This window comes from Procambarus clarkii, chromosome 63, assembly GCF_040958095.1.
Source record: "Procambarus clarkii isolate CNS0578487 chromosome 63, FALCON_Pclarkii_2.0, whole genome shotgun sequence".
Classification (NCBI taxonomy): domain Eukaryota; kingdom Metazoa; phylum Arthropoda; class Malacostraca; order Decapoda; family Cambaridae; genus Procambarus; species Procambarus clarkii.
In genome coordinates this window covers 9,250,913-9,323,001 of record NC_091212.1, presented here as the reverse complement: position 1 = coordinate 9,323,001, position 72,089 = coordinate 9,250,913, and the positions used below count along the sequence as shown (strand labels likewise).

Genomic DNA, 72,089 nt, shown 5'->3' with positions numbered 1-72,089 from the left:
ACGTCTATGAATACCATGCTCATTAAGTTCAGGTGTACAGCGATGTTGGTGTAGACAGTGCTCTTTCTTCAAACCAGTTTTTTGAGCGTCCTTGACTAGCGTGGCCACGATTACCGGCCTTATGGACGATCACTTTGAAACAGGAAAATTTTGACTAGGCAAGAGCAGCCAGTGCAACCCGTCCTCTAAAACATAACGTCGCTTTTCCCTCGTATGCGCTCTATAGCCAAAAATCAACTCGTCTTCGACTCAAGTCCATTACATCCAGCGGTTGACCCCACACGCATTCATAAATTTTTACATGCTGTTCGTTGAAAACGGGAATTTTCTCAAATATAAATTAATATTATAATATACTAGCAGTACCCGGAAACGCGTTGCTGTGGCTCAGCATCGCATGTGCGTTGCTGAGCCACAGCAACTTTCCCTGTCCCTCAGTCCTCCCCACCATTTCCCCCTTACCCGTCTCCTCGGTCTCCCCACCATTCCCCACTCCACCGTCCCCTCGTCCTCCCCACCATGGAAATGTTCTCGGCCGACCGGGGGCCGGTCGGCCGAGCGGACTGCACACTGGACTTGTGATCCAGTGGTCCCGGGTTCCATCCCGGGCACCGACGAGAAACAATGGGCAGAGTTTCTTTCACCCTATGCCCCTGTTACCTAGCAGTAAAATAGGTACCTGGGTGTTAGTCAGCTGTCACGGGCTGCTTCCTGGGGGTGGAGGCCTGGTCGAGGACCGGGCCGCGGGGACACTAAAAGCCCCGAAATCATCTCAAGATAACCTCATGATAACCATTACCCCCTCCCATTGTCCCCTCGTCATCCCCAACATTCCCCACTCCCTCGTCCGAAGCCTTCCCAAATGGTCTGATGTTCCCATCAGAAAATTGGGAACATCAAGTGATCTGATGTTCCCATCACGGAAATGTAAGAAAAACAGTTAAAAATGAAATGAAAATATGAAAAAATAAAAAAGTAAACTAAACTCACGAAATGAACGGTATACAAGAGTTTTACATTCTTGTAAAGCCACTATTACGCGCAGCGTTTCGGGCAAGGTCCTTAACCCTAATTTCCCCGGAATACGACCCCGCCGAATCGTTTAACAACCAGGTACCCATTCACTGCTGGGTGAACAGAGGCTACAGTTAAGGATTGGCGCCCGGTCAATCCTCCCCGGCCAGGATTCGAACCCAAGGCAAGGCGCTTGCGAAACGCCAGGCGAGTGTCTTACCACTGCGCCACGGAGACTGCTGTATGGTACGGAGACCACGGTATGGTAAAAAACACAGCTCAATTCCAACACAGTTCACACAAAATAATTAAATAAAAATGAAAAAAAATAAAAATGAAAAAAAAATAAAAATCTATGAAAATTCAATCAGAAACATTGAAATGGAATTGTAGCATATTTAGTATAGCATGTGTGTTTCTCTTACATGCAACAGATGGTGCTATTTTTCAGGAAAAGCATAGTTTTACGCCAAGTAATTAATTATACAATTTGCTGTGTTCCGTCCTTCAACAAATCCATTGACCCCCTCCCCTAACCTACCTATTTTGTGCAACAGTCGGTTTAGAATGATCCTTTCAAGCATCTTGCAAGTGCATGACATAAGACTGATAGGTCTGTAATTGCCAGGGTCATTGGGCTTCAGTATTGGAACGATTACTGCATGTTTCCACTGTGTGGGCAACACTCCACTTAGGAATGGTTTGTTAAACAGGTGGAGTAGTGGATTCCCAGACACTTCACACAGTACATTAAGTATGGCACAGGTGACTCCATCTTCACCAGGTGCAGTACTTTAACCCTTTTTCATAGCGCCCCTTACTTCCTGGGCTGTGATTGGTTCTCCATACACATCATCACTGGTCTATGTTCTTGTTATCCTGATTCTCCTGACATTATGTTGCAGGAGCTGTTTCCTGCTTACTTCTGGAGGGAGGGAGAAGAGGGATGAAGCTTCACTCTACTTGTGAATTAGTTCCTCAGCCTTACCCTTGTAGTCTTTGTGAGCCGCAGGCCGGGTTCTGCCACTCCCACCCCCCCTGCCTCCTTTAGCTATCTGAATTTTTGCCCACACTTGTCAAGCAGACATTTCTCTTCCAATAGAGCTAGTGAATTCAAGCCATTGTCTTTCACGCTCTTTAATCTTCTCTTCCATGGCTACTTGACACACAATTTTAAACAGCTTTTGTTTGCTGCCAGTGGGATTTCTCCGGTACTCTCTACTCATGGCCCTTACATTTGCATTGAGCATCTTTATATTAAGATCAATTTGGTTATTAAGATCATCAACAAATTTATCAGTGTCTTCTGGGATTTGGTATTCCGTGAACCAGTCACTCATCCTGTTTATGAAGAGCGGCCTCATATTTGGTCCGAGTGATAACCTTTTTCTTTTATTTGTGTCTTTCCTTCTCTTGCTCATGTCGACGGTGGTAATCAGTGCCCAATGGTCACTACATAAACTGTGCACAATGTGTGTACTGGCATCCGTGTCCTGTGCATTCAGCAGAAGAGCATAGTCCAATCTTCCTCCTCTGAGGTGAGTTGGCTGTTCATCTTCCAGGACCCTGAGGTTTTCACTTCCCCTGACAAAGAGTGACAGTTTCCGTCCATTGACATTGGGGTGATGACAGTTGGCACCAAAGTGTGGGTGTCTGGCATTCAGGTCACCGACCAGCAGGGTAGGTTCTTCATTAACAAACTCAGGCACTGTGTCAAGGTCAAGTTTACTCTGTGGCACATATAGGTTGATTATATGTAGGGCATTATTGTTTAAGTAAAGGGTTACTCCCAGTGATTCAAACTCATCCCCTATGTGGAGCTCATCAATAACCTATGCAGAAATATTGTTATCTACAAAAATGATGAGACCCCGTTTTCTTTCCCCAGAGGGCAAGGAGAACTTGCGATAACCGCTGAATCTTGGATTGAAGTCATCACCCACCAGCTTTTCCTGTAGCACTATGACTTCAGTTTGGTGTTCACGGACATACTGTATGATGTCATTAATTCTATTGTGGATTCCGTTGCAGTTCCATTGTAGTATAGTGAGACGTTCTTGATTGTGATTATCCATCTTGAGGATGTTTGTTATCAGATGCGCTATGTGCACTGTTATGTTCACTTGTGTTATGTATTTCATACTGACTGGCGGTAGTGTGCACTTGTGTTGCTGTGCACACTGGTGTTGCTATGTTCATTGGTGTTGTTGCAGTGCGCACCGGCGCTGTTGCATGGTGCCCCAGCACCATGTTGTTGCAGTGTGCATAAGCGCAAGCCCCTGGCCGAGGCGTGAGCAGGGTGATGGAGCCCCGGGTCAGGGCCCGGTCCGGGCCTTGGGTCCCGGGTCCGGGTCCCACCAGTCACCGGATCGTCTGTGACCTGAGGGATCGTTCTTGTTGGGACACACCATGCAGTCCTCAAGGTGCATTGCCAGTTCCAGGCGTGGTGGGGTTGCCTGCAGTTGACACATTTGGGTGTTACTGTGTTCTTATCCCTAATCTTCTGCAGACATAGCTTAGTGTCGTGGAGGCCACTGCAACACCCACACCTAGTTCGGTCAGCGCACTGCCAGGTTCTGTGGGTCCACCGTTCGCAGTTGCCACATAAGGCTAGGCTGCCAATATACCGTCCCATTCGGCAAGGCCTTATACCCAGTTTTTTTTCATTTTTAAATTACGTCCATTTTCGGCCATACGAGTAAACGGCCAAATTCAGACGTAATTTATAAGAGGACAGGTTGCTAACGCTAGACGTGCTAAGGGGGGCGGGTCAGAGGTCAAATCCATCATCAAGTTGGAGGACATTAATCCAGATCAATCCTTTAAAAGGTCAAATGTAACGCACACAAGGGGTCAACGCTTTCCAATTCAGCAAGCCACAGTGTAGGACAGAAAACAGAAGATGCTTTTTCAGCTATACCAATGATCGTGTTTTTTTTATCACGGTCAATGGTATATTGGAATAAAAAAAATTAGTGTTTTTTACGTCCAACAACTTGGGCTGGACGGTAGAGCGACGGTCTCCCTTCATGTAGGTCGGCGTTCGATCCCCGACCGTCCAAGTGCTTGGGCATCATTTCTTCCCCCTGTCCCATCCCAAATCCGTTTTGTTCCACCACTTGGGGTGGATGGAAGAACAACGGTCTCGCTTCATGCAGGTCGGCGTTCAATCCCCAACCGTCCATAAGTGGTTGGGGATCATTAACTACAGCACATTGGGCAGGAAAGAACGCGTGGCTGTATTCAGCAGAGGAGGCCTGGTCAAGGACCGTGCCGCGGGGACGTTGAGCTCCGAAATCATTGCAAGGTATCGGGGCCAACAAGAACCCCATCTAACATAATAGCTGGACTTGGAATTATTATTTTTATTTTTCTTAGTATCATATAAAACATTTCGCAATGATGTTCATAGAATTAAAAAGAAATTGTGCATCATACTTTGCCCGTAATTAGCTAAAATACTAAATTAGAATTAATTAATTAATTAAAATTAATTAAATTAAACTAAAATTAATTAGCTGTGTTGGTAGGATGGCTTGTGGCTGATCCGCTCCCTGGGGCCAGCCATCCAATGCCTGCAGGGGCCTGCCAGCTCCCAGGTGGTGGAAGATAGGTGGTGGGCTAACAGCATGTTGGTGGTTATGGCAGAAGAGAGAGAGAGAGAGATGATGATGACTCTGAATGCGCATAATTCAACGATGGCTGAAAATCCACATAATTCAACGATAACTCAAAATTCATAAAAATAAATAACTATAAATGTTCATAATTAAACAATGACTTAAAATGCACATCATTAAATGAAGACTAAAAATGGTCATAATTAAATGATAGGCACGTAAGCCTATCTGTAAGGGTGCCAATTTTGGAGGAAATTGGTTGATGTCAATCTCAGCCACAGATGGCATCACCTTAGACTTCATTTTTAATTATTTATTTTCTAGTAACTTAAATGTAACTTCTACCATTTCATTTTTTATTCAATTTACATGAAACTTACACCTTATATGTGCAGGTTATGTCTCTACAACCTGTATGAAGCGTTTTTCATTAAGTTCATTTATTAATTTTATAAATAGTAATAAACATGATATATTTGCATAATTTTGGTGGGGGGAAGTTTGACTATTTGTATTAGTAAAACTAAACATATTTTGGAAAATCCACTCGTGCAAATCCTTTATTATATGCTAATGTAATAGAACAGTAGCATAGAAATAATTTCATTTGAAACTTGTGGTTGTAGAGGCTTACTGAAAATGTGTAAAATTCGTTGAAAAAAAATCTCCGTTTTTATTTAGGCTGCGATACTGAAAATTGGAACAGTTGCAGCTTTTTTCATATACAACTAGTCAAAAAAGATTGGTTGACATTGAACAGCTTATAAGAAACTAAGTTATGACCCCTTAAAAGATCTTTCAAAATGCGCATTATTCAACGATAGCACAAAATGTTCATAATTAGGTGAGATCAAATACACAAAATTAAACGATAACTAGAAAATCTCATAATAACTCAAAATGCGCATAATAAAATGATGATTTAAAATGCGCATAATCAAACGATGTTTGAAACTCTGCATAATTAAAGGATGACGCAACATTTGCATAATAATTAAACGTATGGATGTATGCCTTAGAAGGTATACCTGTTCATCGCTTCTGTTATGCTTCGCGGCACTCCACGTAGCCTCCACAAACATGCTTACTAAACACCTTCTGTCCCTCATGCGCAGGTCTTTCGAAAGATGATCAAGTTGATGCCCCTTTGCCAATTAATTTGCACTAAATAAAGAAAATAATTTTCACAATCTTGAAAATTATCAAGATTGTGAAAATCTTGATTTATTGGATGATTTTTCAATAAATCAAGATTTATTGAAAATCATGATTTATTGAAGTACTAAATATGATGAATATATGTTGGATATTTTCAACATAAATTCTATATAAATTCATATAAATAAAATAAATATAAATCTTACAAGTCAGTTCCCCACAGCACCCATACTCATCCTGTGAGCAGTAGTATGTTGTGCACCCAATACTCATACTGTGTGTGGGGTATTTTATTATGCACCTTGTACTCATCTTGTGAGTGATAGTTCACTGTGCACCCCATACTCATCTTGTGAGTGATAGTTCATTGTGCACCCCATACTCATCTTGTGAGTGATAGTTCATTGTGCACCCCATACATCTCCTCTGAGCAGCAGATTATTGTATCCCAACACTCATCCTGTGAGCGGTAGTTTACTGAGTAATATGTTACGATCCAGTTCTATCTAATTGGATAACTGACTGGTAACGTTTCCGTATAAATATTAATGGTATTAGTCATTAGATGAAATAAAATGCTAGAATTTGCCTTGTATTGTTATTCTGTTAGTGTATATGAAGGGGGAGAGTATTATGGATGTATTATTGATATCATGGCGTGTATTTGTGTGTTGTACGGATATATGTGAGGGCGCACAAGAGCGCAAGTCGTGAGGAGTCAGGGTAGCCTCTGAGACTGGTAGTCTGAGGTGAGAGACAGGATGTTGGGGTCAGGCTGTACCAACCTGTGGTGTGTGTGTGTGCGTGTGAAGAATGTATGGGAGTTTACTTGATGTTGCCTTGACCTGAGGTGTGTTGTAGATATCGGGAGTCGTACAGTTAAATGTGTGGATGAATGAGGTTTTGCCCAAGCAGGTTTATACATGATATGTAATGTTTAATTATAGTGGAAATTCCATGCTTGAGAGCAGCCTAGCCACCCCCCCCCCCCCCACCCCCCACCCCAACCCCCATGGCATCTGGTGGACACGAGGCCGGGCTTGCCATGCACGTCATATTTCCATGATTAAGTAAATCATGTGTATGTTAGATTTCAGTTACGAACCTATTGTATGTAATAAGTTATTCATATACTTAGCACCTGTGAGGGTATATTCAGTCCATAGTCTTGATTAGCAGTAATGTTACTCTCTGAATGCATGTGGCAGCAGGCAAAGTTTAGCCAGGCATACCACCACGACCAGTTTGAGGAACCTGTTAGATACTATGTAATTTATTAATACTGATTCATTTACTTAGATGTTGTCCTAGTAATGATCAGCTTGATTTTGCTTAACAGTTTCTAAGTAACTGAAAGGAAGATCAGGAAAGATAGCCTAGTAGAAAAATTACTAGGCAAAATAAGTGCTCGAAAACTCTCCACAAATGTCAGTTGCTTAATTTATAAACTGTACTTTTGGTCGATTTGGAACCCATTGATGATATGACGACGTATACTGAATTTTGTAACTAGCTCATCAAGATTGTAACTTGCTTAGCTAAATGAATTGTGGGGGTTCAATCCCTGAGGCAATTATGTGCCTCTGTAACCCCTTTTCCACAACCGACCACAAGATGGGTATGGGGTGCATAATAAATGAACTAAACTGACACATTCGCTGGAATATAGGCCGCATGCAGGAAGAAACGCTCGGTTTTGGAGTTAAATGCAGGACATGGAGTGAGTGAGATGGGCCTGTGATTTTCTAAGGGCATGGCTCACATTAAGTTAAGTTTTATTCAGATTTAATAGGAGAAAATTAGGTTAAATCAATATGAATTACTGTGGGGTGTGTGTAGTAGCCATTGTTATCATATATTATTCCACCGTGTTAGAAGTAGGTGCTGACTTTGCCCTCAACATTGGACAAGTCAGGCGCAGCATTTTAGGTGTATGATTGAGTGTGGACATATTTTTGTATGTGTTGACTTGTAAATACACTGGAGTTTAGTTGTTAGTTCACGTTTTACTTGTCCTCATTTTCCAGTGCCAGAGCACGGAGTGGAAATTGAAAATTAGTGGGATACTATTCTATTCTCGAGCAGTATTGAACGATTTATACCATATTACATACTAATCCTATGAGAGGTAGTTTATCCTGATCATCATACTCATCCAATGAGTGGTTCTTTAATGTGCAATCCTTACTCATCCTGTGATTATTAGTTAAATGTGCTCAAATATTCACTGTGTACATCTTGCCCATCTTGTGAGCGGTTGTTTGCTGTGCACTCCTTACTCATCCAATAAGTTGTAATTTGTTGTTTATCCCATACTCATCCTGTTAGTTGTAGTTTACTGTGCACCCCCGAACTCATCCTGTGAGTGGATGTTTATTGTGCACTGCATACTTATCCATTAAATGGTAGTTTATTGTGTATCCCATACTCATCCTGTGGGTAGGAGTTTATTGAGAAATCCATACTCATCTTATTAGTGATAGTTTATTATGCACCCCATATTCATCCCGTGATTGATAGTTTATTGTGCACACCATACACATCCTATGAATAGTAGTTTATTGTGCACCCCATACTCATCCTTTGAGCGGTAGTGTTTTGAGTACTCCATACTCATCCTGTGACAGGTAGTTTATCCTGATTTCCATATTCATCCTGTGAGCGGTAGTTTACTTTGCATCTATACTCATATTTTGAGAAAAGCAGTTTATTGTGTACCAAATAATTATTCTGTGAGAGATAAGCAATGGTTTATTGTGCACCCAATACTCATCCTGTGGCGGTAGATATTGTGCACCTGATATTAATTCTGTGAGCAATAGGTTATTGTGTACACCATACTCATCCTGTGAAAGCTGGTTTATTGTGTACCCCATACTCGTCCTTTGGGCGGTAGTTTATTATGTACCCTATACTAGTCCTGTGAGTGGTATTGTACTGTGTACTCTATAATCATCCTATGAGTAGTGACAGAGGATTCCAGAGTGGAGACAATGTCTTGAGACCTCATTGGATGTTGTTCATATTACAGCTTTTATTGATTATCTTTAATATATGTATAATAACCTCACGTATCAAGCTACGTCATGCAGTGTGGTAACTATGTATTGTAATATATTACTACACATTGGAGGGAATCGTCACCACCATCGGAGTGAGGAGTGGCTATTCCAGCGACATCTATGAATCTGCAATCAAACTCCCCTGATATTGGACGCTACGTAGACAACGCCATCTATTGGTGGTGGCGTGACGTCAGCATATGGCTCTGGTTTCCTGCCTAAGTCAGAGATCGTTGTGGACGACCTCTGGTGAGGTGGGGGATCAAGATCGGCGCCACCTAGGTTGTGCTACGAGCATAATGTCAACTCCCCGGTGAGTGAGAAACACCGGGGAGTGGGCAGGGCACTGAGAAACCATAAGTGTTATCATATACAAGAGTTGTTACATTCTTGTACTAGTACGCGTAGCGTTTCGGGCAAGTCCTTAATCCTATGGTCCCTGGAATACGATCCCCTGCCGCGAAGAATCGTTTTTTCATCCAAGTACACATTTTACTTTTACCATCATGGTTTCTCAGTGCCCTGTCCCTCTAATTAATGACGTTTTATCTCCACAGAAGTGACGTGTGGGGGTGGTTGTACTGGGCACGGCAGTTTTTACCTTGGTCAGTCCACGTACTCTCCGCCTGGTCTTGGAAGAAGACTGAGTAAGCCGCCGTCGATCAACGCAGTGTTAGCTGCTATATAACATAGTGTTGTTAATGATCGGCGTACGCCCGGGATTGGCTTGAGAGAGTAACGGACGACAGTGAGGTGACTGTAGTGAAGTGCTGCTACCCGTTTGCTAGAGGCTTCTGCCAGGGGTTAGCTACCCCTGTATACGGTTGTTTGTGTGACCCCGATCAGCTTGCAGCTGAAGTCCTCTGCCAGCGAGTAGCTGGAGAGCAATAGTGGGGTATAGGCTCCTCGTGAGACTGGGTCGGTGGACTGGCCCACGTAAAAGGTGAACTCGCCAGTGTTTCCCACCACGAGTGGACAAGGTACTGGACGAAGGAAACACTGGGTTGATGAACACTGCATGTGTGCGCTTTTAGTGTCCTGTGTGAAAGTGACACTATTGTAAATAAGTGTAGAAATAGTTAATTTTATACATATTTATGGTGAAGGTAAAGACATCGGTAAAGGGAACTGTGCCTTGTTTATGCCCCTATTCTCTACTGCACTATATAACCATTTCTTGAAAGCCGACTACTGACTTGGGGTAGGATACTTTATAAAAAGGTCATAGCATCAAGAATCCAGTTACTGGTCCATAAGTGGCCATAACAGTAATACTGAACATAATTTTCAGTGTTTGATATTAAAAGATAAAAGTAAGTAATTATCAAAAGAAGGCACCAAACCGGGAAGGGCTATGTAGCACCATCAAATGTGCAGAAAAATCAGAGGGAACTAAATATCACCAAGGATGCCAATACGAGAACAAAAACGCATAAGGCGAACGATATCAAAAGTATCCGAGTCACCAAGAATTCTATTGAGGGACAGGTGACCGCGAGGGGCGGTCGGAAAGCAAGACACACGCTCGTCCTGGAAGTCAGGACATTCAAGAAGGACATGCACGACCGTAAGAGGGACAATGCAACTAGGACAATAAGGAGCAGGGCGGCGCTCCATCAAGTGACCATGGGTTAAGCGAGTATGGCCAATACGCAACCTCTCCAGAGCTGTTTCCCATCGCCAGTCACGGTGGTAGAAGGACGGCCACGAGGAAACACAACACTTAGGAGTACGTAGGTTGTTACCAGTAACAGACGACCAAGAAGCCTGCCAACGGGTAAGGACAGAGGAATGGATAACCGGGTAAAAGTCGGAATATGGAATATATTTGGGCAGTTGTGCATTAATTATATTTTGTGCAAGTTGTGAATTAATTGTGTACATGTTGTAATAGTATTTATGTTAATTGTGTATTTGTGCTATCTGAGTACTTACATATTTGGGCTAGTTATGTATTGTATGCATTTTGTACTAGATATGTATTTGTTTGTATTTATGCAAGCTGCGTAATAATAATTATGTAAGATGAATAATATGTGTGCAAGTTGCGTATTAATTGCGCATGTTGTGTAATTGTATATGGACGAATTGTTTATTTACACCTTTGTGTATTGATTGTCATTGTGCAAGTTATGTAATTATATAGCAAGTTTGCTTGTATTAATTGTGCAGACATGTGTATTAATTACACAATTTGTGTAATAATTGTCCACGTTTTATAATCGTTTTTTTGCGAATAGTGTATTATGCAAGTTGTGTTTTAAATTTGCTGAAGTGGAACTGGTGTGACTGTATTTTTTTGTGTATTTGTGTAAGTTCTGTATGTGTAATCTGAAAAAATAGATCTTCATATGCAAGTGTGTAAGTGTATTTTGGTTTATGAGACAATGTGTGGGTATTTTGGTTTATGAGACAATGTGTGGGTATTTTGGTTTATGAGACAATGTGTGGGTATTTTGGTTTATGAGACAATGTGTGGGTATTTTGGTTTATGAGACAATGTGTGGGTATTTTGGTTTATGAGACAATGTGTGGGTATTTTGGTTTATGAGACAATGTGTGGGTATTTTGGTTTATGAGACAATGTGTGGGTATTTTGGTTTATGAGACAATGTGTGGGTATTTTGTGAAAATTCTGTTTGTGAAATTGTGTAATTTAAGTGAAAGTGCATTTTGATTGTAAGGACATGTATGCAATTTGTTATAGTTATGCAAATACCATACTTCGTGTAACTGTTTTTACCTTGAGTGTATATGTACTATTCGTGTAAAATGGTATATTTTGTGTGCAACTGATATATTTTTTGCATATAAATGACATATTTTGTATATGAATGGCATATTTTGTGTGTAAACGATATATTTCATGCGTAAATTATATATTTTGTGCTTAAATGTCATATCTGGTGTGAAAATGTTGTATTGGATTCATATGGCATAAATTACATCTGATTAATGTGGTAATAGTGGTAAAATAGGCTATTGTCTATGCTTGCATGGGTTGTTAAATATATGCAGCTACGCATGCACGTATTTGTGACTGTTGGTTTAGAAACAAGTCAGCTGATTCGCGTAGCAAGATTAGGATTTTTGAGATTTGGGAATGAATAACCTATGAATATAGTGGCAAGGATACAGCCGAATTGCTAGATGGATGAATTGCAGCGCGACATTTGGATATCTATCAGACGGATGTGAGGACAGTTGACTAGCCTATGAACATGGCTACTAATCCACTGAACTGTACGTTATTGCCCTGTGCTCAATAAGCAATCTCTGAAGAAAGATTGACAAAGCTTAAATTATATTCTCTAGAAAGGCGAAGAAATAGGGGTGACATGATAGAGAGCTGTGAGTGAATGGACATGACAAAGGGGGATATTATTAGGCTATTAATACTATGAACACGAAACAATGGGTATTAATTGGATATGTTTTAGATTTAGGACATTAAACCGGGGTAAATACTGGTTCGGTAACAGGGGTGAACGCTGAGATACCTGATAGTTCATACTCTGTGTTGCACCCCTTTGCTAATGAACAAATCCACAAGGGCCGTGACGAGGATTCGAACCTGCGTCCGGGAGCATCCCAGACACTGCCTTAATTGACTGAGCTACGACAGGGTAAAAAGAGTTGAAACCGAAGTTCTACTGAACTTACTGGATCCCGTAGCCTCTCCGAGGCACAAGGATGAACAGGATGAATATGTGTTCCTTGGTGAATTATTTCTCATAGGGTGAGTAAGGGTGCGCAATAAACCACTACTCACTCGATGAGTATGAGGTGTTCAATAAGCTACCAATCATAGGATGAGTATGGGGTGCACAGTAATCTGCCACCCACAGGATGAGCATTGAGTACACAATAAACTACCACTCATAGGATGAGTATGGGGCGCACAATGAACTACCGCTAAAATGATAAGTTTGGGATGCGTAAAACTCTAATGCTCACAGGATGAGTATTTCGTGCACAAAAAGTACTGATCACAGGATGAGTAAGCACAATAAATTATCGACCAGAGTTTGAATATGGGATGCAAAATAAATTACCTTTCACAGGATGAGTATAAGGTGTTCAATAAACAAACGCTTACCGTAGGAGTATGGGGTGCAAAATGAACTACCACTCATAGAATGAGTATGGGATGCACAATAAACTGGCACCCACAGGATGAGTATGGGGTACACAATAAACTGCTACTCATAGGATGAGTATGGGGTGCACAATACGCTACCACTCAGTGGGTTGAGCATAAGGTTTACAATAAAGTACAACTCACAGGATGAGTTTGGGTGCACAATAAACTACTGCGCACAAGATGAGTATCGTGTACACAATAAACTACTTCTCGCAGGATGAATATGTGGTGTGCAATGAACTACAGCTCACTAGATGAGTATGGGGTACATAATGAAGTTCCACTCACAACTTCAAGAGGTTGAATATAGGGTGCACATTAAAATTCCTCTCGCATGATGAGTATCCGTTGCACGATATACTACCGCTCACGTACAACGTGAGCGTACATAATAAAGTACCACTCAGGGGATGAGTATTGGGTGCATAATAAATTACCAATCAAAGGATGAGTATAGAGTACTGTCATGATATGAGGCAACGTAGTTTAGGCTACCTCAATATGACAGTTGTTCCTGGGCATTATCTCATTAACTGAGGGCAAATATTCCTATGTGTGGATGAATAAACGGTGGAGATACGAGATGATAAATAATGTAAAGAGAATAAATATGGTTGGGATTGAGAATCAACAGAAATATTGTGAGAAGGAAGAATCGAGATGTGTTTCCTCCTCTATGAAGAAGAAATTTCCAGGGGGAAACCGGTGGACCAGTAGAGATTCGAAACGCAATAGAGAGAGAGTCCGGACTGTGATGTCACTGTCTTCTAAGATGGTGACATCACGCCGACGAGAAATTGAAATAAGTTTATTGAGGTAAAATACACAAAAAAAGATGACGTAGCTCAAGCTATTCTCACCCCGTTCTGTACATCGTGTTAATACATACATAGACACACATCCGCCGACGAGACTTCCGTCGGAAGGAAAACCGCCACTTCACTTGATAAATTCAAGAGGGCTGGCCACCTTTAGCATTTTTTTTTTTTGTTTCACGAGCTCGTTTCAGCGCTCATAGACCCGTGAGACGGACTGAACCACACTTGCGTCAAGACTGGGAGGATTAGGAAGACGATATTAGCAGCTGCTCATGATGAATAGCCTGATTCGCCGGCAACAATGAAGAAAGATGTGCTGAGTGAGTGTCACGTCGCGGAGACCGGCAGATAGACCCACTGAAGGGTTGTGTGTCGTACAAGGGACGACGTTCCAAGTTTGTCGCACCTCTTTGAGGAGAGGCGGGGGACAGGTGAATAAGGAAGGTCACTTTGGCACGGAGGCTGCACCGAGGAACACACACCGAAGAGGGAACGAATTATTATTATTCCTATTAATATCTTTAATGACAAAATTAATTACAATTTTGCCTAACCTGAGGATTTCAATTAAGTTTTATTAAAGTGAGGATAATGCTGGTATTCACTGTCACGCAGGACAGAGGGTCATACACATGACAATAGGTCTAAACTGTAGGCTGAAGCACATATATATCATTTTTAAAATCAATGTTTTATTGTATGAATATGTGAAAACAACTTTTTATTGTGCACTGCCACACAAGGGCAGGGATGGGTTCATAAGTGATGCAGCTTAGAAGTAGTATAAATAAAATTGTTAATCATCTGTCTGTCTGTCTGTCTGTCTGTCTGTCTGTCTGTCTCTCCCCCTCTCTCTCCCTCTCTCTCTCTCTCTCTCTCTCTCTCTCTCTCCCTCTCTCTCTCCCTCTCTCTCTCCCTCTCTCTCCCCCTCTCTCTCCCCCTCTCTCTCCCCCTCTCTCTCCCCTCTCTCTCTCTCTCTCTCTCTCTCTCTCTCTCTCTCTCTCTCTCTCTCTCTCTCTCTCTCTCTCTCTCTCTCTCTCTCTCTCTCTCTCTCTCTCCCTCTCTCTCCCCCTCTCTCTCCCCCTCTCTCTCCCCCTCTCTCTCTCTCTCTCTCTCTCTCTCTCTCCTCTCTCTCTCCTCTCTCTCTCCCTCTCTCTCCCCCTCTCTCTCCCCCTCTCTCTCCCCCTCTCTCTCTCTCTCTCTCTCTCTCTCTCTCTCTCTCTCTCTCTCTCTCTCTCTCTCTCTCTCTCCTCTCTCTCTCTCTCTCTCTCTCTCTCTCTCTCTCTCTCTCTCTCTCTCTCTCTCTCTCTCTCTCTCTCTCTCTCTCTCGTGAGGATCAAAATTTATCCGGTCTATTTTTCTGTGGTTGAAGTCCTCCAATATTAGTATTTTTCCTCTTGTTCCCCCTTCCTTCTGTGGCAGCTTGCGTTTTCCATTAGGTTTAGACAATTCTCGTTGCTTATGTTGTATTGTTACCGTGACCTTCTATTGTTTAGTGAGGAATTATAAGTCATTGCTACCACTATCTTCATGCCCCACACTGTTGCTATTGCTAGTAAATACTATTGCTGGTCTGTTCCCTCTGCTAGATTTACTTCTTCAAAGCTCCAATGAACTGCAGCAACAGCCCTACCCCCCCCCCCCCCAATCATCTCTCCTTATTACTCGATACCCTCGTGGGAAGATTGCATTTCCTAAGTCAGTTTCGTTTCTGTTATCACTTAGTTGTATTTCGTTGTACATCTGCCACTCTGTCCTGTAACTCTACTTCTTTATTTGTTATTTCGTCTGTATTTATGTACATTTGTGAGTTTTTTTTGAGCCGTGGAGAAGTTCGTGTATAATATTTTAATAGTAGTGACCGATGATGTGCTGTTGTCTGTTGTATCTTAGGTCTCATGGCGGCTTACCTTCCTTCTGATGATTTCCCGGACATATCCATTACACATTCCAGTCACCTGGGCTCTAAGAGACTCGAACCGTGGACCCCACGCTTGTGGGGTCCACTTTCCTTATTAAGACTACTCACTAGCTCGGTCGATAGAGCTTCGGCCTCACACGTGTGGGGGTCAACGGTTCGAGGCTCCTAGAGCCCAGGTGAATGGAATGCTTATTTCCACGGAAGTGTGGATGACAATTTATAACTATTACAGTATCTATTATTAATCAGGGCTTGACTTACTCTACCGAGTTCCTCGTCGACCTGCTTGTAACTGGAGCTGTGTGTGAGGGCGCGGTTGTCCTAGGCATTGACAACACTCCGCTTCTTTCTACCCGAGCACTCACTTGTAGCCATTATGGCACATTTCTAAGTTAGTTGCTTTAGTGCAGACTGCAGTGTTAAAGCAACCATTACTTTCCAAGACCATACAATACTCTCAAACTCGATAGTGAACCTTAGTACTGAACTTTTTTTCGAATGCACCATTAAACCGGGTGGGTTTAATGGCCCAGAAGGGGCCCGGGTACAGGCCCAGAAGGGGCCCGGGTACAGGCCCAGAAGGGGCCCGGGTACAGGCCCAGAAGGGGCCCGGGTACAGGCCCAGAAGGGGCCCGGGTACAGGCCCAGAAGGGGCCCGGGTACAGGCCCAGAAGGGGCCCGGGTACAGGCCCAGAAGGGGCCCGGGTACAGGCCCAGAAGGGGCCCGGGTACAGGCCCAGAAGGGGCCCGGGTACAGGCCCAGAAGGGGCCCGGGTACAGGCCCAGAAGGGGCCCGGGTACAGGCCCAGAAGGGGCCCGGGTACAGGCCCAGAAGGGGCCCGGGTACAGGCCCAGAAGGGGCCCGGGTACAGGCCCAGAAGGGGCCCGGGTACAGGCCCAGAAAGGGCCCGGGTACAGGTACCCCTACGCCCACAGGATGGGCGTTGGGGTCCACCACCACCCACATGATGGGAATGGGGTCAAATACTGCCCACATGATTGGTATGAGGTCCATTACCGCCCGTAGGATGGGCATGAGGTCCACTACTACCAAGAGGATGAGTATATTGTGTCCACTAGTGTCCACAGGATGGGTATGGGGCTTATAATTAAATTAAGCACTATTAGTTATAACATATAATAATGGTGTTTCGCAAATCAACATTATATACAATAGTGTATGCTTTAAAATTCTTTGAAAAAGAAAAAAGAGAATGGATCGAAGAAACTTCTACAGAAAACGGTGTTACAGTGGAATGTCTATGGGGAACTCTAAATCCAAATGAAAAATAAAATCAAAATCAAAATGTTTATTCAGATAAAAGGACATACATAGAAGATGAGTTACAAACATAATGTTGGATTTTCTGTGGTTGTAAGAAAACGCGCACAGAGTGGGTGACTTGTTTATTTTAATAATAATAATAAATAATAATATAATAATAATAATAATAATAAATAATAATAATAATAATAATTAATATAATAATAATAATAAATAATATAATAATAGTAATAAATAATATAATAATTATAATAAATATTATAATGATAATCAATAATTTTAATGAATCATAATAGCTAATTATAATGAATGATAAATAATTAGTGATTAAGTGACTATAATGAATAACAATAAAGTATTAAATAATAATTATAATGAATAATCAATTTAATGATAAAGTAATAAATCAATTACAATTAATAGTTACATCTATAACTAGTAATTGAAAGTTGCATTATTTGAAATTACATTAATTACAATTCTTGGTAATATGTCTTAGCTATCTGCAGGCTTATCACTTTAGGGGTTCCGGTGGGGCACCCCCAAAGATACCACGAATAAGTTAGAACAAAAAAGTAAGTTAGAACAAGTGTCCTCTGAACCTGCAAACGAGGGTGAACAGAGGTTGCTGAGTCCGCAGGCGAGCCTAAAATAACCCTGGGGCCAGATTCACGAAAGCACTTACGCAAGTACTTACGAACCTGTCCATCTTTTCTCAATCTTTGGCGGCTTTGTTTACAATTATTAAACAGTTAATGAGCTCCGAAGCACCAGGAGGCTGTTTATAACAATAACAACAGTTGATTGGCAAGTTTTCAAGCTTGTAAACTGTTTAATAAATGTAAACAAAGACGTCAAAGATTGAGAAAAGATGTACACGTTCGTAAGTACTTGTGTAACTGCTTCGTGAATCTGGCCCTGGCTCGTTGCGCGCACACCCTTAATTAAATAACCCTGGGTCGTTGCGTGCAGAGCTTAGACGGTTAGACGCAACTCTTAGACATAAGTTTTCTTCTCACAGAAAACCCACCGCATTTGGAAAAAAGCAGTGGCAATTTATAGATACAGCTAGTCATAAAATACCTAAAGCCACTAATACTCACAGCGTTTCAAGCAAGGTGTGGGGAGAAATAACACTTAGACCTAAAGATTAATACTAACTGTGATTAAAGTATAAATTCTGTTGAAATAAGGAAAAAAGGGGGGGAAGGGGGAACATGGCAGAAATCGGCAATTATGCAACTTGGTCCACAAACAGTATTGTTTGAAAATAGCAAAACATCGGTTGACATTTATGGGGTAAGGTAAGTTATATGTAGTTTATTAGGTAGTACTTCGTTTTTCTCTTAAACTGGTTGAGAGAGGTATAGCTTTTGACATGATTGGGAAGGTCATTCCACATCTTGAGTCCCTTGATTTGTTGAGCATTTCTAGTTTCGTTAAGGCTCTTGGAATATCAAATATGAATTTGTTTCTGGTGTGGTGCCCATGAGTTCTGTTACAACCTTCTATGAAGCGTTTAAGGTCAGTATTGATATTACAGTTCTGAGTCCTAAATATATAGAGCACACATTAGAGGATGTGCAGTGACTTAATATCTAACATGTTCCAAGATTTAAGTTAGGGTACCGAGTGCTGTCTGGAGCCAGAGTTTGATATTGTTCTAACAGCAGCTTTGTGTTGTGTTAATAGCACTACCACCCAAAAGGATAGGTATTGGGCCATCTACCACCTTTTGGATACGTATGGGGGTCCACTACCACCCTTTGGATAGGTATGGCGTCCACTATAACCTTTTGGATACGTATGGGGGTCCACTACCACCCTTTGGATAGGTATGGAGTCCACTATAACCTTTTGGATAGGTATGGGGCGGCCTTACTCGCCGCCCCGCTGCGCTGCCGTTGGGTGGCCCCCTCTCCACCGCTTTCAACGCCTAATTGTGCCGTAACTAGTGAGGATTGAATAGTGTTGTAGTCGTAACATCTCATTTTCTCCACGACTTTAAACATAGAAGTGATGAATGAGAAGACTTAGTTTGACAAATGTATTAAGAACGTATATAAGGACGGGATCCTGTAAAATTGACTTTCCAATAAATTATTGGAAAAGTAAGAGGAAATATAAGCTAGATAAATGTTAAATGGGGGATGTGTTAAGCTAGATGTACATAAAAAAAATGCTGCGTGTGTGTATAGTGAACAAGTGCTTAAACATTACTTCACAAGGAATAAAATGCCTATATATGACAAAAACACTTAAACACCCCAGCTTTAACAAATAACAAGGTAGTATTGATGTCTTGGATAGATTCATTAATGCATGAAGTTGTCTTAGAAAGGAGTATTTATTTATTATGTAAACATCATTTGGATAAGTGTACAGACAACTCTTACCCTTTTAACACTCACTATTTGAACAGTTACATTAGGTGTAAGGAAACGGATGTCTCAATCTCGTTTTATGAGTCCATAACATTAATACACATACAGTACAGTACTTTAAAACGACATACCAACATGCAACTAACAGACTATGAGAACAGATATATAAGAGAGAGAGACACGATTGGTTATGGAAATAGCTAGATGGACACAGCATTAACTGTATGAAATAGTTCTTGGGACTGGGAATGTTGTGCCAAGACTGGATGTTGGATATTGGAAAAATACATTAAATGTAGATAGAATAGGTAAAAACTTGGGTAAAATGGGCTTTGCTTATGCTATGATACAAATCATTTTGGGTATATTTGGTGTAATTTGTCTTAAATTAGGATGAATTAGGTGAGGCGGTTTAAATTACGCCAACTTTAATTAAATCTAGGTTTGGATATGCTAGGGTTGGGTTAGGTGAGATAGTGTAGGGGTAATGAACTAGGCTGTTCATAAAATAGTGTAAATTTAACTATTTAGGATTCGAGCTATAGCTATCTCATGTAATAGATGGACCGAGGTGTCATAGGCTTGAGGATATAGGATGCTTATATTTAGTTAGTTTAGCTTTGCTAGGTTGAATTTGGTTAAATTTGTGTAGCATAAGTATACTTTGCTAGATTTAGATGAATTAAGGTTTTAGTAGGATATAGTAAATTGCTTAAATTATCATCGAAATTGCTAACTTCTCCTAACCCCGCCTCCCTTAACATAACTAAAGCTAGAACCAATAAGTCTGTTAGATGGTTTGCCTAAATAAATATGGGTGGGGAGATTAGAGAGGATGTAACAAGGGGAAATAATAAGGTATTAAACGCAATGGACATATGCTAGATGAATAGTTAGCACCATTAATGTTGTAACATTTTTGGAAAATATTTTATATATATATATATATATATATATATATATATATATATATAAGGCGTTGAAGTCTGCAGAACTGATGTTGTCTAAACATCAGTTCTGCAGATTGCAGCAGATCATTATTATTCATAACAATTATAATTAAAATTATTTAAAATTTACAGTTGAAATTAAAGTAATTATAGAATCTGATAATTATAATAGTCATAATTATTTGTGATCTAAAGCCAAGAAAACTATGCATAAATTTTCTGATCAAGGCCAATAGGATACTAGGATTCTTATCCAGAAGCATCAGAGATAAAAGTTTTTATTGTTATCCATCAACTTTGTGTTGACTTTGTGTGAACCAACTGGGATTTTGCGGAACAGTTTGGGGCACCGTACAATATAAGGAACATTGGATTCGAATTTGTACACATTTAAGTTCAAAAAATAAATAGGCAAACACTGGTTCAGATAAATGGTTGCAGAACTGTGGAACAATTTTCCAAGTAACATCATAGAAGCAAACTCACTGGAAAGTTTCATATATATGTTGAAAAAGTATATGAGTGAAAGTGGTTAGATAAACCTAGGAACTACATTACATGTGCTAATAGGTCTTTTGCAGATTCCTTTACTCTTAAGTGAGTGTGTGTGTTAGTACGAGCGAGCGTTCGCAGTATGCACTATTGAGACTCCGGAGGGAATGGGTGTGTCTGATGTTGATTTTATGCTCACTGGACCTGATCACTGACTCTGGTCACTAGGGTTGGACACTGGACCTGGTCTAGGACCTGCCCAGTGTCCTGTTTGTGGGCCTGGTCAGTGGTCTGATCTTGGACGTGGTCAGTGGTCTGGTCCTGGACCTGGTCACTGGCCTTGTTGTGGGCCTGGTCACTGGCCTTGTTGTGGGCCTGGTCACTGGCCTTGTTGTGGGCCTGGTCACTGGCCTTGTTGTGGGCCTGGTCAGTGTCCGGGTTGTAGGCCTTGTCAGTGGTCTGGTTGTGGACCTGGTCAGTGTCCTGGAGTGTGGAGAGCCCGTGTACTTGAGCCTTGCTCTCTGCTGGCGTGAAGACACTGTGGGGCTGGTGGGTGGACTTGCCCACTGCCAGCCCCCACAGTCGCTGGTAGAGACGCAAGCAGGTCGCGTTCACCACTCGCGGGTCCACCTCCTCTGGCGCCACTGGACCTGTCCATGTCCCTATAATTATTTCAATGGCAACACTCTTTTTAACAATATACATCACATAACACGGAGTCAAGAGGTGTACAGCTAAACAATTCCCCACTTTCTGTAATGCTGTTGCTCCATTCGTTAGTTTTGTTGTTTATATTTGTGGCGTTGTGTTAATTAGCCTTAATGTGCCGGTGTGTGTACTAACTTACTCTGCCTGCTGGATCAGGCTTCAGCTGTTGATTCCTCTGTTTCCAGATATCAGTAAACTAATACAATTACTCCTGACCTGCATATCTCTTATTAAGTCTATATCCATAAAAGAGAATGTCTGATTGTCTGTTTGTCCAAGGCTACAAACCAGAGGCTTGGGGGTTAGTTCATTCAATTTTGCAGGGTGATTACAGAGGAGCAGGTAACTAACATCGGTGGGTCGGAGTGGACCAGTGCTCCCAGTAAAAGAAGGTCGGTTGTCGTCGTGACCCACTGTAAAATTTGTGGATTTTGTATAACTGAGAACCTAACAATTTTCTCTTTTTTATCGAATGTCTGTTGGAGGATGGAGGCCAGATACTTGGAGCTAGTCTAACTCAACTTCGGACAGTAATTGATGTAGGGGTGCATATTCAACATTGTCAGGTCGGAGGTCACCGTAATTCAAGAGAAAACAGCATGTCATTGTCACATACTGAACCCTGCGACGATTTTGGCATTGATAACCAGCTACCTTCTGGCTAAATACTTTGAAAATAAAACTATCAAACCAATATTTTTCTTATAGAATTGTAAGCCATTATGCACCCAGCCTTCAGGCTCCCAAGGTCGTCCAGGATCCAAGCACCCAAGAGCCAGGATCCAGGCACCCAAGGTCCAGCCTCCAGGCACCCAAGGTCCAGGATCCAGGCACCCAAGTCCAGGATCCAGGCACCCAAGGTCCAGTCTCTATGCACCCAAAGTCCAGGATCCAGGCACCCAAGGCCCAGCCTCCCGGCACCCCAAAGTCTAGCCTCCAGGCACTCATGGTCAAGGATCCAGGCACACAAGTTTCAGGATCCAGGCACCCAAGGTCCAAGATCCAGGCACCCAAAGTCCATCCTCCAGGCACCCAAGGTTCATGATCCAGGCACTCAAGGACCAGCCTCCAGGTACCCTAGATCCAGCACCCAAGGCCCAGGATCCAGGCACCTGGCACCCAAGGTCCTGTCTCCAGGCACTCAAGGTCTAGGATCCAGGTACCTGGCACCCAAAGTCCAGGATGCAGGCACCCAAGGCCCAGCCTCCAGGCACCCAAGGCCAAGCCTCCAGGCACCCAAGGCCCAGCCTCCAGGCACCCAAGGCCAAGCCTCCAGGCACCCAAGGCCCAGCCTCCAGGCACCCAAGGCCAAGCCTCCAGGCACCCAAGTTCCTGGATCCAGACACCCAAGGTTCAACCTCAAGGCACCCAAGGTCCAGCCTCCAGACACCTGCAACCCAAGGTCAAGCCAAGGGAACACCCACCGCACAGGTTCGAACCCTCATCACAGCTCTATGGATTTTTTCATTGTTGTAGTCACGTTAGTGTGATTACTCTCTGTGTATTATTATTATTATTATTATTATTATTATTATTATTATTATTATTATTATTAGTATTACACAAAGAAATCATATATTAATGTGATGTATCAATGAGAAAATCAGTCTGGAAGTACCCAGTGCATTTGTTCGAATCATCCTCACGGCTCCTACTGATTGTTTCCTTATTATTAATATTATTATTATATAATATGAGGATGGTTGGTTGGTCACACATGGGATGTGAGCCTGGTCTACTGCCCACCACTCTCACACTTCAGGTATAATATGATGATCGCCTCTCATAACATTTATAACTTACATATCACTGCAAATGCCTAATATATCCCTCATTACTTTTGTCATATTAAGACAACCCATAATGTAGCTTTGCGAGGATTTACATTTTCATACCAAGATAGTAAATAAATGAATAAACTTATAAGTAAATAAATAAATAAGATAAATTTTATATTGTACCTTCATGTTAATGAAAAAATAGTTTAATTTGAAAAAAACGTGTTCTACAAATATTTTTCACCGAGTTTACAGTAGGAACCGGGACAAGGAAGCCTAACTCTGGCAGTTACTGTCACAGTAACACTGCGTCACGGCACAGTGGATGCTCTGTGCCGTCCATAGACACAGTTCACGGTTCTAAACACATCATAGGTCTTAACAGACATTAAGTGTCTTAAAATAATGTGGGGTATTGACAAAAGAGTCCGATATCTAGGTCTATTTCAATTTGATATTTGTCACATGCAACTGCAGTTAGTTCTGGGCAGTTGAGGTACCTCTGAAGGAAGAAGTGACTGAGTTTCTTGTAGGTAAGAGAGTTACCCACAGGAAAGAGAGAGTGGATGAATGGAGACAGATGACTCATTCACTCAGAGGTGAGTGAGCCATCTGTGAGTAAGAGAGATACCTGTAATGAACGAGACGATGGAGCTGAAGATGAAGGTGCTGAGGATGCCGATGGCGCCGGTGTAGCAGTAGGATATGTCATATATGCTGTGGCCGGAGCTCCTGTGGACAGTTACACATACTACAACTCTTACGCCAGTTACTGTCCACCCAGACCTTCTCAGGCCAGTCATTGTCACTCTTACTACAGCTACTGTCCACCCAAACCCTCTGAGGCCAGTCATTGTCACTCTTACTACAGCTACTGTCCACCCAAACCTTCTGAGGCCAGTCATTGTCACTCTTACAACAACTACTGTCCACCCAGACCCTCTGAGGGCAGTCACTGTCACTCAGTGACAGTTATTGTCCCCGATTGATAGTTGATCTCTTGTCAGCGTTGATGTCTCTGATTTTGTGTATAAAATGGCAGGTAAGCTGTAACCCAAGACGCTGCTATAAAGGCATGGAACATTTAACGTCATCCCTTGGAACAGGGATGACGTTAAACATAAATATTGTACCAAGTATGAATAAATATAACATTGGAATAAAGGAAGCTCTTCATAAATGCTATAAACACAGGACTGAGCGGCAACATTTACATATTTACAGACAATATAAAGATTGGGCGGGAAATAAATTCGGATGAAACAAAATTTCTCCAAGTCGACATCTATAGGCTTTTAAAATGGAGGAAAGAGTGGCAGATGCAGTTTAATGCCGAAAGATAGTGATGATAGACTTACAAAATATCAGCTAGACAATGTTAAATTTTCAAAATTGGAATGCAAAAAAGATAAAGGAATCATGATTAATAGGGATTATAGGCCAAACGGTTATTGAATAATTATACAGAATATATATATATATATATATATATATATATATATATATATATATATATATATATATATATATATATATATATATATATATATATATATATATATATATATATATATATATATAAGTATATTTTGGTAGCAGTCTTTCCTGTAGACATATATTATTAAATATGACCGAAAAAGTAAGATTAATAATTCTAACACGAATTTTCTCAATCTTTCGTACATTTCGTTTCACTGTTGGAGGTAAATCAAAAATCAATTCTCCAAAATTCATTTTTATTTCTAGTCTGACGCGACACGAGCGCGTTTCGTAAAACTTATTACATTTTCAAAGACTTTAGTTCACAAATACACAACTGAATAGAACTTACGCATCTCCGATTTTATATCTACATTTGAGTGAGGTGGAAGGGGTGATGTGGCATTAACACAAGACAGAACAAGATGTGGTATTAATAGGGTATTAATCTCATCAACACAAGACAGAACAAGAGTATTAATAGGGTATTAATTTCATCAACACAAGACAGAACACGAAACAATGGATATTGAATAGAAGTGTTTGTAGAAAGCCTATTGGTCCATATTTCTTGATGCTTCTATATTGGAGCGGAGTCTTGAGGTGGGTAGAATATAGTTGTGCAATAATTGGCTGTTGATTACTGGTGTTGACTTCTTGATGTGTAGTGCCTCGCAAACGTCAAGCCGCCTGCTATCGCTGTATCTATCGATGATTTCTGTGTTGTTTACTAGGATTTCTCTGGCGATGGTTTGGTTGTGGGAGGAGATTATATGTTCCTTAATGGAGCCCTGTTGCTTATGCATCGTTAAACGCCTAGAAAGGGATGTTGTTGTCTTGCCTATATACTGGGTTTTTTGGAGCTTACAGTCCCCAAGAGGGCATTTGAAGGCATAGACGACGTTAGTCTCTTTTAAAGCGTTCTGTTTTGTGTCTGGAGAGTTTCTCATGAGTAGGCTGGCCGTTTTTCTGGTTTTATAGTAAATCGTCTGTTGTATCCTCTGATTTTTGTCTGTAGGGATAACGTTTCTATTAACAATATCTTTCAGGACCCTTTCCTCCGTTTTATGAGCTGTGGAAAAGAAGTTCCTGTAAAATAGTCTAATAGGGGGTATAGGTGTTGTGTTAGTTGTCTCTTCAGAGGTTGCATGGCTTTTCACTTTCCTTCTTATGATGTCTTCGACGAAACCATTGGAGAAGCCGTTATTGACTAGGACCTGCCTTACCCTACAGAGTTCTTCGTCGACTTGCTTCCATTCTGAGCTGTGGCTGAGAGCACGGTCGACATATGCGTTAACAACACTCCTCTTGTACCTGTCTGGGCAGTCGCTGTTGGCATTTAGGCACATTCCTATGTTTGTTTCCTTAGTGTAGACTGCAGTGTGGAAATCTCCGCCCTTTTCCATGACTGTTACATCTAGAAAGGGCAGCTTCCCATCCTTTTCCATCTCGTAAGTGAAACGCAGCACGGAACTCTGCTCAAATGCCTCCTTCAGCTCCTGCAGATGTCTGACATCAGGTACCTGTGTAAAAATGTCGTCAACATACCTGCAGTATATGGCCGGTTTCAAGTTCATGTCGACTAAGACTTTTTGCTCGATGGTACCCATGTAGAAGTTTGCAAACAGGACACCTAGGGGAGAACCCATGGCGACCCCATCTACTTGCTTATACATGTGCCCATCCGGGCTCAAGAAGGGTGCCTCTTTATGTACGCGAAATGTACGAAAGATTGAGAAAATTCGTGTTAGAATTATTAATCTTACTTTTTCGGTCATATTTAATAATATATATATATATATATATATATATATATATATATATATATATATATATATATATATATATATATATGTATATATATATATATATATATATATATATATATATATATATATATATATATATATATATATATATATATATATAAACATATGTCGTACTTAGTAGCCAGAACGCACTTCTCAGCCTACTATACAAGGCCCGATTTGCCTAATAAGCCAAGTTTTCATGAATTAATTGTTTTTCGACTACCTAACCTACCAAACCTAATCTAACCTAACTTTTTCAGCTACCTAACCTAACCTATAAAGATAGGTTAGGTTAGGTTAGGTAGGGTTGGATAGGTTCGGTCATATGTCTACGTTAATTTTAACTCCAATAAAAATAAATTGTCCTCATACATAATGAAATGGGTAGCTTTATCATTTCATAAGAAAAAATAGGGTAAATATATTAATTCAGGAAAACTTGGCTTATTAGGCAAATCGGCCCTTGCATAGTACGACGTTCTGGCTACTAGGTACAACATATATATATATATATAAAAAAATATATATATATATATATATATATATATATATATATATATATATATATATATATGGCGTACCTACTAGCCAGAACGCACTTCTCAGCCTACTATGCACGGCCCGATTTGCCTAATAAGCCAAGTTTTCATGAATTAATTGCTTTTCGACTACCTGACCTCTCGTCCTCCCAACCATTCCCCCCTCCCCCGACTCCTTGTCTTCCCCACCATCCCCCACTCCACTATTCCCTTGTCCTACCAACCATCCCCTTGTCCTTCCAACCATTCCTCCCCCATTCCCTCGTCCTCCCCACCATCTTCCACTTCCCCTCCCTACCATTCCACCTCCTCCCCCTCGTCCTCCCTACCATTCCCCCCACCCCCTGTCCCCTTGTCTTCTCCATCATCCCCCATTCCCCTATCCCTTGCCCTCCCCACTATTTTCCATTCCCCCCAGTCCCTTCGTCCTCACCATCCCTATGTCCCCCGTCTTCTCGTCGTCCTCTCCATTACCCCCTCCCCTGTCACCATGTTCTCCCCACCATCCCTCACTTCCGTCTCCTCCTTCTCCCCACCATTCCCCACTCCCTTGTCTGATGCATTCCCAAATGGTCTGATGTTCCTATCAGAAAATTGAGAACATCAAATGATCTCATGTTCCCATCACTGAAATATAAGAAAAACACTTTAAAACGAAATGAAAAACAATGAAAAAATAAAAAAGTAAACTATGGCCACAAAATGAACAGTGTGGTAAACAACACAACTCAATTCCAACACAATGTCACACAAAATAATTAAATCAAAATGAAAATAAATCAAAATCTATGAAAATTTAATTTATCAATGGAATTGAAAACATTGAGATGGAAACGTAACATATTTGGTATAGCGTGTGTTGCTCCTATGTCCAACAGATGGCGCTGTTTTTCAGAAAAAGCATCATTTTACCTGTCACAGGTGTGGCATCTATACTTATACTCGCGAAATGAACGGTATGGTAAACAACACCGCAGAATTGCAACTCAATGTCACACAAAATAATTAAATCAAAATGAAAATAAATCAAAATCTATGAAAATTCAATTTATCAATGCAATCGGAAACATTGAAATGGAATTGTAACATATTTAGTATAGCCTGTGTTGCAATTACATGCAACAGATTTTTTTTTTTAAAGCATGTTTCTACCTGTCATAGGTGTGGCATCTATATAGTAGGTATATAATAACATGCGCGTATTCGAATGGAACGTTGTGTCCAAATTTCGAAACGATCAGTGAAGAACTTTTAGAGATTATAGCGTGTGTTGTTCTTACGTCCAACAGATGGCGCTATTTTTAAAAACAAAGTATGTTTATTCCTGTCATGGGTGAGGCATATATATAGTAGGTATATAAAAAAACGCGCCTATTTGAATGCAACGCTGTGTCAAATTTTCAAAGCAATCGGTAAAGAGGTTTCGAAGATTTTCCTCATATGAAAAACACATTTTTTCAAAAAACATGTTTTTTTCCCATCACAGACATCATATCTATATAGTATGTATATAAAAATCTGCTCGGATGCGAATGGAACATTGTGTCAAAATTTCAAAGCAATCGGTGAAGAACTTTCGGAGATTAGCGATTTTGAACAAATGAACATTTACATTTTCACTTATATAAATGTAAGTCATTGGCAAAATAAGCTCTTTGCATTCTCCAAGAACCCGGACAAATACATTTTACCAACCCCCCGGAACCTGGCTTGAATTTTTATATTGATATAACTTCCTCATTGACAACTAACCTAGTCAACTTGTCCTCCTCACCTATATAGAGTTGTTAAGATGCAGAGATAATGATAAGTTTTTGTTTAGTAAATACAGGGGTGACATTTTCAAGGCAAAAATAAAATTAACTAAATGAGCAGGAAAATTAAAGTGGAGGAATGTGACTGACTTAGGTGCAAGGGTGCGTGTGTGGTTGAGGATGCCGAAGTCGGAGTCGATGACGGTGAAGAGGGTGTGATTGAGGCTGACGCTGAGTGTATTATTATGTAGACTCTCCGGACAGCCGTGAGTGGAGAGGGGCAGTTGCTCTGGGCTGCCGCCACCTCTCATAAACTTGCCAACCATCAGCCACACGCTGAACACGTTTGCCAGGAAGAAGCCCACCACGGCGCCCTGCAAAAGGGTCCAAAATCCGGTATTTATCTGAAGTTCTTATAGTCTTATTCATTCATACACACATAATTAAGGAAAGTTTATTATCATTAATGAAGGAACCATAGGTGTTGTTTTTATGTCAGACACTGAGCTCATCCTCAGACCCAATCCATTACCATGAGAAACCACAATCCCTCCCCCCCCTTTCTCAAATCACCTGGAGAGTTTACTAGATATTTGTGATGGTTTGAAACCATATACCATCAAACATTTTCTCGTGTTCTAAATGTTCTAAAAACCAGATTTTATTGGTTTATTCACGTTTTAAATTTCGTTTTATACACGTGTTTTGAGAATTTGTAAAAACAATAATAAAACATGAGGTCATAATGTTTTAATAAAACGTGTTTTTAATGTTATGATATAACGTTTTAGAGAAAAGTTTTTTAAAACGATAATTCTAATTATTAATTATTGGAATTATTAGGTACAATTATTTGTAATGCATTTAGAAAGTTAGAGACAAACCAGGAAGAAAAGGAGAGAGAGATGCAGAGACAGAAAGAAGAGAGAGCAGAGAAACAAAGAGTGAGAGACAGAAAAAGAAGATACGAAATAAACAAAGAGAGAGAGAGAGAGAGAGAGAGAGAGAGAGAGAGAGAGAGAGAGAGAGAGAGAGAGAGAGAGAGAGAGAGAGAGAGAGAGAGAGAGAGAGAGAGAGAGAGAGCAACAGTGACAGTTAGAAAGACGGAGGTAGAAGGAATCATTGACAAAGACAGATAGATAGAGATGGAGAGAGACAGAGACAGTGAAACAGAGACTGTGAGACAAAAACAGTGAAACAGAGACTGTGAGACAAAAACAGTGAGACTGAGAGGAAAGAGACACAGACAGTGTGAGATAGAGGGCGACAAAGATAAAGAGAAATATACGGACATAGACAGAGACAGGAAGAGAAGGCTAAAGACACAGAGACAGAGAAGGATACAGAGACAGAGAGAGAGGTAAAGTCAGAGAGAGGACAGAGACAGCGGCAAAGACACAGAGACAGAGATAGAGCGAGGAGAGAGACAGACACAGACAATGGCAGAAAAGAGAAGAGGCATAGATAGAGAGAGAGACAGAAGGAAACAGAGAGACTAGGCGAGAGACAGAGACATGGGTGGACAGGAGACTGGGCGAGTGACTGCATGACGTGCTGTAGTACTGAGAGGGAGGGGAACACTGGCTGGCTACAGGCCCTAGCTGAGGGTCAAACCGCAAACCATTTCTGACCTCAAGACAGCTCACATTTCACTCTCAGAGCCTCCCATACACACCAACAGTGTTTATATATAATGTTTACATATCAGTACTTTCCACACACACACACACATACTCACACCAGAATATCACACACCATGGGACACAAACATCACAAACCACGTACACAAACAGCAAATCACACATACATACACACACACATACACATACACACACACACACACACACTAGGGGCGCAGGTGGCTGTGTGGGTTTTTGCTATGGATTGCATTTTGTACCTGTACATTGTTTAAGGTCCTCAATGTCACTACACTTAAGTACATTACCTGAAATTTTTCACTGAAAAATAACTCTACTTTTAAAGCAGAATCAAGTAATGATATTTAATATTGGGATGAGAAGCATTTACTTTAGTAAGAGAAGTAAAAAAGATCTTGAAGTAGACAATCATGAAGTTATATTATGAATGAAAATAAAACAGGTCGTGTGCCATTGATAGAATTTTTTGTAATTTAAATTTCCAAGTTCTTTGTTCCCTGCACACTGGGCATCAACGTTTAAGTTAGTAGACATATGATTTCTTCTTCTGTTTTATAGTTTGTGGCAACATCGATAGGTTTCTGCGTTTCAGCTCCTTTCCCATTTCACTGTGGTTTTCCCCACATTTATAAATATTTGCAAACTTCAAGATCCTGGACAAGGAAGTTTTCCTGAAGTTTCATTATACCTATGCTAGACCCTTACTGAAATGTGTAACCTTATTAGGAAATCCCTAAAAAAATACTAGACGTGCAAAGGTTTGCTATGAGGCTGGACCCTGAATATATAGAGGTGAGTTAACAAGACCTCACCATGCTGAAATTAATAAAGATGGGTAAGTGGTTATTTGACCATATAAACATCTTAAATGCATTAAAATGAAGCAAAATAACAACTGTTTCTCCAAACACAAAAACGAAGGCCTCTATCATAACCAACAAACAAGAATACTATTTACCTTTTTACTGACCCATGGAGCACAGATACCCACCAAGAACATGCCAATGAGGGGGCCCCTAATAACACTCATCAGCGCATTCGTCACGTGGAAGATGGTGCCCAGATTGCCCACCAGCAGCCCCAGGAATATGGCCACCACTCCTGTGATGGTTGCTGCCCACATCCATACCAAGAGAAGACACTTAGGATTATATTTTGTTATTATGTGTGAGAGTGGTTTTTTCCCTCTAGCTTTACCCTTCTGCTCATTGAGATATGTTGTGATGACTGGCATTAATGTACTTATTTTTCATCTTATTGTCATTGTTTTTATAATTGAATGAAATATTCTTTTGTAATGAATTTGAAGAGCATAAAGTAAATATGGAAGTAGAAATGAGAGAGAAAGGTCTTACACTAATCATAAGCATATGTTTTAAATTAGCAAGAGTAAGACGCCCAGTGGGAGTATAAAAGCTGACTAAGCGTTTCTTTGATTCAGCGATACTTACTTCAAGGAGACTGTTGAAATATGTAATATGCCTATTCAATGTTTTTACTTATTTTCAACTGTGGAATTTTGCTTACTTTTCACAATATGAAATTATGTTGTTAGACATTATATGAAATTCAGCCCATCCTCCGAATAGACAGTACATTTTAATACAAAATGTATTAAGTACAATCCTGACTATCAGCATAGTACATAGTACATAAATACACATAATAACCAGCATCGCACCAAAAAAATGTGAATATTAGAGTTTACCTGAAAAGTTGTATAGAAAACTACGACCTAACCTAACCTTGGGCGTGTAGGAGGACAAGCATATACATAGCATTTATTGCTTCTTAATTACAATTAATACTTAACGTATACCTACATTGATATTATAATTTTATAAAACTAATAAAACAAAAGTAAAGTCTTTCAATAAATTATTAAGTAACTCAAAATATTTTCAAATTCTGTATAAAATCTCTTGTTTAATGAAACTGAAAAAGAAATTCTTTGTATTTAAAACTTGTGTATACAGAATCGAACACTAGAACTTCAACCTAATAATCTTAGGTGTATTAATACAAAATTAGGAGGGTATATAGGGCGGTAAATATAACAGCATAATTAGTTGTTATTATATACTATGCAGACAGTCAGGAATGTACTTATTACATTTAGTATTAAAACATACTGTCTATTCGGAGGAAGGGTTGATGAAATCATATCAAATTTCGTATATATATATATGTCGTACCTAGTAGCCAGAATTCACTTCTCAGCCTACTATTTAAGGCCCGATTTGCCTAATAAGCCAAGTTTTCCTGAATTAATATATTTACTATAATTTTTTTCTTATGAAATGATAAAGCAACACTTTTCTCTATGTATGAGGTCAATTTTTTTTTATTGGAGTTAAAATTAACGTAGATATATGACCGAACCTAACCAACCCTACCTAACCTAACCTAACCTATATTTATAGGTAAGGTTAGGTTAGGTAGCCAAAAAAAGCTAGGTTAGGTTAGGTTAGGTAGGTTAGGTTGACGAAAAAACATTAATTCATGAAAACTTGGCTTATTAGGCAAATCGGGCCTTGAATAGTAGGCTGAGAAGTGCGTTCTGGCTATTAGGTACGACATATATATATATATATATATATATATATATATTGCACGAGAGGCCGACCTCTCGTGCAAGTGTAGGGACCCATAGCCTCGGTGAAGAAAATAAAGAGTACTCTGAGAAGACTTTGTGGATCCTCACTAAACACTTTTATATTTTCTTCTCCTACCACCCCTATTCTTTTTGTATGTGTGTACGGTATATATATCTCACAAATATATAGTAGGAGAAGAAAATATCAGAGTGTTCAGTGAAGATCCACAAGGTCTTCCCTGAATACTCTTTATTTTCTTCTCCGAGGCTATGAGTCCCTACGCTTGCACCATAGGTGGTACCACTTTTAGGTTAATTTATATCTCACTTTATTTTAAAATTTCATTACACAAAAAGGGTTACATGCAGGGTACAAGACTACTTGTCACAGGTTGTGGAGTTCCTCCAGCTCCTCAGATATAGGGCAGGAACCATACCTTGAGGTTACCTTACCTTGAGATGGTTTCGGGGCTTAGCATCCCCGCGGCCCGGTCCTCGACCAGGCCTCCTCGTTGCTGGACTGGTCAACCAGGCTGTTGGACGCAGCTGCTCACAGCCTGACGTATGCGTCACTCCCTGGTTGATCAGGTAGCCTTTGAAGGTGTTTATCAAGTTCTTTCTTGAACACTGTGAAGGGTGGGCCAGTTATGTCTCTTATGTATAGTGGAAGCGTGTTGAACAGTCTCGGGCCTCTAATGTTGATAGTTCTCTCTCAGAGTACCTATTTGCACCTCTGCTTTTCAACGGGGTATTCTGCACATCCTGCCATGCCTTCTGGTCTTATGTGGTGTTATTTCTGTGTGCAGGTTTGGGACCAGCCCCTCTAATATTTTCCACGTGTAAATTATTATGTATCTCTCCCGCTTACGCTCAAGAGAATACAGATTTAGACCTTTAAGTCGGTCGCAGTAGTTTAGATGTTTTACTGAGTGGATTCAAGCAGTAAAGGATCTCTGCACGCTCTCCAGGTAAGCAATTTCACCAACTTTGAAAGGCGTTGTCATTGTGCAACAGTATTCCACTCTAGAGAGCACTAGCGTCTTGAAAGATATCATCATCGGATGAGCATCTCTAGTGTGAAAGGTTCTTGTTATTATTTGACACTCAACCTATCATTTTTCTTGTAGTTGTGACGGCTACTTTATTGTGTTCTTTAAAGGTTAGGTCTTAAGGTCTTTCTAGTATGTCAGGGATAACGCCAGTATCTAGAATGGAGACATTCATTCTGTCTCCAAAGAATGTGAAGGGCCAGCGATAGTGTTTTTTTACAGTTCTTGATGAATATAGAGGTCCAAGAATCAGGGCCTGATGCAGAGTGCATAGGCATACTGTCTATGGCTTCTTCGAAATCCAGTAGGGATAGGGTGATATCTGATATATGTTTTGATGCTGGTATCAAATCCATGAAAAATTCATTTGGATTATGAATCTTCAGTGTGTTTAGTGGGTTGCTAAAGACAGTCATATTGATTCCTCAGTATTTTGCTCATTTCTTTGTTGTCATCTATGTAAGTTCCATCCCCCTTTCGCAGGGGCCCCAGTACTAGATGTAATTTTTTTATGAAAAACTCCCCAGATACCAAACAAAACGCCCTGAATGAAACCAACGTTGTATATGCCTTCACATGCCCCCTTGGGGACTGTAAGCCCCAAAGAACTCAGTATATAGGCAAGACAACGTCTCTTTCCAGGCGACTAACAATGCATAAACAACAGGGCTCCATCAAGGAACATATAATCTCTTCTCACAACCAGACCATCACCTGAGAAATCTTAACAAGCAACACAGAAATCATCGATAAATACAGTGATAGTAGGAGACTCGACATCAGCGAGGCACTACACATCAAAAAGTCAAGACCAGCAATCAACAGCCAATTAATGCACAACTATATTCTACCCACTTCAAGACTCTGAACCAACATAGAAGCTGCAAGAGGAAGTATGGGCCAATAGACCCTCTGCAGTTACTTCCATTCTTATGTTCTTATCCCATTGTTTCATGTTCTGTCTTATGTTTCACTGTCTTCATTGATTGATTGATAAAGATTAATCATTAAAGATTAAAGATGTCCGTGCCAAGAGGTGGCACGGACATGAATAGCCCGTAAGTGGTGGCGCTTTTGAGCCATTACCATTATCAAGAGCTGATACTGGAGATCTGTGGAGGCGCGACTGCACCCTGCTTGACGGGAGATGTCTCCCTAACCAAATGGTGCTGTCTTCATGTTTTCTGTCTTCATACCCAATTTTTACCCTTTGATTCGTGTTCTATCATAGCTCTGTCACCTCACCCAAAACTTTCGGGCCATATCACCTCACCCAAAATGAGTATAAGTATGAATGTATTTTATGTGTAAACTAAGTCTTTGAAAATGTAATAAGCATTACGAAACGCGTTCAGGCGTCCGACCAGAAATAAGGAATAAATTTTGGAGAGTTAATTTATCAATTACACTAATTGTTTAATTATTAATTTGTCAATAGGCACATTAACATAAATTATTGGCAAATTCTTCCCGTAAAATCAAGGTATATATAATTACACAAGAGCTTGACAATGTTGGTGGAGTTGCGATTGCTGATGTTCTTAAAGTTAGGTCTGTCCTTGAGGAAGTCCACCCAGATGACGCAGGCTATTGAATTCCCCTGTGATGACAGCGAACTGTTTTAGGTAAAGATGAGCAACATCTTAGTCTCACGATAAGGAGCACCCAAATACCCTAATTAGCACACCCTCAACAGCTAAGTGGTCTCAATATTAACAATATATCATGCAAGGTGAATGTATATATTTCAAAAATTTCCAGAGGAAAATGTGAGGTGGTTGAGTAACTGACCTGAGGGCGCCGCCATACACCGCGGCCACAAACAGGCCAGACATACCCTTCAGGTGCCTCAGCTTGTCCGCCACCAGGTAAGGCATGATCTGGTCAGGCTTTTCAATTCTTCCCGAGGTGAGCGGATCACAGTCGCTATACACGGCATAAGCGACGAGGCCAGAGATATAGAAGACACTCCACAGCATCAACGAACCCACTATGAACAACATGCACAAGCTGCAGAGGAGGCAAGAGAAGGCTCTAAGTTAATAATAATAATGATAATTCTACTAATTAGGTACCTCTATTTGCACGTCATTTCTGCTTGAGTTAATCGGACTCATTGAATGTCAATACATATTAGTTTGTTGTGTGGTGTCTATGGGTTCGTTGTAGCCCCTCGAAGAGGCATTTGAGGTCAGAACTGAAACTGCACTTAAAGGTTTTATAAATATAAAGCACTCATGCGAGTGTTAGTAGTGCTTTCATATTTGTCGTGTTCAAGGATTAAAAATAAAGTACTACATGCTGTCTGAAGTTCTGATTTGTTGTTGACTTAATTGCTGAGTCTGAGGAAGTTTTGCATGGTTTAATTTAAGATATCTTAAATAATATATGGATTAGTTTGAATAATATAGTGTTACTAGGGCAAGGTATATGTTACTCGTACGAGATGTTTTAAAACTGATAGTATTCAAAGTATTCTTATCAGAAAATAAAGGATACACTATGATTTATATAAAGAAGAGTAGTCTGCGGTAAAGCTAAATGAATATATATTCAGATTAAATAAAGTCAGAAGGGGTGTGCCCATTTTCTCAGAGTATATACTCTAACAGTTTACCATTATCATTGACAATGCTTTGGACTAAAATATACTTGCTGGATGGTCAGTAAGCTCTTGTGGAGGCCTTAACTAATCACAGTCCAGTGGTTGATATTCTTTCATCCCAACACCAAACAAACCCAATGAAAATATTTAAAACTGTACCAGAGCATAGCTATCCCACAGGAAACTGAGAGTGAGCACATAGCAATGTGATATATTGAGGAGAAAAGCAACGGAGCCGCGTAAGGGAATGGAACACGTGTCACGTGCATGGGAATGAAACACGTGTCACGTGCATGGGAATGAAACACGTGTCACGTGCATGGGAATGGAACACGTGTCACACTAATGGGTCATGCTGGCATCTGGTGTGAGAAGGGGATTTTTCCAGCTGACTTTTGAATCACAGTCATTTTGCACGCTTGCTGAGGACGACCCTCATGGTGCACACATGCTGTGGACGACCATCATGGTGCACAGGCTGATCGCACAGACCTAAAGTTTTCATATTGTTTAACAATCCCTATGGTGTTGGGTATCCATGTAGAGCTCTGGGTGTCCTGGGTGGTGTTGGGTATCCATGTAAAGCTCTGGGTGTCCTGGGTGGTGTTGGGTATCCATGTAGAGCTCTGGGTTTCCTGGGTGGTGTTGGGTATCCATGTAGAGCTCTGGGTTTCCTGGGTGGTGTTGGGTATCCATGTAGAGCTCTGGGTGTCCTGTGTGGGAAATTTTTACCCACCATATCTAATAATCATCTAAGAAATGTATAATTTCTATATCATATCAAAATCATATCTAAATCGTATCAAAATCATATTAGGATCATTATAGATTCATTATATAGCTTGATCCTGGATGACAATGGCACCATGAACACGTACGCAACAGGGGCCCTTTTGATGCCTACGTGACTTTGTACATGATCTCTCAAGGATCCAGAAGCTTCTAGAAGGTTTTGTTAATTAAAAAACTATTGGAACATTTATTCAACATCCGGTAGATTAATATCAAATCCTTAATAAGATTCAGTGGTACTTTCAAATACTACTTATAATCTTTAAATCTTATATCTAATTATATTATAACCACATCTTATCTTAATCATAAGTCTAGACTGTAAAAATAATCAATCAATATTCATAGAAGGCTACCGTGCACAGAGAGCATGGCAGGGCGATGGGGGGAGTGAAGCGCCCACCAACAAAGCCCAGCGGCACTCCGCGTTTGTTTACAATTGAGTGAACAAGTGACTGATCCTTAGCGAACATTACCAGCTCAAGGACACCTTATTTAACATTTTTATCGCCAGTGAATACTCTCTAGAACTGGGGGAGTACCTGGACAATATCTACAAGGAAAATCCTAGAACATTTATATAAACTAAGAGTGTTTAGTGGAGATCACGGTGACACGGTTTCCACCACCTTCATTCCTATTCTTTATCAAATATCATTCTTCTGCAACGCAGTTAAAGAAAAATCCAAGTAGCAACGCTACCAGATCACCATACAGCAACGCTGTAGCAAAATATCGTGCCTAAACTCAACAAGAGAGAGTTAATCAGTCTGGCACCTACCTTGTCAGACAGGCACCCCGACTGGCAGAGAAGTATATTGAAGGTTATTTGGTATATGATTGGCCAATTGTATGCTTGTGTAGTTTTAATATCCTATAAATCTGTCTGTTGGTTAAAAAGCGAGGCTAAGCCTCACATATCAGTAAGTTTATTAAAATTGTAGTGTAGCTGTGAATCTTATCCAAGCACTGAACCTCATGAGTGTCCATTGTGTCAGAAAGAATTCAGCCTCAATAAGTAAAAACCTCACAAGTGTCCATAGCGTTGGAAGAGATTCACTCAAGCTAACTGTATAAATTGAATATGTCTGCATATATATTTGAATATATAAATTAAGTTATCAATTGCTTGCTTAGTTATTTTTAAGTTATCATATAAGTTCATTTAATTGAATATAATCTAGTAGTTACTTAACAGTATTTAGACTACATTTAAGGTCATTTATTATACTTTTACAATTTAATTTGTTGTTTATAGTATAAGAATCTATTGGCTGTAAGTTATGGTGCTAGGTTAGACTATGTATGTTTAAATCTCTGATTTAAACAGAGCCAGTGTTCAGTCATATAACTGAATTTATTAAATCTTATCCTTGTATAAAATACAAGCTGATGTGAGATCCCTGTCTACAGGTGGATTGGAACTTCTATCAACTAAATCATTCACCCCACCTGTCCCTTACAGCCCACAATCTGTCATTAGGAAAAGAGGATCTAGGATTTACAACCCTAGCTAGAGATTTTAGTTGAATTAATTTGCAGACAGTAAATTTTTAATTTAGTTCAGTACAAGTCCCTGGTAGTCTCCTCTTATATCAATCCCAGCAGGTTTTTCCCACATCCTGGGTGGTGTTGGGTATCCATGTAGAGCTCTGGGTGTCCTGGGTGGTGTTGGGTATCCATGTAGAGCTCTGGGTGTCCTGGGTGGTGTTGGGTATCCATGTAGAGCTCTGGGTACACTAGGTGGTGTTGGGTATCCATGTAGAGCTCTGTGTGCCCTGGGTGATGTTGGGTATCCATGTAGAGCTCTGGGTGCCCTGGGTGGTGTTGGGTATCCATGTAGAGCTCTGGGTACCCTGGGTGGTGTTGAGTATCCATGTAGAGCTCTGGGTACACTAGATGGTGTTGAGTATCCATGTAGAGCTCTGTGTGCCCTGGGTGATGTTGGGTATCCATGTAGAGCTCTGGGTGCCCTGGGTGGTGTTGAGTATCCATGTAGAGCTCTGGGTACACTAGGTGGTGTTGGGTATCCATGTAGAGCTCTGGGTGGTGTTGGGTATCCATGTAGAGCTCTGGGTGGTGTTGGGTATCCATGTAGAGCTCTGGGTGGTGTTGGGTATCCATGTAGAGCTCTGGGTGGTGTTGGGTATCCATGTAGAGCTCTGGGTGGTGTTGGGTATCCATGTAGAGCTCTGGGTGGTGATGGGTATCCATGTAGAGCTCTGGGTGGTGTTGGGTATCTCTCGGCCTGTCTAAACTCAATTATGGTTGCCCTGCATACTCTTCTGCTTCTCCTTCTACTCTTCGCCGTCTTGATCCTTTGCACCATACTGGGTTGCACCTCAACTCTGGTGCTTATCGTTCAACTCCTGCCCTCAGCTTGTACGCTGACACTGGCTTTCGGTCTCTCCAGGATCGCTATGATCGCTACAGTCTTCGCTATCTTGCGCGACCCTTACAGCATCCTCACTCTCGCCTCTATCGTGCTTTAACTTTTACCCCTCCTGTAGTTCCTGTTCCTCTTCACATCCTTCCTCTTTCTGTGCGTTTTTCTCGCTTACAGGATTCTCTTTCAGCTCATATTACCAATGTTTCTCCTCGTATTGTTCCCTCCCTGCCTCGTGGAGGGTCCCCCTTCCCAAATTTTGTACTTCTCTGACCCGCATCACTAAAGTTTTTACCCCTCCTACAGTTCTGAAACACCTCTTCCTTGAGCACTTTTCTTCTCACTCCCACTCCGTTCTCATCTTCACCAATGGGTCTAAGTCTGCTGACGGTGTAGGCTACTCTGTGATTTTCCTGACCACACTTATATGTGTCGCCTTCCTCCGGAGGCTAGCATCTTCACAGCAGAACTTTATGCTATTCTCTATGCTCTTCGTCTCCTGCTTTCCCGGTGTCTATTCTCCATTGTGGTGGTAGTTGACTCTCGTAGTGCCCTCATGGCTTTACGGTCCTTTAATCCGGCTGACTTTTGAATCAGCCGGATTAAATCAATCCGGTGGTTGTCGAGATTCAACATTGGCTGTTTCTTATCTCCAGTAAATTTAAGTCGGTTGCATTTTGCTGGATTCCCAGCCATGTTGGTGTCTCTTTAAATGAGCGTGCGGATGCTGCTGCTAAGGAAGCTATCCGCGCTTGTCCCATCTCCCATAAAAGTATTCCTTATTCCGACTTTTACCCAGTTATTCATGCCTCCATCCTTGCCCGCTGGCAGAGTTGTTGGTCTTCTGTTATTGGTAACAAACTACGTACTCTTAAGAGTCATGTGTCCCAGTGGCCTTCCTCCTGCCACCGTAACCGGCAGTGGGAAATGGCTCTGGCTAGGTTACGTATTGGCCATACCCGTTTAACTCACGGGCACTTAATGGAACGCCGCCCTGCTCCTTATTGTCCAAATTGCATTGTCCCTCTTACGGTTGTGCATATCCTTGTTGAGTGTCCTGACTTCCAGGACGAGCGTGTGTCTTGTTTTCCGACCGTCCCCCGCGGTCGCTTGTCTCTCAATAGAATTGTTGGCGACTCGGATACTTTTGATATCGTTCGCCTTATGCATTTCTGTTCTCGTATTGGCATCCTTGGTGATATTTAGCGCCCTCTGATTATCCTGCACATTTGATGGTGCTACATAGCCTTCCCAGTTTGGTGCCTTCTATTGATAATTAATTACTTAAGTTTTATTGAACAAACTTGTTATCAAACAACGTTTCGGTGAAGCCTTCTCTCAGGAAGATGCTGCAACTCCCCTTTACATATCTTGAAAATGACTCTAGCACAATTCATGCTTAAATATTAAATGTGATGTGGGCCTTCAAGATTATCCCTGCCAAGGCGTTATGCAGGAGATTCTCACAGTCAAGTAGACCACATTCACTGGAACACCTGGCTTAGGGAGGCCATCTACAGTGAGGCTTTACTTCGACCAGTAGAACCTAAGAGTTTGTGCAGCTACTCTGGAACCTACATAGTTCCTGGATAACGTATGCAGGCGGTCTGCCTGTGGCAACATTGCTAGCGGAGGTGGGCGGAAAATAGTTGAATACTACACCGTGATGCAAGGTCAATTCCCCGCTTGTTCCAAAGATTTGTTTCAGTAAGCATTAACGGAGTAGTCTGAGTGAAGAACAGAGGCAAGTGGAGTGCTGCAGGGCTACGTTGTCCCACCTTCATTTTTACCAATATACATGTGATTAAGATACAAAAGTAAGAAGGAACTTTAATAAAAAAAATAAACTTACATAGATAAGAGAAAGTTATCATTTAACTAAATAGGTGTATTCAGTGGTAAGTACAGATTGAGAAGGGTGAACTTACGACTGGGAGAGCTGGAGACTCTTGACGGAGATGAACCTCTGGAACTGCGCCTGGTTGATGCCAGCTAAACTTATAGTAAAATACATCCCCAACACCTGCGTCGACCAGAGAGTGTTACGCACGAAGGGGCTCGGGTCCGTGCTGCCTCCACCAACACCAGAATGACACGGAAAGGAAGGTGTTTGGTGAGTCTATTGCTCCATCTCCTGACTCTTTTTCTCCCTCCACTCTCTCTCTTTCTTTAATCATGACTAGGGGTCATAAGGGCTGTCAAATGACGTACTTAGTGAAACTGCAAGCAAGAGCTGTTATGCTACATCAGCTCATCTGAAGCCTGCTCCTAGAGATTTATTTATTTCTTGAGACTGTACTTTGACACTATCACATAAGGAACTATCATATAAGGAACCTGGTTAAACTGCAAGCAAGAGCTGTAGTCCTACCTCAGCTCAGTTGAAGCCTACTCCTAGAGACCCATTTATTTCCTGAACATATTATATGCATCAGTATTAATAAATTGTATTTATTAACAACATAAGGTAACAATCATATAATGAATAGGATTAGCCTAAGGCTAACTGTGTGTCAGAGCCTTCATGTGATCAGTTGACCTGATCTCCAATGTATCAACCTGTTGAGCGAACAAATTCCAGATGCAAGTTTGAATGATCGCTGATAGGATGATGTTCTTGAGAAAGGCAGTTCCAGCATGAGACTGCTGAAGGTTGAGAGCCTAGTGAAACGGGTGTCAACTACTGGTTGATACTAACTACCACGGAGTTGGGCCAGATGCAGAACTTTGAAAATATTGGCCTTGTACATAACAGAATGACCACCAATGTCACGACGGTGTTGCAGGCACTAATGTTCAGGCTCTTCCCACTAGACTTGATCAAGACTAGATATAAGTTTTCTTGTACGGCTCTCCACTTTGTCCAAAATTCTGATGAATGATGGGGGGCAGGCAACCCAGAATGGTCCATACTGTAGATGAGAGTAAACTTATGCTTCATATAAGGGTTTGCAGCTTTGTCAAGAAGGTGTCAGATGCGCCATAGGGCTTAAAATTTCTTGGGTGCATTCTGGACTAGGTTTAGCACGTGGCTCTTCATTGTAATTGAAGAGTCAAACTTTATTCCCAAAATGTCAATTCCATTTGTGAACTTCATGGTTTTGCCACCCATTTGCATGCCGGTCCGATTTGTCATGTGCAGTCTAGTTATCATCATCGTTAGTGTCTTATCAGCCGCAAATGTGACCTGCCATCTCATACCCCGGGTAAAGATCGCTGAAAGTTGGCGATTAATGATTCTTGCAGCGGTTGGTATTTCTTCCTGTCTGTATGTGAAGATTAGAGTGCAGTCATGAGCCTAGGCTTCAGCTTCAGAAACGAGATGAAGTAGATCGTTCAAATAGACATTCCACAGCAGATTGGTCAAACCCAGTACCCTGTGGAACGCTGCAATCAACTGAGTGGCTCTCGGATTCTGCTCCATTGAAGATTAACCTTTAGAGTCTGTTTTTGAATGTAGTCATTTATTTCCTCTATGATGGAGTCTGAAATGCTTAGTGCTTGATGCTTCACTACTAATCCAGAGTGCCAGAACCAATCAAAGGCTCTTGCAATATCTAGAGCAACAGCACAGCTGATCTTGGACTCGTCCAGTGATTGACAGCCACTTAGTGGAGAAATTTAGCAAGAGATCAGCAACAGATCGACCTTATAAAATCCTTACTGTCGATCACAAATTAGCCGATGATGATCACAAAATTATATAATTTGCTGAGCGATTAATGACTCTAGGCTTTCACCAGTAATGGAGAGCAGTTACACTGGTCTGTAGTTACAAACCACTGAGGGTTGGTAATGGCTGAAGGAGTGGCTCTTCTTTTTATGTAATAATAAACCTCTCTGTTCTGTTGAACGCAACCGTTGAAAACTAATGAGAATCAGGGAAGGCGATGTTCCATCGATACTAGACCTAATATTTACAGGGAGAGAGGAATATATCATAGATCTACAGTACCTGCCTCCAACAGGTAAGAGCGACTATGTACTCCTAGATGTAAGATACGGTATAACAGAAGATAACGTTGAAAGTGAAACAATAGACAAACTCGACTTCAAGAAAGGATGGGAATGGAGTCTAAATGAGTTGTTAAATAGGATTGTCTGGAATGGTTTGTTGTTAGGCATGAAAATAGATTTATGCCATGTTTTGGGAGATATGTAATGATAGCTCCAAACATTTTTACCAAAGTAGAGAAGCAAATATAGACAAGAGGATTGGGTTTGTAGAAAAGGCAACGGGGCCAGAGTATAAAACACAAAAGAATGGAATCACTATAGGAAGAGGCCAAACCTACAAACATCCTTTCTCCAACGAGAAGGTTTGGTGCAAAAAATTATCTTAGGTTTTATGATACAGTCACTTAGATCTTGCAAGAAAAAACTATAATATATATAATGATAGCTCCAAACATTTTTACCAAAGTAGAGAAGCAAATATAGACAAGAGGATTGGGTTTGTAGAAAAGGCAACGGGGCCAGAGTATAAAACACAAAAGAATGGAATCACTATAGGAAGAGGCCAAACCTACAAACATCCTTTCTCCAACGAGAAGGTTTGGTGCAAAAAATTATCTTAGGTTTTATGATACAGTCACTTAGATCTTGCAAGAAAAAACTATAATATATCTAGACCAAAAAAAAAAACTTTGACAGGGTTACACGCAAGAGACTGTTATAGGAATTAGTATATTGGAAGAGTGACAGGCAGTCTACTGAATTGGGTAAAATTTTATAACGAAGAGACAAATAGGAGCAGTGATCAGAGGCAACTTATCAGCCTGGAAAATGTAACTTTCAGAGTACTTCAAGGTTCAGTTCCTGCACTACTAATGTTCAAAATGTTCAAAACATTTGAACAAGGAGGGAGGGAGCGTCACTTCACAGTGAGAATATAACAAATGACAGGAGAGTGTTCCAGAGAATTGTGATACTAGTCTCGCACGATAGACATACTCTATCCCAAGAGATCTACAACAACAATACCTATACAACCACAGGAACACCAGTATCCATCTTACCAAGTATTTTTGTATAAATTGGGCCGGTTTATTCATAAATAGGGTAGATGGTTATAATGTGGGTGAAAACCACCAACACTTGCGTACTCAGCTCTACACACTCATATTACATGTCATACCTGTAATTATATGTTTAGGGAACCTTTATTAATTCCTTACATCCCAAACAGGTAATTGTGAGGGAAGTTGGGAAGCTGGCTCCCAACATAATTATAGAAATTGCTTCCATTAACTGTCCATCAAGCTTTGTAGGCCTCCAGACAGCCACCATTACATGGCACTCAGAGCCACACCCAATTTTGAGGCTACAATTACACAGCCTTAGCAGGCCCCATCAACAGGAACAGCTAAGCCACTTTTTTGTACAATACTGTAGACATAGTATTAGTAATTATAAATTTATTATTGCTATAATAATAGTAGATTAGACTACCATATGTGGTGTGATTTATAATTTATATATTGAAGATTAGGTAAATAATTTGTGGTTTATGAAGGAGCCATCTCAAAGTGGTTTAAGCTACAAATTGTCCCTGCAATTATGTAAGATAAATTCAGGCAGCTGAATCAGTACATACAGTCCACTCACTTAATTACTTACTTGCTTAATTAACTAACTTATTACTAAGAACTAACCAAAAAATAATCAGATAAAATTATAATATTAAAGTCAATTAAAAAATAAGTAAAAATATTTTAGTATTTACAGAATTAAAAAAGAATTAAAGCTACTAGGATTTTCCACAAATATATGTTGTATATATGATACAGGAAAATAGGTCGGGAGTCAGTACACTTGACAACTGACGGCTAGAAAGGCGGGATCCAAGAACTAACAGTTCGATCCTGAAAGCCCAAGCAGTAAATACAACTAGTAAATACACAAACATATATTAAAAAAAACAAGCAAAATAGACCAGGTGCAAGTCCGACTCATCACTCACTTGAAGAACTCAATGCGTCCTCCTTGGTCAGCGATATCCCAGACGCCTGCGGGGCCGCCCAAGTCCAGGCAGCAGATCACGGACACCACTAACACTCCACCGAACATCAGCAGCGTCTGTACCACGTCTGTGTACACCACCGCCTTCACCCCGCCCTGTGCAACACACAAAGTCTCGCTGCAGGCGAACACACACACACAATAACAGGAAAAAGCTCCTAGTGTTATTTACACATCATAAACAAGTATCACAAATTAATACTGAGAAATATCTTCATAATTCATATATGTAAAATTTCACAGGAGTAGAATATCATTCCAGTTGTAAAAACTGATAACTTGGGATTAAGGAGAGATAGTGTTATCATCAAAGGTGCAGTTTCAGAGTTAAGCTGGAGGTAAATACTCTACTGGCACAGATTACCAGCAACGTTTATTTGAATAAGGAGAGTATGATATATAGTGAAAGAACAGCAATATAGTATAAAAGAGCACATAGTGCTTCAATAGAGTCGATATCGATAGAGCTTCGGCCTCACGTGTGTGGGGTCCACGGTTCAAGTCTTCTACAGCCCAGGTGAATAGAAATCAATGTGTTATATTAGGAAGGTAAAACAAGGTTAGGTAAAGAACAGGAAATTCCATAAGAACAGTTTTTGATTTACTATTTTGACACTGAAATCAATGGGATTGGCTTTATCAAAAGGAATGATCAATAACGAGTTCGCCAGAAGAACACGCAGGCTCAATAGATGCACAGGAGTCTTCATGACTGAACTTTCTTGTTCACAACTGAACATAAATCAAAATTTAAGAGCTAAATTCACAGACACTTAGAAAGCTGTTGTGTTTAATGGCAAAATAACAGTTGAGAGGACAACATGGGGGATCTTTTATGTCATTAAGAATATGGAAATGTGTTAATTAAGGCAAGCACAACAATTACTGTAGACTTTGACTGCTCTGTTTCTCTGGAAAGAGTCACCCACAGATACCTGTAGCATGCAGAACGTCTCTTAGCTAAATGTGGCAAAAATATTGTAATGGTTATCTCTTGCATAACAGTAGATTTTGCCTGTTCCTTACCACTTACATATCAGAGGTTTTTTGCCCGTTTCGGCTGGTTGGGGGCGGGTGTGTGTCTGCTCGCCTGTGCTGACGTGGCGTTACGATGGGGGTCCCTCTACCCCCTGTCGTCCGGGCTCAGTCTGTGGGACTAGAGTTCTCTGTGCGGGCTGGTTACCCGGAGATTGCCCTGGCTTGTGAAATGCTCTCTGTCTCTGTGTTTGCGATTTATGGGGTCGAGTTGGTAATGGCCCGTAGGGCAATTGTGAAGTTCGCAGAGGAGGTGGTGTATCGCGATTTTCTGCGGCGATACGAGGGGCGGACACTACCCCTGCCGGATGGTGCGGGCACTGTAACCCTCTCTGATAGAAGTGGTGCACTTACTTACATCAGTGTGCATGGGGCTCCCTTGGAGTTTCCAGAGGCTCTGCTACGGTGGTATTTCGGCCGGTTTGGCGCAGTTGTTAGTGTGAGAGTGAACGTGGTGTCTTCTAGTCCTCTTAAGGGTGTGAGGTCTAACATTCGCACCCTGGGCATGAGACTCCGGGCGGATATTCCGTCCTCTGTGCGCCTTATGGGGTACAACGTTCGGGTGTTTTACGCCCGTCAGCCGCGGATGTGTTATCGTTGTGGTCTTTTGGGCCATCAGGCTGCTGACTGTTCTGCGCCTGCTGTTGCACCAGTGAATCTCTTCAGTGAGGAGGATTTTCCGCCCCTTCCTGTGGGGGATGATTCGGTGGGTGTGGACGTCTCTTCGGCTGAGGAGGTGCCCTCTGTATCGGCTGTTGCGCCCCCTGTTGTTGCCGCGTCTCCTCCGGAGGTTGTGTCCTCGCCTAGTGCTCAGCCCGCTCCGGCTGGTGTCCCTGAGCCTCTTCCGACTGCCGTTTGCTTGGACCCCTTGTCTTCCAGTTCTTCCTCTGCTGTGTCTGTCCCGGTCCCTGCTCCCTCGCCGTCTGTTCCGGCTGTGCTGGGAGCTGGGGTGGATCCGGCATTCCCTCCAGTGCCTGGCCTGGTGCCCCGTGTGGTTGAGGAGGCTGCCGTACTGCGGCGTGCGTCGGTTCGCTCGGCTGGTGCTGCGCGGGTCGCTGAGTCTGCCTCCGGGTCTGATGATGTGCGGCCCGAGCCTAAGCGTTCCCGGCGTTCTTCTGCGTGGGCTGAAGTTGGCGACTTCGACGAGTGTCGTCCTTCCGTTGACGGTGGAGTGGCTCCGGATGTGGTGCACACTACGGTGGAGGCGGAGGTACACTTGCCTGAGGATGCCGGTGCCGACGTTTTGGCCTCAACTTCTGGTCCGGGGTCCGAGGGTCCTGCTTCAGGTGCGTTGCCTGCGTCGGATGGCTCCGGTTCTTCGTGGGCAGTGGTTTCCCCTGCTGTAGTTGGTGGTGAGCGGGGTGGCCTGGTAGTGATGTTGAGAAAGGATGCTCGCTCTGGATGTTCTGTGGCCCCTTTCTCGTTACCCGTTTCCTCGGCAGCGGTCTTGCCGCCTCTTCCGTTTCCTGCAGTCCCTTCCGTGTCTCCTGCGGTATTCGTGGAGGTGCTATCGTTTCAGCGTCCGGCCCCTGCTCCGATGGCGAAGGCGTGGCAGGCTCGGCGACCCTCGTCCGCTTCTCCAGTGTCGTCTGCTTCCTCGAAGGGCGTGGATGGCGCTCCCCAGCCTCGATATGCGACTTGCGTCAGTGACCTTAGGCATTGGCCGATGCCGCCGGATATAGATGTTCCTGAGTTTATGATACCCGCTCGAGAGCGGGGGATCAAAAACCCTACCGACCATGAAGATCTTGTCTGGGAAGCTTGCAAGGCGAAGTATCCTCGTGATCTTTTCCCGGAGAAGTACATTTCTCACGTTGCTCCTCGCAAGTGATTTCTATGTATTTTGTGTTGCCTGTGGTGTGCATGGTTGTGGGGTGTGTATGTGAGTGGGTGGGGTGGGTATTGTTTCCCGGTTCCTGCGTGCTCCGGTTTGTATTGTGGGTTTTCTTGTATGGCTAGTGGGGGGGGGGGGTGTGCGGTTCCTATGCGTTTGTGTGTTCGGTTGTGGATGTCGTGTGCGCTTGTTTGTCATTGTGTGCCCTTCAGGCTGTTGGGGTGTGCTCTGTTATGTTTTGCCACTTTGTTTTGCCTTCCGCTTGTTTTGGCGGATCTGTTTTCTTTATTGTTATTGTACATATTCTTGTATGTTTCTCGCCTCTCTGTATGTGTTTGAGGTGTTAGCAGACTTGTTTTGTGTGCATTTTGTCCTGGGGTTTTCCCTTATGTTTGTCTTACGCTGTGTTTATATTTGTGTTATGTTTGTATATGCATTTTTGTTTTGTGGTCAGCCCTTCTGGCTGGTCTTCTATTGATTTGTTCATTTGTCCTTGCACATATGTGTGCTTTGTACTTTTGTTATATGTTATATTTGTTCTGTTTTTATTGTACATTATACGCATGCTTGCATGTAAAAAAAAAAAAACTAAAAAAAAAAAACTTACATATATAGCCCTTGGAAGGGGTCAAGATAATGATTGGGGGGGGCTGCAGGACAGATGGTGCTGATACAGGAGGGGGGAGTGTAGTGGGGGGAGGGGGGCTGCAGGACAGATGGTGCTGATACAGGATGGGGGAGTGTGGTGGGGGGAGGGGGGGCTGCAGGACAGATGACGCTGGTATGGGATGGGGGAGTCTGGTGGGGGGAGGGGGGGCTGCAGGACAGATGGTGCTGGTATGGGATGGGGGAGTGTGGTGGGGGGAGGGGGGCTGCAGGACAGATGACGCTGGTACGGGACGGGGGGAGTGTGGTGGTGGGGGAGTGGGGACAGCAGGTAATGGAGAGGTGAGCAATATATTACCCTCCACATATATGATAACAAAACACAGTACAGGGTCAACCAATTGAATGGGTCGACACCTATCAGTATCTAGGAATCATCCTGGACACACACACATGAATTTTAATGCTGAGGTCAATTACTTGAGAGAGCGAACTGCGGCCCGGACGGCAATTCTCAGGTCGCTAACCTCCCTTTCTGGAGGAGCCAATCTGCAAGTCCTTCGCACATACTCTGTACAGGCAGTCAGATCAGTGATCGATTATGCCGCACCTGCACTCACAAATCTATCACACCAACAGTGGAAAAAGCTTGAAGTTGCCCAAAACAATGCTATGAGAGCCGCACTGGGAGCCCCCATGCGGACCAGGCTTGAAACTCTTAGACTGGAGTTGGGTTTGCCCTCTCTACAAGAAAGAATATCACAAAGGACAGCTACAATTATCAGTAAGATAATTATTTCTTCTGATCCAATCCCAGTACGGCAGGCCTTGGTGGTTGGACTAGGCCAAAACAATGGAAACTCTTGGGTTGCAAGAGCAGGAAAAGTCCTAAACAGACTACATTTAAAAAACATGATTCTTGATAGAGAGGGTGATCATCCACACCCAAATTACACTCCTTCCGCGCCGTGGGAAGAGCCTACTTTCAAAATAGTAATAGAAAGTCTCCCAATGAAAAAGGCTGCCTATGATCCGACAATCCTAAGGCGCATAATAGAAGAGCAAATGTATAGCATAGCAGTAGCAGGAGCCACCCACATCTTCACAGACGGATCGGTGGACACAGAATATGAGAGTGCTGGCGCTGCTCTTTGTACGGCCAGCGTACAGGCATATTGGAGACTGGGAGGACTAGTATCATCAACCCAAACTGAGCTGTTTGCCATACAACAGGCATTCGCATATGTGATTGCACAAAACACTCAAAATGCAATCATACACACAGACTCAAAAGCTGCACAGACTTTACTAGGACAAAAACAGTGGAAAGATAACGTGGAAATAATTACCACCATTTTGTATCTTGGAGCAGTCGCTAAAGGCAAAGGACTCAACATAACTTTAAACTGGATCCCATCCCATATTGGAATCCCATTAAATGAAAAAGCTGATGAAATTGCTAAATTGGCAACTCGTCATCCAGTGATACATAAAACAATTCAACCCAGCCTAGAGAACATAAAAAACATCATCACCAAAAAACTCTCACATCTCAACAAAGCCGACCTACACCAGAGAATAGCTGAAGGTTCGCCATCTGCAACATGGTATCTTCAGGCAACCAAATTAGAAAGGTTAAATATCGCAAAAGGAATCCACAGGGAAATAGCAGTTAGGTTATATAGACTACGTCTAGGTTACAGATGCAACTGGGAGATTGGTGAACCCCGACAGAGAGAGTGCATCTTCTGCCAAACTGTCACAGAAAAGCCATTACTTCACTATCTTCTGGAATGTGAAGCAACCAATGACCTTAGAAGAGCTTTAAGAGTTCCTGAATCATGCAGTGGCCACCCTGAAGCCATCAACACAGCCACTCTCCTGGTCAACAAAGGTGTCCAGCAGCTAGACACCCTCATAAAGACTGTGAACCCTGGAAACACAAACCGTAACTGCTTCTATTTTCCGCTTGTTACAACTTGTAATAAAGTTGTTACATCTTGGCTTAACGTGTTTATGACGTATTAGAACGTTGTTACAACTTGCTATATTGGTTGTTATAACTGGTCAGGTGTTAAAACTTGTTCGAACGTTGTACCAACGTCGTAGTTTCGGTGTGTGTTTGGCGGGAAGCAGTAACCTCCGCCGCGATAACAGTTTGATGGTTATATGCAAACTCAGAATACTGAAAAAAAAATATTGTACCACTTACGGGCTATTCATGCCCGTGCCACCTCTTGGGTGGCTTAATCTTCATCAATCATCAATCAATCTGATAACAAAACATACATTCCGGACAACTACCACTCACACTCTAAACCTTCAACTGACCTTCCATAAACAGGTAAGTCTATTCATTAAATGTACCTTTACTAGTCACCTTACTGCTTGTCTAATATACATCGGAATAAAACTATATATTTTCCTAAAAAGTTTGCTCACACTGGTGGCCACAAACACGTGGTGGCCCGTCACTCACACTGGTGGCCCGTCACTCACACTGGTGGCCCGTCACTCACACTGGTGGCCCGTCACTCACACTGGTGGCCCGTCACTCACACTGGTGGCCCGTCACTCACACTGGTGGCCCGTCACTCACACTGGTGGCCACAAACACGTGGTGGCCCGTCACTCACACTGGTGGCCCGTCACTCACACTGGTGGCCACAAACACGTGATGGCCCGTCACTCACACTGGTGGCCACAAACACGTGGTGGCCCGTCACTCACACTGGTGGCCCGTCACTCACACTGGTGGCCCGTCACTCACACTGGTGGCCCGTCACTCACACTGGTGGCCCGTCACTCACACTGGTGGCCCGTCACTCACACTGGTGGCCCGTCACTCACACTGGTGGCCCGTCACTCACACTGGTGGCCACAAACACGTGGTGGCCCGTCACTCACACTGGTGGCCACAAACACGTGGTGGCCCGTCACTCACACTGGTGGCCACGAACACGTGGTGGCCCGTCACTCACACTGGTGGCCACAAACACGTGGTGGCCCGTCACTCACACTGGTGGCCACAAACACGTGGTGGCCCGTCACTCACACTGGTGGCCCGTCACTCACACTGGTGGCCCGTCACTCACACTGGTGGCCCGTCACTCACACTGGTGGCCCGTCACTCACACTGGTGGCTACAAACACGTGGTGGCCCGTCACTCACACTGGTGGCCCGTCACTCACACTGGTGGCCACAAACACGTGGTGGCCCGTCACTCACACTGGTGGCTACAAACACGTGGTGGCCCGTCACTCACACTGGTGGCCCGTCACTCACTGGTGGCCCGTCACTCACACTGGTGGCCCGTCACTCACACTGGTGGCCACAAACACGTGATGGCCGTCCCTTTGCCTACTTGCCCCCAGGGTGCATGCCCTTCTTCCACTCAATATGATCATCTTAATTAAGAAATAATGCTTGTATTATGTCTTTGCAATGTTGAAAATTTATACTTTGCAATGTCACAAATGTAGTATGCAATGTTCCAATTCCAAAAATAGTATGCAATATCGCAAGGCCAAATGTAGCACGCAATGTTGCAAATTCATATAGTGCAATACTGCAAGGCCCAATGGAGCATTTTGTTATTTTCATATTTTTGCACAAAGAAATCACGAGACGTGATGTATCCATAATACTTAAATGTAAGTATGTTTGTATATGTATGTATACCTAAAGGGTAGTTAGAGTGAGGTCAGGTATGCAAGAGGGTCAGCTTACGATGGTAGTGTAGAAGGCGCAGACGAGGCCCATTGTGACGATGGAGGCCCAGATGGGAAGGCTGGTGACGGAGGATAGGGTGATGGAAGGCGCGTACAGGCATATCCCAGAGTACACGAACGATGCCAGTACCTGAATTACTGTCGCCGTCTTGCGCAGCGTTCGTGACTGGAACCGCATCTCTATATACTGTAAGGAGGGAAGTTAAATGAGGATTAGTCTTCAGGTTTCGGTAGATATTATCCATTGCATTCATTAACCTTTAAACAAACACTTGAGCTGCGTAAAATAAATAAAATAGACAACCAGAGTGGAAAAGGAGGCATGAGGAGAATTAAAATACGTGGTCATTTTAATCTGAGGTAAAAAAAACTAGGTAACGAAGGATTCTAATGTAGGTGACGCAACATGAGGAGCAAAACTGGCCGATACAATTTTAAAATACTTGTTGAGGCAACATATTCATGTGAATGACCCACCTAAGTTAGAGAGCTCTACATGTCAACGTTTGAAGATGGTGCAAAGTTAATAATTAATGAAGAATGTAAAAGGCTAGGAGAACTACAGATAATTACAGGAAGACCTTGACAAACTCCAGGAATGCGCAAACAAATGCAATTCAGTCCCAACAAGTGTAAGAAAATTAAGATGGGAAAGAGAGGGAGAGAGGAGACCAGGAGGTATCTACTCCATTCGGGAAAGGCAACTACAGGAATTGGAAAGTGAAAAAAACATTTGGGGGTTTATACAAATGCAACACTAACACCGGAGGCGCACCTAAACAGGGTAACAACGAACTCTGGTGAACATTTGAGCAGCATTTAAGGGGCTCGGTGACGGTACACCGAAATTTCCTCAAACACACTCAATTCATTATTAGTAATATCTTCATGGCAAATGCTCCAACTTTTCCAAAGGGATCAACATCATACCATGAACAGAAAAAAAATAAAATAAAATAGAAAAAAAATAACAATTTCATATTTAGTGTCAAAATATTAATATGTAACCAATTGATATTTTAATCATTATGGTCTCAGAGTGGCATATAATTGTCATGTTTCTTGTAGCAAAATATTGTTTGAGAATATAGTTTACTGTAAAACATTTTTTCAATGTTGTCATCCAAATGTGTGCAAAATTTAGACCCAAAAAATTTATAACTCCGAACGTTATGGCTTCATGACTAAACGACATCAAGAGCACCTTAGTACCAAGAACTTAGCACATAATATGTAAAAATGGTGAGAATCGGTCGGAAACTGAATATTTTAGTGTCTCAAAGTTTAAAATTCTGTTCATACAGAAATGTGAAGTTAAAGTTCTCGACAATGTATATAGGGCTTCGAATTTATGGCATATCTTGTAAGTTTTAATTAAGACTGCTTGGCATTCGTATTCGAATATGTGAAAGTTGTAGATCAATATGTTTTGAAATGAAGTCAAGGAAACATAAACCTCCAAAAAACAAAATATATGAATTCGTTAAAGAGAGAAATTGAACTGAGCCACTAACACTAGCCTCTTCTAAACTATGTTAGCAACAATAGCATCTCCTGAACTAAAACGCCAAAACACGCTTCTTCCAAACTTCCAAACTTCCAAAAGCCATCGATACTAGTCTCTTCTGAACTAAGACACCTGCATTAGCCTCTACTGAACTAAGCCACAAACACTTACATGTTCTGAACTAAGGCCCAACACTAGTCTCTTCTGAACCGAACCCTCAACACCAACCTCTTCTAAACTAAGTAACATGCACTAGCTTCTTTTGAACAAACCGCCAATACTAGCCTATTCTGAACTAATCAACAACACTAGTCTCTTCTAAACTAAGCCAACAACACTAGCCTATTCTGAACTAAGCCACCAACATTAGACTATTTTGACCTAAGCCTTCAACACTAACCTATTCTGAACTAAGCCACCAACACTAAGCTATTCGTAAATAAGCTACCATCACTATCCTGTTCTGAACTAAGCACCTATCCTATTCAAATACATAAAAACTAACCGCTTCTGAGCTAAGCCACCAGAACCAACCTCCTTATGAACTAGGCAACCACAGCACAATGGCAGGCTTCCCCAACTATAGCGCCAAGGTGACCCAAGCACAGTGCCAGACTTACCCCAACCACAGTGCCAGACTAACCCCAAGCACAGTACCTGACTAACTCATCTCAATGCCAGTTGACACTTAGCACGGTGCCAGACTGATCCAAAGCACAGTGCCAGACTGACCCCCCAAACACAGGGCCAGGCTGACACCAAGCACAGTGCCAGGCTGACTCCCAAACACAGTGCCAGGATGACACTAAGCGTATCTATAAGGTGTGAAGGATTGAAGAAATTGTTTATGTAATAATCTAAGATGAGGTCTGATAAAGACCTTTTGTGCCCTCAGTAATGCTTTTGCGCTACCGCTCACAGGATGAGTATGGGGTGCACAATAAACTAGCCGCCTTCGGCGGCAACAATCAATCAATAGTGCTAGAGTTACTAGGCTCACCTCAAATATGGAGACGAGATGGAGAGGGTACAGGACCGGTAATATAACGTTCCTGATCATCAGTACGCCAAATATGTTACCAAACAGGCTCATCGTCAGCTGCGTACCGTAGAAGTACATCTCCGTGGCGTTACCTGTGGGCGGTACGCACCGTTACACACGTCGTTAATTAACCTCGAACCCACACACTCATACACGTCATCAGTCACAGCTGCACGAATGTATATATGTAATCAGACGCTAATATACACGTCTTAACACTAATCAACTTAACACCTCAATAAAACTGTATTATACATATACTTACCAAGTATTGATATCGCGGATATAGCTCCCCCGAGGAGCGAGAGAGCCACGGGGAGGACGGGCATGTGGCGTCCCCCGAGCAGGTACTGCTGGGTGGAGCTGACGCCGAGGCCTCTCAAGGCACTGTACACCCCGATACCCGCCGACACCACCAGCAGCAGCCCGAACACCCCATAGTCCACCACAGTGAACTTCGACCCTGACATCGGGTCAGGGGACATCGGCTCCCCCTCCGCCTGCGGGTCAGTCCCGTCCATCCTCAGCAGAGACCAAGCGTTTCCCCAGGGGCGCTACCACAGCTGTTTAAAGCACAGAAGAGCATAGAAGATATCACGTTGATTACACAAGCATATTGTTGAACACTGGCACATCCGTGACTGATGTAGTGGAGTTGGAACGCCAGCTGAGACAATACTTTCAGTGGTAGAAAGATGCCAACTGATACGGTTAGGCATCAGAATACAAACTTAACTCTTTCTTGAATTTAAATTTCACAATTTCAATATAATCCATTAGTTATCTGGTAACGCTGTTAGCATTACCAATATTCAGAACTTTCCATTTTTCAGCATTAAAATGTATCTATCAATCTCGTCCATGTTGAAAGCCTAAAAAGATACAATTTTGTGTCTTCAGAATTTATACCCGCCCTATTTTTGTATCCTCTTCAAATTTGTTATTAATGTTAAATCCTATGTCTAAATTGTTCTTATATAAGGTAAACAATAGGGACTAAGGAATGCCCCAGGGACAGAGTCCTGGTGCATTCCACTTATAAGTCTCTCATTCGGACTTACCTCCATTTATGCTAACCCCTTGCCTTCTTTATAAACCCGGAGCCAGAATCCAACGTAGAATAACACCCATAAATATATGCTTCTAACGTTTTAATTTATCTCTCATGAGGTATATTAACAAAGGCTTTGCTAAAGTAAAAATATAAAAATATAAAAATATAAAAGTCGCATTCCTTTCTTCTATAAACAGCTTACAATATACTGAGAAAGAATATGGGAAAATTCGTTAGTGATAACGAATAGCCTTTAGTAATAACAAATAAATCTCTTATTAATCAATATTTTCCAAGAAGTAAACAAACCTGTCAACAGTAGGCGCAGATGTTGGAGGCTCGGAGACCTCAGTTCTCATCTAGTATATAGTCAGTGGAAGGCGAGTGGTGGTGGTATGGTAGTTGTGATGGTTGGTGACGCTAGCAGCTGGGCACCGATGGCGGTGGCGACATCAGATGGGTAGTGGTGGTGGCGACAGCAGGTGGGTAGTGGTGGTGGCGACAGCAGGTGGGTAGTGGTGGTGGCGACAGCAGGTGGTGGAGGTGCCGGCAGGTCGGCAGTGGTGGTGGTGGTGTCGTATGGCAAGCGGGAGCGACGGCAGGTGTGTAGTGGTGATGGTGGCGCAGGCAGGTGAGTGGTGGGATGGTGATGGTTGTGTTGTTGGTGGTAGTGTGGGTGATGTTGTGAGTGTGTATTGCAGCAAATTTCATTGTAATTGCCCTCGGCACATGCGCCTCTGCTCTCCTCTGCCAAGGACACGCACCAAATTTGAAATTCATTATTTGTGTGCGAGTTACCTCCTTTCTCGTACTTGTAGCTGCATTCTGGCTTGCCAACTGTCCTGTAGATAACCAGTCTTGTGTCGGGCTGTGTTCGACCTTACAGATTTTTACCTAATTATAATATAGTTTGCCTAATTTTTACCTAATTATATTATAGTTTGCCTAATTTTTACTTAATTATATTATACTTTACAAACTGACAACTATTGATGTCTTGTTCGCTTCTCTCTAGTTTCCAAGCTGACATTAATGGTTGCATTGCACCTATACTACATTACATAATGCAAATTAACTCAAACAGCATAATCCTTAGATTTAACAAGGCTGTGTGTTTATGGGAAGTTTTGGGTAGTACAATGTAAGCTGCAGGTTCCCACTGTTAGGGACAGAAATCTGTTAATAGGCTTACTGAGGTCGAATGATTTTGTATATGTATACACGAGGTCCCTTTTAATTTTATCAATTGGATAAGCTATTCCATGTTTACGTTTGATTACAGACAAACATTTTGGCTTCCTTGGAGTTATAATATTTGTACTGTATATAATTTTTATTCCGTTGTTGTGTGTTTTTAGTGTAATATTAGAGTATTGTGGTGAGTCAAGATGGTTATATCCTTTGATACTCTTAAATAATTTTATCAAATCCCCTCTTATATTTTTTCCTATTCAAGATTGAACAATTCAGTCCTTTAAAACCGGTTTTGTATGCTAAACGATTTATATCTAAATCTTTGTATCATCTTAATCGTTAAGTCTTGATGTCATACAATTTGTCAACATTCTTTCTTATATATGGTGACCGAAACTGTGAGGATGACTTTCTCAGAGAAAACCTCGAAAGATCAAGAAATGGAACCCAATATTGTATTGGCTAGTTTGTAAAGCCTAAGTAAGCCCAATACTGCTTACTTGGCATAAGGTCACCATACCCACTATCACTCCCAGCTTTCTTTCTTCATTTATACATTCAGTAGCTTTATGACGTTCATTAAATAGCTTGACTATTTTTCCGTTATATATAACTGTACATTTGTCAATGTTGAACTTATCTGCATTAAACCTATCTGTGTAACCTCTATTTCTCAGTTTATTGGTGTTGTAACTTTGTCCCCTAGTTTTGTGAAATGGGTAATTTTGTATATTGCACAGTATATTCTAATACCGATGTCATTTATATAAATAAAAAACTGATGCTAAAGGTGAGCCCCTGACGTAGCACTTCACATGCAGCTATTCCAAAGCATTGCTATTTAGAACTATAGTTTGTTTACATCCAGATAGCCGGTTTTCAAACTCTTACCAAGCCGTCTATAATATTTTATCACAAACTTCTGTAAAAAAGGAACTTTGTCTGAAGATCTGAATATGTCTGGCGTTTTGATTTCGCTATACGCGTTAATAATATCATAAATAAAAATAGACTTGCCAATTATGAGCAATGTCTCGAAAACAATGCTTGGAAACTTTAATTAGAACGTGACATGTATAAAAACATCCTATTTTACACTGCCTTGTTTTACCAGTTTTGTGAAGCAAGATTTACCATTCATGAACCAATGCTGTTGTTTCTTCATACGGGCACTTCTCACAATTATCTTGCATAATATGATCTGTAATTTAGTGCCTCCTGCTTATCTTTCTTTTTGAATGCTGGAACAACTTGTATAATGTCTTCCAGCCTTCTTGAGGCTTCCTTGTCCGTCTGTCGTGGCTTGTTATATATATCCTGGCCGGGGAGGATTGACCGGGCGCCAATCCTTAACTGTAGCCTCTGTTCGCCCAGCAGTGAATGGGTACCTGGTTGTTAAACGATTTGGCGGGGTCGTATTCCAGGGAAACTTAGGATTAAGGACCTGCCCGAAACGCTACGCGTACTAGTGGCTTTACAAGAATGTAAACTCTTGTATATTAGTAATCGAGGCTTCATAGTTCTTGGTATCCAGAGTGAGGTCTTGTTTGGTCCTATGGTCTTTATCATGTCCATATCGAGCAAGCACTTCCCTGGTCTCTGGTAATCTCAAAGTATTACAGTCTGCTTAAACTCTGACATTCCCTCTCATTTTAGGCATCTCATGTTTGTTTGTACCCAACAAACATGTTTGGTTTATAAAACGATTTAAAAACAACATTTTAAAAATTTATTATATTTTTTAATTAGGCTTTATGAAAATTAAAATTACAATTATAATTTTTTTAAAATTATTTAAAATATGTGAAGCCATATTGTTAATTAAATAATGGTAAATACAAAAGTTCAAATAAATGGCGGACTGGGGTGGTGGAGGGTGGGGGGCGCACGCGAGGGAGGCCGCCGTCACACTTGTTACACACTATCAACACTCGGGGAAATCACTAGTGCACTTTCTTTTTAACACTACACTCGCCGATTTGCTTATGAACGCACTAACTTTCCACTAACATCACTGTAGGCAGCACGAGAGCCTCCTCCCATCACCCCCCACACCCCACTTGGGGGCTGGTGGGTGGCGACACTGGGATGAGGCGGCGACCCCGGTCCATAGAATTACCCAAATCGGCCCAAAACTACACAAATCGTCCTAGCATTACGTAAGTAATGAAGAAATATGGTATATTTACTTACTATAATGTTGGTGCTACACGTAGAACATGATCAAACCTATTTTTACTCTGAAATAATCAAATTTCATAACGAAATGAGACGTAAATATGTGAGAGGTGACGCCATAGGAAGTCGACGGTCCAAGCGACAATTGTGTGGAGCGACTTATCCAAGATATATGGTCGCCTGGAGAGTGTTTACTGCCATATCAGCCTCCTGTACACAGTGATCCAGTCGTCGCATTTCATGGCTCAAATTGTCGCAAATTTAATTGGTGATATTAAGAAGTAGAATGTGTATTTATATAATATCTTTCATAAACAGCCATTAAATCTTTAATATTAAAGAAAACGTGTCTGGAAGTTAAATCAACTCCACACGACAATAAATTTGTTATATAGATACTAGCGTTATTCGTTGGTATGCGTTCGCAATTTAAACTGTTCATGTCCTTTTCGTTCATTGAACACCGAACCCTACACAACCATGCACAACTCAAAGTCCAACAAGTCACACCCCCGGAGTAATGCAATCGGAACCTGACAAGTTGTGTAACCGGAGCCCGACCAGTTGTGTAACCGAAGCTTGACCAGTTGTGTAACCGGAGCCCGACCAGTTGTCTAACTGCAAGCCTAACATGAACGAACCAAACAAACAACCTCTGGATCACAACCATGCACGAACGGAAGCCCGACCATGCACAACCCAAAACTCAGGTGACACCCCCGGAGTCCGACCAGTTACTTAACCGGAGCCCGACCAGTTATTTAACCGAAGCCCGACCAGTTGTGTAACCTGAGCCCCACTAGTTGTGTAACCGGACCTCGACCAGTTGTGTAACCGGACCCCGACCAGTTGTGTAACCTTAAGCCTAGCAAGTATACATCTCATCCAACCCCCACAAAGCTAAACAGTCCCAGCTGAACACAACCAAACTCCATTCCTAGCTCGACCAAACAAAAATCTGCTTAGCCCTACCAAAAATCCTCCACTTGCCCTGGACACCAACTATTGACCCATAGCAAACAATTGAACTATATACAAAAGAAAGAAACCCAGATTTCTAGCAAACATATAAACAGAGCCTTAGCAAACAAACCTGGAGCACTAGTGCACAAACAACCTCTGGATCACAACCATGCATGGACGGAAGCCCGACCATGCACAACCCATAGCCCAAGGGACACCCCCGGAGCCCGACCAGTTATTTAACCGGAGCCCGACCAGTTATTTAACCGGAGCCCGACCAGTTGTGTAACCGGAGCCCGACCAGTTATTTAACCGGAGACCGACCAGTTATTAACCGGAGCCCCAACAGTTGTGTAACCTGAGTCCCACCAGTTGTGTAACCTGAGCCCGACCAGTTGTGTAACCGAACCCCGACCAGTTGTGTAACCTTAAGCCTAGCAAGTATACTTTCTGATCAGGGGAAGGAAGACACCAACACATGGGGGCGTAAATTTATTAGACACGATAAATAATTCTGCAAAAGTAAAACAGGCTTCTAAATAGGACTTAACAAATGTATAACATAGCCGTGGCTAACTCAAAGTACACGAAACATCTTAAATTGTACACCCGTAGTAAAATAACGTAATCTTATAGCCTAGTAACAAACTCTGCAGAAACCTAATGTCCTAATGTCTAGAATTAGCAGTGAGGCGAATGTAACAAATCTAATTCTAAGTATAACAGGACACCAAAGTGAACAACATAACATAAGGGAAACCCTAGCTGGAGAATAATCAGGCGGCAGAAAATACATAGTGACTGGGGAAGCCTGATATGTATTTGGAGAAGAAAATAACCCCAGGCCAGAGGCCGAGCCGCCAAGGAAGAAGGAATTACCTGACAAGGTAGGGCTTACTAGTAGAATGGCTGTAAAGTCAAAGTAGTAGCTGCGGACAGCGGAACACTTGGGGACGGGCGCTGCACCCCCACCCCGCAGGCCAGCAGGCCGGACCCCCCCCCCCCCACCGAAGGGCGAGTGCCCGCTGGCCGCTAGGGAAACCTCAGGGTGGCCAAGCAACTACAGCTACCGAACTGGGAAGGAAACGACACTCTCCCACCTGCCTACCGCGATAGTACTGTTCTGCAAGCCCTTCTACAGGCGGCTGAGGGCCCCGCCTAGACCAGAAAGAGAGGCGTAACCAGTTGGAGCCCAGCCTAGCTCCTCGAAGCCGTAACTTGCGGGTGGCGACGTGGGCGCTGCTCCTGTGTGGGTTCGTGGCAAGGCCGTGCTGGAGGGCATGGGTTGTAGGCAGGGTGCCTCCTTCGGCAGCGTGGGCAGTAGTGCTTGAATGAACATGAGGTGAAAGTGCAGCCGGGTCCCCTCGAGTGGTAGGCGAAGCAGTAGCCCAGCTGCCCGGGCGCTGGAGAGAGAAAGTGCTGCCGGTCGCCCTGCCTCCTGCCTCATCGGCTGAGCAGCGGCCTGGGCGATGCGTTGCACCGAGCGAAATTCCAAGTCCAGCCTGTAGTCCAACCATGAACAGCCCGACCTCTCCCTGTCCCATCTGAAGGCCTTATCGTACCACATCCAGTCGCCTTTGAGGGTCGTCTTCATGGTCTTCACGTAACGCGCATAGGTAAACAGCGCCTGAGCCTCCGCTGGGTGCTTCTCGACGTAGATAGTGGCGTAGATGTCGAGGCCATGCGCCCACTGGTCCGGCGTCAGGGGCGGCTGCTTCTTACCAGGCTGCTTTGCGTCAGGGAATGTCGCAGAGTGGGACTCGAAAGAACCTGATTCCCGCTCATAGGCAAGCAAGTGCCCGAGGTCCACATACTTGTTTGCCCAGACCTTCTCCCGAAGGGCTTGCGGGACGTGCACGCCCAAGAGTGGGATGCTGGAGCCCGTGGTCGCCCGGAGTTGCCCCGGCCAGGGGCTAGAAAAAGTGGGGGGCGCTCTCTCGGGGGACTCGTCGAAGGAGGACGGACTGGAGGAGCTCGCACGTCGCCTCGACGTATGCCCCCTGGCCCTGGCCTGTGGGCGACGGTCGGTGTAGGGGGGCAGGGCGGCTGTGGCAGCCGCGGCAGGGTCGGCCTCGGAGGTCCCCATGGCCGTAAGGCTTGTGGCGTGAGAGGGCCCCCGGGCCTGCGCGATGAGCGCCTGCAGTGTCGTCCAATCGTCGGCCGACAGGGGTGGAGGCTGCGACGCTGTGCCACCCGCCGCTATGCCTTTAAGAATGTGCACATTCCTTTAAGAATGTGCACATTCCTTTAAGAATGTGCTTAAAGTTTGCATTTTGGTAATTAAAATATAAGTTAAATGACTTTATATAAATACCTATAGTGTGACCTTTCTAGATCCCATTAAAACAATACAGAAACGTCTTATGTTTGTTGCGTTGTTCAATCGAATTCCTGACACTACTTCACTACTCCAGGTTTACCTGGTAAACACGTCACAAGCATTATTCTGCCCCAGACGACTTGTTGTGGCTGGTTAAGGCACGATGATCGTGATGCATCATCTGTTAAACACAGAAATCATCGATAGATACAGCGATAGTAGGCGGCTTGACGTCTGCGAGGTACTACACATCAAGAAGACAACACCAGCAATCAACATCCAATTAATGCACAACCATATTCTACCCACTTCAAGACTCCGCTCCAATATAGAAGCATCAAGAAATATGGACCAATAGGCTTTCTACAATTACTTCCATTCAATACCCATTGTTTCGTGTTCTGTCTTGTGTTTGAATTTAATACCCATTCAATACCCATTGTTGAAAGTTTGTTTTCACCTCATCCACCTCACCCAAATGTAGATATAAAATCCAAGATGTGTAAGCTCTATTCAGTTTCAGTTGTGTGTTTGTAAACTAAAGTCTTTGAAAATGTAATATGTTTTACGAAACGCGCTCAAGTGTCGCGTCAGACTAGAAATAAAAATGAATTTTGGAGAATTGCTCTTTGAATTACCATCAACAGTGAAAAGAAACGTAAGAAAGATCGAGAAAATTCGTGTTAGAATTATTAATCTTACTTTTTCGGTCATATTTAATAATATATGTCTACAGGAAAGACTGCTACCAAAATATACTAATATTAAAACGCACGACCCAGCAGCAAGGAATCAAGCCTTCACGATAAAATATCGCTAAGATCTGATTCGTGATCAGATATACAAGGCAGAAAATGAAATCAAAGACAACAAAACGCAACTACTTCATGCTACAAACGAATGGAGAAACAGCAACATCGACGAAAGTCTCCGTACTCGCATTGAACAACACCTCGACATCCTCACAGACCGACATCACCCCAGCACTGAAACTAACAACTTTATATGGAGGACCTATGGCAATTCCACGACCAAGAGATGGCTTCCTGAACCTTGCAGGAATCAACCTCACTGAGGACCAATTCACTCTCCTAAATCTGGGTATAAACTGTCACGTTATGTCCAGACCAAGTGAGATGGCCCGGAAAGTGGAGTTGGAGATTCTGTTGGACGACATATTTAACCTCGAAGCACAAAAGAAGGTCACCACCAAAGATACCTTACAAGCAGAACTTATTGCGGAAGGAGGAAAGAATCGAGGCAACTACAGAACCACCATACTGTCCCCCGAGCTCAAAGCGGCAGCTAAGAGCCTTCGTGAGAACAAGGAGATAGTTGTCAGGAGAGGCGACAATTCGCCAATATACGTCATTCTTAAAAAAGACGAATATCTGGCGAAAATGAACCTCATACTCTCTGACCAAACTTAATTCCAAAGGGTAACGAAGGACACTACAGCCGAACTGAAAGCAAAGGTCAACAAATTGATCGAAACTGTGAACGCCAAGAAATCTGGACTCCACCTGCCAAAGATTATTGGGGAATATAAACCTGGATATGCGTATGGAAATGTCAAGACACACAAGCCTGGAAACCCACTTCGGCCAATCATTAGCCAGATACCCACACCCACGTACAGACTGGCGAAGCGACTCAACGGCCTGCTGACTCCTTATGTTCCTTGCGCCTTCAGCCTGAAGTCTCCAAAGGAATTTGTTGACTTACTGCGGGACACACGGGCCACAGGGATAAGAGCCTCGTTGGACGTAGAATCGCTGTTTACCAACGTACCTGTGGACGAGACAATCGGGATGATAGCCGACAGAGTGTATCGTGATCCAGCCTGTACTCCTCTTGACATACCAGAAAATATTCTGAGGAAACTACTCCAAGCTTGTACTAAAGAGGCACCCTTCTTGAGCCCGGATGGGCACATGTATAAGCAAGTAGATGGGGTCGCCATGGGTTCTCCCCTAGGTGTCCTGTTTGCAAACTTCTACATGGGTACCATCGAGCAAAAAGTCTTAGTCGACATGAACTTGAAACCGGCCATATACTGCAGGTATGTTGACGACATTTTTACATAGGTACCTGATGTCAGACATCTGCAGGAGCTGAATTTGAGCAGAGTTCCGTGCTGTGTTTCACTTACGAGATGGAAAAGGATGGGAAGCTGCCCTTTCTAGATGTAACAGTCATGGAAAAGAGCGGAGGTTTCCACACTGCAGTCTACACTAAGGAAACGAACATAGGAATGTGCCTAAATGCCAACAGCGACTGCCCAGACAGGTACAAGAGGAGTGTTGTTAACGCATATGTCGACCGTGCTCTCAGCCACAGCTCAGAATGGAAGCAAGTCGACGAAGAACTCTGTAGGGTAAGGCAGGTCCTAGTCAACAACGGATTCTCCAAGGGTTTCGTCGAAGACATCATAAGAAGGAAAGTGAAACGCCATGCAACCTCTGAAGAGACAACTAACACAACACCCATACCCCCTATTAGACTATTTTACAGGAACTTCTTTTCCACAGCTCATAAAACGGAGGAAAGGGTCCTGAAAGATATTGTTAATAGAAACGTTATCCCTACAGACAAAAATCAGAGGATACAACTGACGATTTACTATAAAACCAGAAAAACGGCCAGCCTACTCATGAGAAACTCTCCAGACACAAAGCAGAACGCTTTAAAAGAGACCAACGTCGTCTATGCCTTCAAATGGCCACTTGGGGACTGTAAGCTCCAAAGAAAACAGTATATAGGCAAGACAACAACATCTCTTTCTAGGCGTTTAACGATGCATAAGCTACAGGGCTCCATTAAGGAACATATAATCTCTTTCCACAACCAAACCATCGCCAGAGAAATCCTTGTAAACAACACAGAAATCATCGATAGATACAGCGATAGCAGACGGCTTGACGTTTGCGAGGCACTGCACATTAAGAAGTCAACACCAGCAATCAACAGCCAATTAATGCACAACTATATTCTACCCACCTCAAGACTCCGCTCCAATATAGAAGCATCAAGAAATATGGACCAATAGGCTTTCTACAATCACTTCCAATTCAATACCCATTGTTTCGTGTTCTGTCTTGTGTTGATGAAATTAATACCCTATTAAATACCACCTCACCCCATCCACCTCACTCAAATGTAGATATAAACAAATCGGAGATATGTAAGTTCTATTCAGTTGTGTATGTGTAAAGTCTTTGAAAATGTAATAAGTTTTACGAAACGTGCTCAAGTGTCGCGTCAGACTAGAAATAAAAATGAATTTTGGAGAATTGATTTTTTAATTACCTCCAACAGTGAAAAGAAATGTACGAAAGATTGAGAAAATTCGTGTTAGAATTATTAATCTTACTTTTTCGGTCATATTTAATAATATATATATATATATATATATATATATATATATATATATATATATATATATATATATATATATATATATATATATATATATATGTCATACCTAGTAGCCAGAACGCACTTCTCAGCCTACTATGCAAGGCCCGATTTGCCTTGCATAGTAGGCTGAGAACTCCTTGCGAACATGGAAGAAACGGGGTGAGGGGGAAGGAGGGATAGGTTGAAGGGGGAGGGGGAACAGGAGGGAAGGGGGTGGGGGGGGAGCGAGGGCTGAATTAACATTTGAGTGGGGGCAGGTAGGGTGATGGATATTGAGGGTTTCTATGCAGAGGAGGGTAGCGGTGTTGCCCTCCCCTCTGGTGTTGCTGGGATGCTGGTTGTGGGTTTCCCTCTTGTCTCTGGGACTGTTGTGTTGGGGGCTGTGATTTCCTGGTTTACTCCTCTCTCCCTGCGCTTCTTCCTTGCATCTTTCGTCCTGGCTTTCTCCTCCTTCGTCCTGTCCCTCTGGAGGAATTCCTTTTTATATTCCTGAACATACTGCAAATGACTTCCTTTCTAGAATAACCTCTTTCGTGGTCTCGATTGCAAACACTATCTTCACTAGGCGGTCTCTGTCCTTGTTGTACCAGCCCAACCTGAAAACCTTCTCAATGTTTTGTTCAGCCCCTTCCATCTTTAACCCCTTTAGATCCCATTTACTGTCTCTCTGTCCTTGCTATTCCATTCTTGCCTATTGGATCCTTCCTGTTCTTTGCTGCCAACAGCTACCACTGATATTTTTCTTTCCAAAAACTGACTGGTGCACCTTGCTGCTTCCTGTGAGGTAGCTGATTGCATGGCTACCTCCCTCAGTGGCCATTGTTTCTGTGCTCTTTCTTAGTATTTCCAAAAATGTTTCAGTAACAGAGGCATGTCCTTCCAATGCACCAATTCCATCTTCCCTCTGGATGATTATCTGATGTTCAGTCTCATTATTTTTTCTCAGTGAGGGATTTGATCTCCTCCTTTGCTGCTATCAGCTCACTTTGCTGGTTGCTAATTGTATTCTTCATTTCATGCATCTCCTTCCTAAATTCCTCCAAAACTTTGGCTAACATTTCCTTCACTTGGTCACTTTGACTATTCCCTGTATCCCTGGTGTGTCCTGTCATCTTTGTCCCTTTTCCTAATATATTTTGATAAGGTTAGCCACTGGGGGGGGGGCAGAGGGGGGGAGAGAGAGAGAGAGAGAGAGAGAGAGAGAGAGAGAGTGTGAGAGAGTGTGAGAGTGTGTGAGAGAGTGTGTGAGAAAGAGTGTGAGAGAGAAGTGTGAGTTGAAGACATCAGAGAGAGGCACTTGCCAGTCACTACCCACAAGCACAACAAAGCAAGTTCCACGGCGGGTCGCTCCACGCAGAGGCCGTCAGGTCAGGTCGATCTACGTGGACCAATTGGGCCGCTTCAATTGTTTGTGTGTGTTAAAAAAATTAACAGTTGAGATGCGGGCAGAGAGAACCAGAGCTTAACCCTGACAAGCACAGCTAGGTGTATACAACTAGGCGAATACACTGTGGTGGAGGCTGATTCCATACACAGTTTCAAATGTAGATATGATAGAGCTCGAGAAGCTCATGATTCTGTCCACCAGTAAATTGACGGTTGAGAGGCAGGACCAAAGAGCCAAAACTCAACCCCTGCAAGTAAAACTAGGCGAGTACACACATACATCAGATTCTTAACTTTAAAATATTTACGATTTACCAATTTATGTTACTACCTAAATTCTCATTTACACAAAATTTTATAAACCTTGCAAATAAAATTTGTCAAGCTGTTTCATAAATTTACAACTTTGTTAATTATAAATTAATCATTAATTTTCTAGCTTAAAATTTTGCACATTAATAATACCTACTATAGTATTTTTTGTGTTACAATATTCCAACTTTGTTAATGGGCTTTCAAACTTTAAGTTCAGCTGCATCTCCAGTCAATACTTGCATATAATCTCCAATTACATACTTGTAATTGTTTGTATTTGCAGTAGTGGATCCTATACACATCCTGTGAGTGGTAGTGAACCCCCATACCCATCCAACGGGGTTGTAATGGACCCCATACACATCGTGTGACTAGATGTAAACCCAATATCCATCCTGTGGGCGGTAGTGAATACCATAACCAACCTGCGGATGGTAGTGGACCCAATACCTATCCTGTTTGAGGTAGTATACCCTATAACCATTTCTACGTCATATTGTTTTCTGTAGACGTTCCTATAATCCATTCTCTTTATAGTTTTTGGAGCATACACGTTTCTATATAATATTGTTTGGCGAAAGCATCGTTATAATAATAATATTTTATTTAGGAAACGTACATACATAGATGTAAAGTTACAAACATATTGTTGGATTTAAAGATAGACGTAGTACATACAATACCTAAAGCCACTAGTACGCATAGCGTTTCGGGCAAGGTGAGGTGGGGAAAAAACACTTAGACTAAAACTTAAAAGTAATTGAGCTTAAAGTATAAATTGCATTAAAAACAAGAAGATAAAAAGGGGTGGAACATGGTAGAAAATAGCCAATATACAAGTTGAACAACAAACAGCATTGTTTTAAAAAAAGTAAGACTTTGGTTGACATTTAGGGGTAAGGTAGGTTACATGGAGTTAATTAGGTAGTACTTAGTTTTCAACTGGTTGAGAGAGGTACAGCCTTTGACGTGATTTGGAAGATCATTCCACATTCTGGGTCCCTTGATTTGTAGAGCATTTCTAGTTTGATTAAATCGTACTCTTGGAATATCAAATAGGTATTTGTTTCTGGTCAGGATTGACATTACAATTCAGAGTTTTAAATATATAGAATACACATGAGAGGATGTGCCATGACGTAATATCTAACATATTCAGATATTTGAGTAAGGATACCGAGTGCTGTCTAAGTTTTTCTCGGAATATTGCTGCCCTCAAGCTGCAATCAAAGATGGTAATCAATTCTCTCCTTACACTCAATTGATTTAGCTAAATTTGGAGCACACTGTTATCAGTCAGTCATGGAAGCACAGGGTGCTTCATGGTGTTCATGGTGGGGAGGGGGCGGTTACAGAATATATATGCTGGTAGAATTTGGGCCCAAAACTCATCCTGTAGGTGTGGTGGTTCCTATTACCATTCCATGAGTTGTGGACCCAATACCATTCTGTGAGCGGTATTCGGCCCCTACCCATCCTGTGTGCGGTAGTGAAGTGTACCCTATTCTATTTCTATAATACATAATGTACGATTCATTTTCTTCATTTTGTATAAAGCATACCCTTTTGTATATATTGTGCGCCAATTTAAATAGTTACAGATAATAATTCATAGAATAAATATTATAATTTACTGAGAACTACCAAGATTTCTCAAAACTAAACTACGAACCTTCAAAAGGATGTAACTGATCCTTGATATTTGAATAGGATGAAAATATGGTATGTAAATTTCACATCAGAAGTGGGACTGGAAGAATATAATTTTATTTATTTATTTATTTATTTTAATTATCATTAAAATTTGAGCAAACAGACTACGGCGATAGGACGGGTATTATGGGACGTACTATAGTACGTGATGAAGGGTTGGTGCCTGGTGATAGCTCATAACTGTAAATCTACCACAGGAAAACTATGAACATTAGCAGCACAGGAACTATGAGCATTATGTGACGTAAGTACTATAGTATACCGAAGACAGGTTGGTTCTGTTATTCCTGTAGTTTCTCCACGTTTCTGTAGTCAGTTGCTTCACTACTTATATTCCTGATTGAACCATGAATTGATGCTTTTAATTGTTCTCATTTTGGGCAGGGATAAACCTGTCTGCAGCTTCCTGGCACTTATGGGTGTCATAGTCCATCATATCTTGTACAGTCTTTTCTCTGAGTTCTGTATCCCATGGTATTCTTATTAGGAAGTTCCTCATCTCGTCATATTTTCCTCTTCGGTAATTTACCACTTTTCTTTTCAATCCCTTCCTTGGATACGTTATACATACCTCCACCAGATACTCAGATGGCAATATGCTGTGGTCACTCATTCCCAAGGGGCTTACAATTTTACTTCCCTTATTTCTGACTCATTCAAGGTGAATATCAGGGCGAGTTTAGTTGGTTCGTCATTGCCTCTCATTCTTGTGAGGCAATGACGAAATGAAATGTTGTCTCAGAATATTCCTTGATGCCACTTCCAGGAATTTAGCTCTCCGTGTACCTGCACCTCCATGTGGGTCCCCATTATCCCAGTCAATCTTTCCGTGGTTGAAGTTGCACATGATTAAGAGTCTGGATCCATTCCTGCAGGCACCTGAAGCTGCTCTCTTTATTATATTAATGGTTGTCATGCTGTTCCAATCGAACTCCTGTCTAGGTCTTCTGTCATTTCAAGGACGTTTGTAAATGACTGCCACTATTATCTTAGGTCCACCCATTGTTATAGTTCCTGTTATGTAGTCTCTGAATCCTTAACTGCCTGGAACTTCCATCTCCTCAAAACTCCAGTTCTTCCTTATCAGCAGGGGCCCCTCCTCCTCCTCTCCCTTCTCTCTCTCTTTCCTTACTATATAGTAGTCCTGCAGAAACACTGCATTTGTAATGATGCCTGACAATTTCGTTTCTGTGAGTCCTATTACTTCTGCATATTCTCCTTGTGCTCTTTCGGCCAGTTAACTTGTTTTATTAGTAATCTCATCGATGTTTGAGTACATTACCTTCAAACTCACTTTTGTTGGAAATAACCAACAGTTTATTCTCCCTTAATTCCTAATACTAACATTTCTAATAACACTAACATGTACAATTAATATCGTTGGCGTTTCTATAGTCAGGCATAATTTTGCCAGAATCTTCCCAGCCATCACGGTGCCGCGCGTCAGATATCAGACTGAAACATGAAATCTTCTACGTTGTTGGAGATTTATAGAGTTCAGTAATTGTCCGTTTTTTCTAAAAATATTGTTCATTATGAAAGAAATGATCATTTCGCGTACTTATGTGTACTGGACTCGACTATTCCACCAAATTTATTATTCCAGTAAAAATTACTGCGATGTAAATTAAATACACGTCAACCCTTCTCGTTTAATTTGTGCAGTGTTAATTAAATCTATTGCCTTGCGAGAAGAGGTATTATTATTCAATATATGTATTCATCACAATAGTATAAGTCGTACTCCCTTATTTACCTAAAAAACT

General features: G+C 42.1%; 1 protein-coding gene across 1 annotated transcript; it reads right to left on the bottom strand.

Annotated features, from left to right (window-relative positions):
• Nucleotides 1-19,350: 19,350 nt before the first annotated feature.
• Nucleotides 19,351-57,486, bottom strand: LOC123769684 (sodium-coupled monocarboxylate transporter 1). The gene is made up of 12 exons (XM_069308693.1): nucleotides 57,144-57,486; nucleotides 56,046-56,343; nucleotides 55,739-55,872; nucleotides 53,230-53,418; nucleotides 45,966-46,120; nucleotides 41,932-42,072; nucleotides 36,012-36,230; nucleotides 35,718-35,836; nucleotides 31,534-31,688; nucleotides 29,068-29,291; nucleotides 23,966-24,066; nucleotides 19,351-21,498 (listed from the first exon to the last, which is right to left on the bottom strand). Exons 2-12 carry the CDS (start codon nucleotides 56,299-56,301, stop codon nucleotides 21,044-21,046), a joined length of 2,148 nt encoding a protein of 715 aa, XP_069164794.1. The 5' UTR covers nucleotides 56,302-56,343; nucleotides 57,144-57,486; the 3' UTR covers nucleotides 19,351-21,043.
• Nucleotides 57,487-72,089: the final 14,603 nt, after the last annotated feature.

Coding starts and splice junctions, on each gene's coding strand:
- LOC123769684 (XM_069308693.1), bottom strand. CDS start 56,301: ATGGACGGGACTGACCCGCAGGCGGAGGGGGAGCCGATGTCCCCTGAC. Junction 53,419..55,738: donor ATCTCGTCTCCATATTTGAG/GTGAGCCTAGTA, acceptor CCCTCCTTACAG/TATATAGAGATGCGGTTCCA. Junction 36,231..41,931: donor AGTCTCCAGCTCTCCCAGTC/GTAAGTTCACCC, acceptor CCTCCTCTGCAG/CTTGTGCATGTTGTTCATAG.